A 72,089-nucleotide genomic window follows, 5' to 3' on the forward strand; every position below is an offset into this window, starting at 1 on the left:
CCTTACATCTAGTGAGGCATATGTACATGAAACGAGTCAGACACATAATGAATTACCGATTTGGTACTTGCGACAAATGAGGAAGAGTCTACAGAGAGAGACAAGACAGGAGCCTGAACTAGTCTGAGGGGAATACTTCCTTGATAAAGTGAAATTTAGGATGGTACCTGGAAGATGAAGAGAAATTCACTAGAAAAAGGGGCTGGGGGTCTTCTAGGAAGGGCGATCAGCACATGCCAAGGCCCTGAGGCCCAAAAGGGCCTGGTGCATTCAAGAACACAAAAGAAGTCAAAGAAGATTATATGACCAGAGGAAAGGGAAACAGAGTCAGGGCGTGAGCAAAGGACTGTTGTGGAGACAGCCAGGGAAGGGGGAAGTCGTGGGGGGAGGCTTCAGTGGGATCCTGGTGCCCACTTTGTCCCAACTGTCTCTCAGCATCAGCATGGTTCAGGTGCATCTTGGTTGTTACCATGGCTGCCAGGCCATTATGGATACTGGGAGTGCATTGCTGCTTCACCCAACTAGAGTAATCACCATCATCCAGGACCACATCAGCGCCAGGCCTTTTGATCAACAGGTAAAGGGGCGTGCCATAGGGTCACTCTGGGGCTCTCCACACACCAGAGATCAGCTGGTCAACCTCTCTCCTCTTTTTCTGATAGTTCATGGTTCCATGTAGCAACATCAATAGCCTGCCTAGTTTCATCTTCACCATCAATGGCAATGAATACCCCGTGCCCACTCAAGCCTACATCTGGAAGGTTAGGGCCAACCCTAGGGGCTGATTCTCAAATCAGGGACTTAAAGGAACCCTGGGCTTATGCTGGGAGGAGGGGATCCTCTGCAGACCAAGCCACACCTCAGCAGATACTCCTGAGCCCATGAAGCTGGGCCAGTGCCTCCCACAAAACCAAGCACATGAGACTAAAGGGCCATCTGCAACATCCATCATCCTGGAATAAATGGAGACACCACCCCATTCCAAAATGTTTAGAGGCACAGAGGACAGGGGAACATTAAGGGTCTCAGCCCTCAAAGAGCTTCTGTTTAACCAAAGCCCTCAGAGAGATGAACAGAGAAAGTCAGCTCTAGCCATCCCTGAAATTGGGCAAGTGATACGTGGGGTTGGCTGGGGACAGCCTCAGTGTGTTGTCCCACTATAATGATTAACAGTCTCCCTTCCCAACTCGAGTGTCCTGGTTGGATATCAGTACAAGTATCCCCTAGTCCTCAGATGCAACCTCCCTTGTTAAGCCCCAGGTCCCCCTCTGTGAGTTGGGCTACCAGACCCCTCTGTGGGGAGGTTGGATGCTCATGTGAGTAAAGCGTGCACAGTGACTGCACAGCCCCAGCACATGTTGAGGCTTCATGTCAGTTCCCTCTGAGTGTTCACATGAGGCTGATGGACTCAAAGAAGACTTTGAAGAAGAGGGGGAATTTCAGTAACAAGAAACCCCAGTCTCATGGAGGCATGAGGAGGCCTGCTTGGGTTGAGGAAAATCTACACTAGACTTCATGGAAAGGGAACATGCTTGGGCTGTGTCAATGGAAGCTGGGGCCAGATTAGGGATGATGAGACCTAGAGACATGGAGATCACCAGGGTAAGTCTCCCAACCCAGCCTGGAGTGGCCAGGGAGGGTGAGTAGGAGCCCTGGAAGTCTTCCTAGAGGAGCTGAGCATAGTCTTAAAGAAGAGATTGTAGGGAATGTGGAGAAGAAAATGCATTATCTGCAGAGAAAACAGCGAGCATGGGTTAGAAGGAAAGAACAGGGTAACTATGTGCCGTTATTGTACTTTTTTATTCTTTTTCTTTTGATTTTATTGAAGTATAGTTGATTTACAATGTTGTGCTAATTTCTGCCGTACAACAAAGTGACTCAGCTATGCATATATTCCGTTATTTTTCCTAATCTTTTCTATTTCCGTTTATCACAGGATGTTGAGTTTAGTTCCCTGTGCTACACAGGAGGTTCTTGTTGTTTATGCATGCTCTATATAGTAGTTTGCATCTAATAATCCCAAACTCCATTCCTTGCCTCCCCCACTCCCCCTTCCTCAGAGCAACTACATATCTTGACTGGTGTTGTTCTTGAAAGACCACTGCACTTCCACAGCTGCTGAGACAGCCATTTTTTCTTACTGAAGTAGGAAAATAGAAGGACAAGCTGTCATATCTGGATAGTGAGGGGGGTTGCAGTTAAGGGCTCAGGCTGACTGGGGTGAATTTCCATCTCCCCCAGGGTCCTCATGGCAGCTGTGTCAGCATGTTTCAAGGGGGAGCAGAGAAATTGAACGAGTTGGAGACCTGGATCCTTGGTGACATGTTCCTGAACTGTATTTCTCGGCTTATGATTGAGGGAACAACATGATTGGCCTGGCTCCCACAGTGTAAATGCTGGGGCTGCTTCAGGAATCAATCAGGCCCACCCCAAGCATATACTCACTCACACGTAGGGCACTCCTGCCCAGGGAAGGTGGTGGACCTTGGTGCTCTACAAAGCCCTATTCTTGGTAGAATACAGGATTCTTTTCCCAATGGTGCTAATAGAATGTGTGATCCTGTTTGGATGGGGGAGGTGCATCCTAATAGGGCCGAATCTAGAACCTCCTCTGAACCACATGTGAGAGGAGCCCAACTCCAACTGACTTGAAGGAAATGGGAGACTTATTCGAAGAATCTTGTGTATCTGGGACACAGGAACCAGAGCAGATGCAAGCATATCAGTGACTGGACTCAAGAAATCAGAAACCATCAGCTCATTCTTTCTCTCCCTAGCTCTTTCCCTTCTCTCATCTTTGATTCTCTTAGCCTGACAGCTTTCTTCCCTCAGGCTTCTACATGTATATCTTCAAGGCATCTCAACCCTAAGAAAAGAAGCTCAGGAAAGTTCAGGCTACCTGGGAGGGCTCCAATTGGTCCACCTCAGATCATGTGTCCAGCCCTCCACCAACCATCCTGACAGGTACATGGGGTACTATGATTGGCTTTACTTGGTCACATGGCCTTACACACCATGACTGACAGTTTCCTCCAGCATCACAGGACTGGAGCTCAGAAGATGCAGCCCCAAAGGAAGTGCAGGGGGTGTCCTAGACTACGGAAGTGTTGTTGATGGCCCCATCAATGCCAACACCTCCTCATTCAGCGAGATGGTAAAGGTTAATAAAAAGAGATTCTATATCTACCATCTCAGAGGAACTTTGCCAGTGGCCTTTTTCCTAGGGGCTTTCTAGGTGAGACCTTTCAAGCTTCGAAGGTTCCTCCTTCCCCTGCTTCTCCAGTCACCAGCTCTTGGCCACCCACAGCTGCAGAGTTCTTTCCAGTCCAACCTCCTAAATGACAGGCCATGTGGAACTCTGTACCAGCCCCAACCCTCCAGGACACAGCATGCCCCTTCCACTCACCTCCAAGGCTGTTGGGAGGATGCCATTCTTGTAAAGGGGACCCAGGGTGTGCAAAGATTTCAGCCATCTTGAGCTTCCTCGAAGGGCACATCTGTAAACCATTTGGTTAGAGCTGCCATGGTTTGGCACATTTGTAGTGGAAGCATCACTTCATCTGACCCGGGGACCCTAGGCAGAGGCCCATGGTAGGGATAGCAAGGGTCAGAGGTGGAGCAAGAAATGAGAGAAGGAGCAGAAAAGAATAAATAAGGTGGAAAACACACCCCAATGCAATGCATAGATTGGGCCTTTACTCAGGCAAGACAAACATCAGCGAAAGGGACGTTCTAATTTCCTTTCTCATCTTTTCATTCAGTATGAATTTATTGAGCATCTACTGTGTGCCATGTGCTGTCATGGAACCCAAGGATAGATGTCTGGGTTAGGAACTCACCACCAGTTCATGGAGACAGATCAAGTGACAACCCCGGATGGGGAAGGCCAATGAAGAAAACAAGAGAGGTGCGGGTAGGTGGCCATAAGAGGAGGGGCTTCCACTTCAGGGATCCAGGGAAAAGCTGGGATATGCGAGGGAGTATACCTTCCCAAAAACACATCCCTAATCCCTGCAGTTACCATGTGTGTGCATAATTTACCGTTTGTCCACGGTTACATGTGCCTGATCCCTTTGGGGTGACACTGGATTATGATGGGCTCAAGGGGAATGAAAAAGGACCAGTTGCAGAGCTGATAAAGGGGGAAAGTTGAGAACAGAATTCATATTTTTTTTAACAGTAAATATCATGTTTTGGGATTAATGGAGACTCTCATGAACAGTTTGTATAACTCATTGCCAAGTGGTCTTTATGGTACCGTAAACAATAGCTCTCTGTTGGTAGGAAAGCACCAATAAGAGTAAGAATAATAGCTCTGGTGAATTACATATGTCATTTAACTGTCTCCCCATGAGCCTTTGCAGGGCTTGCCCCCCATTGCATAGGCAAAGGAAGTGTCCTCCAATCTTCTGGCCCCATTACTGGTGACAGGCACAGAGTAGGCCCTTATAAATACATGTTGCAGAAATGAATGGATGATTTGGTAGATGTTTCTGCTAGAACACACTGCTGTAGCCATATGGGGGGGCATACGGTGTCAGCAGGGCTTACTGCCATAATATCAACCAGAAAAAGTCAGGTTTTGCTTCCCTAGATGAGCCTAAGGCCGGAACCAGACCTGTGTCTGTTAATGAGCCCACTGTTCTTCAGGCTCTGTATTTGTAGCCTGTGGTACCAACATGATCATAAATCTGATCTTCCTCACCTTTTTTTTTTTTTTAACCCCACCACAAGGCATGTGGGATGTTAGTTCCCTGACCAGGGATTAAACCCCCTCCCTTGCATTGGAAGCACAGAGACTTAACCACTGGGCCACCAAGGACATCCCAAAACCTGTTCTTCAAAGCAACAGTACCCCCCGTTCTCTACTTTTATCCTTTACCCATTTCAGAACAGAGAGGTTTATAGCCAACAGTGAGAAAAAAGGTAGAAAAAAAGAAGATGAAAAACAAAATTCTTGAACTCGAAACAGCGTAAATTGGTATAATCTATTTGTAGATGGCTTGTTCTTAAAATATGTATTGTCTCTGTGCCCACCATTTTGCTTCTAAGGTTCATGCTAAAGTGATGATCAGAAGCACTTTGAAACATGCTTAAGCAAAGATGTAGTCCTCAGAGCCTCTTAAAAAAGGGAAAATCTATGACATTCCAAGGTCCATTAAACATAAAGTGTCCGTAGGATAGATAGGCCATCATGCAAGCAACCGTCTTAAAATTGTGTTTTAGGAGAACATTTAGTGTTATGAGAAATCATTCCAATATGACATTGAGAGAAAAGAACAGAATGCAAACAACATGATCCCACATTTGCTAAGACATCATAGACAGAGCAGTGTACTCACCAGGCATGTGCATCCTCGAGTTTTACTTCCTGGGTTGAAATCCCACCTGTGACATCTACCAGTCATGTGACCTTGATAAGTTCATTTCTGGACATTGGCTTCCTGTTTTGTAAATTTGAGAGGAGGATAGGTCCTCCCTCACTTATCAGGAAAATGCAAATCAAATCACAGTAAAATCCCATCTCACATCCATTAGGATGGTCATTATGAAAAAACAAAAGATCTTAGAGGAAAACATAGGCAGAACACTCTATGACATAAATCAAAGTAAGATCCTTTTGGACCCACATCCAAGAATACTGGAAATAAAAACAAAAATGAACAAATGGGACCTAGAGAAACTTTAAAGCTTTTGTACAACAAAAGAAACCATGAACAAGACAAGAAGACAGCCCTCAGAATGGGAGAAATATTTGTCAATGAAGCAACTGACAAAGAATTAATCTCCAAAATATACAAGCAGCTTGCACAGTTCAATATTAAAAAAGCAAACAACCAAATTCAAAGATGTGCAGAAGACCTAAATAGACATTTCTCCAAAGAAGACATGCAGATGGCTAACAAACACATAAAAAATGCTCATTATCACTAATCATTAGAGAAATGCAAGTCAAAGCCACAGTGAGGTATCACCTCACACTGGTCAGAGCAGCCATCATCAAAAAAATCTAGAAACAATAAATGCTGGCAAGGATGTGGAGAAAAGGGAACCCTCTTGCACTGTTGGTGGGAATGTAAATTGGTACAGCCATAATGAAAAACTGTATGGAGTTTCCTTAGAAAACTAAAAATAGAACTACCATATGATCCAGGCATCCCACTACTGGGCCTATACCCTGAGAAAACCATAATCCCAAAAGATACATGTACCACAATGTTCATTGGTGCACTATTGTAAACAGACAGGAAATGGAAGCAACATAAAAACCCATCAGTAGATGAATGGATAAAGAAGATGTGGTACATATACAATGGGATATTACTCAGCCATAAAAAGGAATGAAGCTGAGTTATTTGTAGTTAGGTGGATGGACCTAGAGTCTGTTATACAGAGTGAAGAAACCTGAAAGAGAAAAACAAATACCGTATGCTAACGCATATATATGGAATCTAAAAACATGGTACTGATGAACCCAGTGAAAGGGCAAGTATAAAGATGCAGGTGCAGAGAATGGACTTGAGGACATGGTGGGGGTGGGCGAAAGGGAAGCCTGGATGAATGGAGAGAGTATCTTTAACATATATACACTACCAAATGTAAAATAGATAGCTAGTGGGAAGCTGCTGCATAACACAGGGAGGTGAAGTCTATGATTGGAGATGACTTAGAGAGGTGAGATAGGGAGGGTGGGAAGGAGTTGTGGGAGGGAGAGGATATGGGGATATATGAATAAATACAACTGATTCACTTTGTTGTACAGCAGAAACTGACACAACACTGTAAAGCAATTATACTAGAATAAAGAGTTTAAAAAATACAAAATACAAAAGGGAACAAGTGTTGATGAGGATGTGGAACCCTGTACACGGATGGTGGGGATGTAAAATGGTGTAGCCACTGGAGAACATAATGGAGATTCCTCAAAAAAGTTAAAAAGAGAATTCCTGTATGAATCAGCAATCTCACTTATGGGTATTTATTCCAGAAAATTAACATCATGATCTCAAAGGGATGTTTGCCCTGCTGAGGGAGGAGATAGATGGGCCCCTGGGCTGGACAGCTGGTATTTGTCATGTGGTGTCAAAATGAAGATTTGTTCTCACCCAGACACTCCAAGAGCAAAGCTAGGAGCAGAAGCTGAGCTCTGCTGAAGTAAAGAGATAAGATGCCCACTCCTAAGGTCAGGGGAAACTTCCCTGTCTGCCCATGCATAGGAAGTCTCCTTGGGGGTCAAACAGGGTGGGGGCACCACCCCATGACGAGTGTGGACATGCACCCATAGGGCTCTGCAGTGGGAGCCATCTTAGCAAACATTGTGGGCACACATTGGGGATGGTCCTAGCACTAGTCAGGTGTGAAAAAAGAAATAAGATACTTGGCCAAAGGTAAACAAAGACTCAGGAGGGCTGTTGTATATAAGTAAGTTAAATCACCTGTTTCCTGCACACCTTGTTCAAGATACCCACACTTCTCCCTGGGTGTGTATCTCTGTCTAGTTTCTGACTTACTGCTCTCCTCCTCAATAGAGAGGACACCCATACCCTTTGTCTCTGGGTGTGTATTTCTGACTTGTTTTGGTCTTAAATAAACTGCTTCTGTGTGTGCTCTCCCATACATTGTGCTGTGCCTCTAAAAATAAATTTTGTACCTGTTTATACAGTTTTTACCTCCTTCAGATATTCTTGCTTTCAAATGGGGGAAAGAACCAAGGCCACTTTCTTCTGACCTCTAGCCCCTATTGGTCTACTGGTTAGAATTCCCAATTTTTCATCTAGGATACCAAGGTTCAATTCCTGGGAAATAAATTAAGATCTCCCTTCAGAACCACTCATTGCTGTCAGTCTGAGATCACTGTCATGTACATTGCAGCATCATTCAAAATCGACAATATGGAGAAATAAATTATACCCATCAACATTTGAACAGATAAAGAAAATGTGGTAGAGACATACAATGGAATATTATTTGACATTCAAAAAGTATTAATTTATTTATTTGGCTTCACAGGGTGTAATTTGCAGAATGTAATTTGCAGAATGATGAATTTTTTGTTGCGGCATGCCAGAATGTTAATTATAGCATGTGAACTATTAATTATGGCATGTCAGATCTAGTTCCCTGACCAAGCATCAGACTCAGGCCCACTACATTGGGAGCCTGGAGTCTTGTCCACTGCACCACCAGGCACTTCTCAGTCTTGGCTTTTAATATATTTAATTTGTTTTAATCAATTTGATGTGATGCTAAAATCGTCCCATATTTGGCCTCTTCATGTAGATTTCTAAACTTTTTGTCTGGCCACCAGTGGTCTTTGAATGCTCTCAAATTTCTGGTCCTTCAAGATTCCTAGGCTTATCTTGTGCATTTCTTGGTCCAGCCCTGATATCAGCCATCTCTTCAAGAATCTCTGGATCCTCTGGTGGGAAATGGTATTTAGAGGCCACAAGCTAGGCCTCAGGATAGTCACTGTTATCCAGTTGCCATTACTTCTAGGCTTTTCAGCGCCTAAAACTACAGATTTTCTTTTCAAAAAGTGAAAATAAATGGTACAAAGTTAGACTTCTGATTCAAGTTATAAAACCAAAGGGTTTTACTTAAGCTTTTGGTTGTGTTTTTAAACCTCCTTTCTCCCTTCCAAGGAAAGTCTTCCTTCATAACGTTAGCATTGATTAGTTACTTGCTTTAACCTGTCACATACTTACAATACTTTCAACATAACAGTAGCAATATCACTAACTCTAAGGTGCTGGATATAGTTTCAGACTTCTTTGGCTTTATGTTTTTGGTTTTCTTTTAGAGGGAGGGTGTATTTCTTTGTTTCTCTTTTTTTGTCCTTAGAAGATATCCCACTCTGAATGTAGGTCAAAATTTGCATTTTAAAGCCACTTAAGTAACGTTTTGTTCTGTGAATCTATGTCACCAACTTGATAGATTTTAGGTTCATGGGTCTTAGTTCCTAATTTGGACAGATGTGTTTATTTCCATATTTTTGGATTCTGTAACACATTTACATGATTGTAAGTCAAACTATAAAGCATGAAAAATCTCACTTCTGTTTCTGCCCCTCCCCCATAAATTATACTTTTTATTACTTTTTGGTTTATTCTCCCACTCTTTCTTAAAGAAAATAGGCTTATATGTGTATGGAAAAGCAGCAAAGTATAAGCACTTTTCTGGTCCCTCTTTTTAAAAAAATAAACAGTATACCCTGAAGATCTCAGCCGTTCCACACCACCGCACATCCCCATTATACCCAATTGTTCAGATGTCCTATGCCTTATTCAACACTCCTTCATGAGTGGTCACTTCACATAAGTTTCTAATCTTTTCCTTTTGCAAACAATGTTCCAGTGAATAGATTCTGTATAGTTTTTTGTTTTTTTTATTTTTTATTTTTGTATTTTTGACAGTGTATCTTTGGTAGGGATCCCTATAAGTAGAATTGCTGAGCTAAATGGTATTTGTGTGTGTCATTTTCTAGGTTATGTCAAACCCCTCCACAGGGATTGAACCACCAAAACTGAAATTTTACAGCATGCCAAAATGAGTAGGAAAATGCAGGACCCCATCTATCACTTATCTTGTGACCAGGCCAGCCTCTTGTTGTTCTGCCCAAGGACAGGCCTGGATAGATATTTCCCAGAAAAACCTGGGCCCTGGAAACCTGGAAGGAGCCATAAAACTCCATTGTATTTACTCTGGCTGGAATCACAGTTTAACAGGTAGTCCATTCATCTCAGGCTGAGCAGAAGATTTGAGTGGTCTTTTCTGTGAATGTTGATTGATAAGAAGCTTAAAAAGAATTTATTTGTATGCTTGGTTTGGTAGACAAAATGGTTCAAGACACAGCTCCTAATGGGGAATTATATCAGAAGCTTAGTGATGAATGGAATAGTCATACATGGAATATTTCCTGCCATATCAAAAAAAAGGGATGTCACAGTCATCAAGGATTGCGGCCCTCACTGAAAAGAATACCTGCCATCAGACTGCAAGTCACTGCCTGTGGTGAGCCCTGAGGAAACTCAGGATGTGAAAATGCAGGCCCCAGATAGCTAAGGGGCATAGCAGAGGAATGATTTCAGTGAGCCCAAAGCTTGCATCTTCCCTTAGATAGAAAAGAACTAAGTTCCTTAACATGGGATATCTTGTCTTCTTTAATGGACGTTCCTGACTACCCGTCCTTTGTTGCAAAACCCCTATATATCCTGGCTCCTCCCATCACCTCCTTGGAGCAGTTTCTCAGAGCTATCTGAGATCCTGCCTCCAGGGCTGCAGTCCTCATTGGGCTCCAAATAAAACTTAACTCGCAACTGTCACATTATGCATACATTTTTTTAAGTCAACATTAGCAATTTGACATTATTAAATTCATTGGTTGATATGACCGGGTGATCTTTCTTTACAAATGGAAGGAAAATTAACATGGTTAGGATGCATTCAGTCTCTTACTCATTCAACCAACAGGAGTTCAACCCTCTTTCTGTCCATTCTCTATTCCCATCTCTGGATGAGAAATAAAAACCTGCACAGCCTGCAGGCTGAATCCAGCACACAAGTGTTTCAGTTTTGACTCACACTTATTTTGTGAAGAAAAAAAAGAATTATTTGCTCACATTTAAAATTGGGGGATATTACATAAATATCCAGATTTCTGACTTCTCTTGAATATTTGGCCAACCAGGCTGCTTTCCAGCATGGCAGCTGCTTTTAGAGCTAAGGAGAGGCTGCCTCCACTAATAGTGCTGAGGCTTCCTGCACCGTGTCCATGATACCCCTCCAGCCCTTCTATTTATTTCTCTTGCTGCCTAGGCAATGAGTTTATGAGGACTGCTCTAGACTGCTAGCTCCCTAAAGATAAGGACCACCTGGGTCTTACTCGACTTTAACTCTCCAGCATCTAACCCAGATCCCTGCACACAGGGTGCTCTGTGTATGTTTGTTGGATGATATGAGTTATTTTAGGGATGCATGCATCACATTTCTTCCCATAGTGAAATTCTACAATCTAACACTACCGTACCCTGATTTTTGATGCAGATTGGCATCATAAGTGCCCCTAGTCTGTGCCATCTGTCCCACTACCTAAAGCCATTCACTTGTATGTCCGTGGGCTGCCCCTCATGTCTACACTTTGCCATTTGACCTCTATTCCTCCTTAGAATCTCCTCTTCAACTGAGGACTGCAACGCACATGTCATTAAGTTGTTTGGAAGACCACATGAGTTCACAAATCTCAAGCATGGCCCCTAGCATTTACTTTTATCATGTTAGTAACAGTGTTTTGTATTCAAGTTAGCAAGAGTCTCCTCCCTTTTAGTTAGTCTGTGGGGTTCCGCTTTGGTTTTGTAGTCAAGCCCCAAGGAAGACATTATAGTAGAAATCTGAATATATCAGAGAATTTTGAAAGTCCACTCCCCGCAGACATTGATAGAGGTAAAAATTTTAATGAGAGGTTCATAATTCTTATCTGATCCATTATTGGCTAAAGGGAACAATTACGGCTGGTCAGAGCATATATAACTAGGAGCTCTTGGTCACCTTGGAATGCTCTGAACTCACTCTTTCTTGAGTACTTGGTTCCAGGTTAGAAGCATGAAGTGGCTTGGGATCCTTGGGCTGGTGGCCCTCTCAGAGTGCCTAGTCATGTAAGTATGGGGACTGTAAGTGGCATCATCTTTGTTTCTGGGGTTTTTCTTTTCCCCTTATTTTCCCACCCATCAGGGTTAGAAGGAAATATGATCATTCCTGGACAGGTTGAAACTTCAGCTCACTGTTGATAATTTGTAACTTCCCTTGGAAGCAAGAGTTTTGGGGTCGGTATGCAGGGTTACATAGCTCTGGGGGTGCCAGTCACATCATGACCTATGTGAAAATGGCACTCCTTGGAATGGTTCAGTTCACAACCTCTGCAACTGTAAGTGAGGTCGCGTGGAACAGCCTTTCTCCTGTATTTGCTTCTGCATTTTTTTCTATGCTCTTCTTCATTTCAGTGTGAATATATGTCTCTTCATCTGTTTATCTCTCTCTTTTATGTCTTCCATCATATCGGATGTCTCTGCATGTAGAACTCTCTGAGTTTTTGTTTCTTTGTTTGTTCATTTGTTTTCCATTTTGACTCTTCCTTGCTTCTCTAGCCTCTTACTTTCTCTAATTTATTCCACATCTCCTGGCTTTCTCTCTTTTCACTCTCTTCTGCTTGAGCCCTGGAGAAACAACAGGAAGGCTACTTTTAGGCTGTTTTACCTCTAACAAGCAGTGTGACCACAGCTAAGTCATAAACTCCCTGCATTTCAAATTCCCCCCAGTGAAAACAAGATAATGATCCACCTTCTACATACTTCCCATAGCTTCTTTGAAAAAGGCACAGTGGGATGACCATAGCGATGGGAATTTCTGTCATTGTTGAGACTTCATACATATCAGGTACATTATAGTCATCATCTCACTTAACACCCACCACATTCTACATGGGGAATGGGGTTATTACATTCCACCTTTTTAATGATGAGGACACTGAGACTTCAAAGGGTCATACAATTTACTCAAGATTACACAATAGAAGCAGCATGCCAATGGAGGTCGTTGCCCACATCTTTGCATGGCATCCTGATAATAACGTGACACTCAAAAAAATTATGGAATGTTACACAGTGTCATTACAATGTAAGGTATGACAGTCATACAATAACACAGACAGCTGAATGCTGCCCCTTCTTTGTTTCCTTTTCCCAATGTTCGGTCAAAGAATCCCTCTAACAAAGATCAAGACCATGCGAGAAACCCTCAGAGAAGAAAACCTGCTGACACATTTCCCAGAGGAGGACACTGATGACACATCCCACAATGCCAGTGATGACTCGAATAATTCTCTTCAACCTCTGAAGAACTACTTGAATGTGAGTGTGTTGGGAGAATTGCCCTCCACAGCTCACCCTGGTGCTCTGGCCTAGCACAGGTTTCACCTGGAGGTGCCAGGTTGAATATTGCGGTGGGGCTCCTGCAGGAAACAGAAACACAGGAGAACAGAGACCCCATTCCCAGAGGCGAAGGCACTCTCATCTTCATCCCTTGGTCTGTGGTGACTGTGACCAGCAATGACGAGGGGGCAGGAACACACGTTACATGCCATAGATATGTTTTTAGGCTGAGGGAGCTTGTTCTTTCTGAACTAGGTGAGCCACAGTGATACAGATGAAGGCGAGCCATGTCTGATAAAAAGATAAAGCCAACTGCACATCAAGTTTGAAACCACAGGCAGAGGAAGATCAGCTTCCACAGGCCCAATGACACCAGAAAAAAGTTACTGAGCCCTATGGCCTGTGACTCTCTAATACTGTTACAGCCTTTAAAAAATGTCTCTTCTCTCCTTCAAGAGTGCATAGGACAGCCTGAGTGACAGGCAAAGAGTAAATACATGTCTAGTAAAAGGGCCAATGGCATATTGTTGATAGTAGCATGGTCTGATTTTAGAGGAAGTGGCCTTGGGTAACCTAGGAGGGCCACATGGAGAAGGAAACACTCAGGCTGGGCCTTGAATGGGAGACTGGAGAGCTTGTCAATTGAAGGCCCCAGGACTTCCCTGGAGGTCCTGTGGTTAAGACTCTGTGCTGATGCTGCACTGACCTGGGTTCAATCCCTGGTCAGTGAACCGAGATTGCAAATGAACCAAAAGTAAATGAATAAATGAAAGCATCACTCTCAGCAGAGGCTGTGAGGTGTGGCATTTAGAAAGTGATTTCAGGAGACATGGGACAACTCAAGAAGGCAACACTCTGGGAATCAATGGTGGCCAGGGCAAGCAGGCTTGCCCTAACCATTCATCCCTACTCCCTGTAGCTGTGCTATGTTGGCAACATCACCATTGGAACACCCCCTCAGGAGTTCAGGATCATCTTTGACACCAGCTCATCTTTCATGTGGGTGCCCTCCATCAAGTGCTCCAGTCCCTCCTGCCGTGAGTACCTGCCCCACCCCCCACCACCGCCCATCTTATACTCCCCTCCCACCCATTATTCCTTCCTTGACACCTGTGGGACACTCATCACTTGTGTCTGCAGGTACACACAATCTCTTCAACCCTCTGTTGTCCACCACCTTTCGGCTCTCAAGTCAGGCTTTCAACCTAAAATACGGCGCTTGGAGCATTGAAGGAATTCTTGCCTATGACACCGTTCGGGTAACAAGGGCTGGTGCAGCTTCTGGAAACCAGAAGCTGAGTCAGGGCTGGACCTGGGAGAAACTGCTGGTTACAAAACAGATGCAAGACCAACAGAGAATGCCCATCTTTCCCAACTTCCCCTAGTGGCAGGCTGCTCTGCTCACAGGGCATGTCCCTGAGGATACAGCACTCCTGCTGACACATAGACTCCCAAATGACTAAGCCAGAGCATGGTTTGTGGTGTGGATTTGCAGCTTCTTTGCTCATTAAGAGCTCAAGGTTCATTTTGCTGGGAGCAGGGAGAGAGGGGAATAAGCACCCACTTTTCTACTCTCAAACTGTGCCGAGCACCTTTATTTATTTATTTATTTTTTAAAATTTATTTATTTTTTTTTGGGGGGGTACACCAAGTTCAATCATCTGTTTTTATACACATATCCCCATATTCACTCCCTCCCTAGGCACCTTTATGGTAATAACATGTTTAATCCTGCAACAACTCCACACAGCAAGTACTATGATTAGCTCTTTTATAGAGAAGAGGGAACTGAGGTGTACAGAGCCAAGGCCTTGGAAATGTCCGTCATTTAGTAAGCGGTGGAGCTGGACTGGTCAGTCAGTATTTATGCAAGTGTGAGGTATTTGGTGGAGGGTAAAATTGATGTTGGTCTCCCGGGCTTAGCTGAAGGCTTCAGGCATGTGGGCAGGGAAAACAGGGGCCACAGATGTGGGAGGGGCTGTATATATGGGTTTTCACTGTAGGGGACCTTTGAGAGTTCAATAATATCTATGTCCTGCCTCCCATAAGTGCCTGAGTACTCTCTCCCTCGCTCTCTAAAATACACACACACACACAAACATTCTCCTAGATAGAATTTTCATAAGAACCCTGGCACCAGCACTGCATAAAGGACTTTTGTCTTCCTGGGCAGATGCAGGATCCACAAGACATTGTGTTGAATTTGGTCCATTTCTGTCATCTGATCATAGTGATGCCAAAGAGAAGACTACCCTGCTCTCTACTCATTTTATCCTCACGTGCAAACCATTTGGTCCTGTCCTGAGTCTATGTTTCCCTACTTGTATAGAAGACATGAGGCCATTTAGACTCCCTTCAGATGGTATCTGCAGGAGGAGTAGGTGTTGGTTAAAATCCATAGCCCTGCACAAATGGACCCCAAGTTCCTGCCCCAGCTTGGTCTATCCATCGGAAGCCCACCCAGAGCACAGCTAGCCCTCATGTTTTCTCTGCAATGCTAATGGCATCTGCACCCTAGCCCAATCCCAGCCCCACTTCGCATACTTTTATGTATAACACTCTCCTCTCCTACAGATCATGAACCTTGTCGACCTGGGCCAGAAATTTGGGCTGAGCGTGAACCAGAGTGGGTTGGATCATGCAATCTTTGATGGTGCCCTGGGCCTGGGCTTCCCCAGCCTCGCTTCCAAATGGATCACTCCTGTTTTCGACAACCTGAAGACACAAGGCATTATTTCTCAGCCTGTCTTTGCCTTCTACTTGAGCATGTACGTCTGAGCTGGACAGGCCCTCTCTCTAAATCAGCTGTAAAAAGCTTTTAGATGAATGAAAATTTATAGACCTCCTGATTCAGAATTTTCCTGAGAAACTGTTTAGCGCAGAATACAACAGCCCCAGGGCCACCTCGGCCCCCACCACTGGTTTCTCTAAACTATGTGTTTTTGGAACATAGCCATGCTCATGGGCTGAAGGACAGCTGCCTGGTCCAGTGAGGTTAAGAGAAGAGGGAGAGCAATGGAAGCTGTCAGGCTGCAGGCTGGAGGAAAAGGCAGTAGGATTTGCTGATGGACTTGACATGGAAGGAGGGAGAGGAATGGCGGGGATATTTTCTTCCTCACTAGCACTCTACCAGCAGCACAGGACCAGCTACACAATTGACAGGAGCCAGTGCAAAATGAAAATGTGGGACCTCCTGTTCCAAAAGTATTAGAAATTTCATGACAGGGATAGCACAGTTGCAGGACCCTGGTCAGTGCGGAGCCCAATGGATGGCAATGGTCACAAGCTCATGAAGCCAAGCCTGGGTGAGCCTGAATCCATGCACTGAGTGTCTTTAGGCCTTGGCTTTTCTGAAAAATGAGAAGCTACACAAAGGGGAATTCAGACCTCTCGTGTTAGATGTCCTTTGAGGGTATCTCTGAGCACTTTGTTTGCTGGAGGGGACCAGGCCCTCTTCACAAGGGTGGGTGGTCGGAGCAGGGCTAGGCTTCACAGCCTCAAACCTCTTCTGTGCCATGCATTAGTCGGTGACTGACCTTACTCAGGTACTCAATCACTCTGTGCTTCAGTTTCCACATCTGTAAAATGGGGACCATAATAGTGCCTATGATAAGTGGATAAACACAGCCCTCAGACTGTGAGTGGTGTTATTTTCTGACAAGGATCCCTCCCTCATCCTTCTCTCCTCAGCAGGAAGGAGAATGGCAGCGTGGTGATGTTTGGCGGGGTGGACCATAGCTACCACAAAGGGCAGCTCAAGTGGATACCAGTGTCCCGAAACCACTACTGGCAGATAAATATGAACCGGTAAGCCTGTCCCACTGAGGGCCACCCTGAGTAATTCTCACACACAAGCACATGCACACATGCAGACACACACAAATGCATGATCAGACACACAGTCACACACAGACACATACACTAAAACCACAAAGGCACACATGTAAACACACACAGTGACACATATAAACACACATTGCCACACATGGAAACATGTGCAAGAACACAGATACGTACACAAACACACACAGACACACGTAGAGACACACATCCAAACAAACACATAAACACACAGATAGGCACACCACCCACGGGCTCATAATCACCCCTGGCCTCCTGACTAGGGCCTTGACCAGGGTCCTGAACAGGGTTCTGAGAGGTGTGTGCAGCCTGGGGAGGGCTGCACCCAGTGGGCTGTGAGGCACATGGCAGGCTTTGAAGACCTTAAAGTACAGTGAAAAGAGGATCAGGGAGAATTTCGCCAACCTGAACAGGGTTGAGGTAAGATGATCACCTGTCCAGGGCTCCCCAGGACCAAGGGAGTTCTTAGTACACAAAACTGCTATTTAAAAACAGGGGAAGTCCTAGACAAACTGGGGGAAATAGTCTCCTTAGGGAGAAGCTTACCAGCAGTGGAGAGGGGTTGGCTGCATTCTTGATACTGAAAGCAACTCATACAAAGAGCCACTCCCCTACCCATTGCCATCCACCTCCACAACCTGGGAACACAGAGGGGCAGAGGCTGGACAGAGAGAATCAGGAAGCTGGGGTCCAAGAGTGGCCTGAGAACAAGGGGGAATAGCTGATGGGATTCTGTGTGATACCCTCAGATATAAACTTTTGGGTCCTTTGGAGGCCCACTGGGCTACCTTGGGCATCGTCTGGGAAGGGGCCTCAATGTCTGAACTGGGTAGAGTGCCACGTTGGGAGACAACCTCTCCAAGGGCAGCCTGTGTCTCCCTCCCCACCACTCTGAGCATCTGCTGCCCCAGAGAACCTCATCTTCACTGTGTCAGTTGACCCATTGCTGGTCAGACACAAGACACAGGGCTCTGGTTTTTCCTCATGCATTTTCACACTCACTGTCTTATTCATTCATTCATTCATGTATTCAGTCAGCAAAGATATATTGTGATCCACTGTGTGCTGGGCACTTGAGGGAGGCACTGAGGATACAACTTGTCCTTAGATCTACTGAGGGAGATGAACATGAAACTAGTCACACAGATAATGAATTACCACTTCAGTTTTTGTTACAAATAAAGAAGTGTCTTCAGAGAGAGTGACCAAGACAGGAGCCTGATCTAGTCTGGGCAGAAGATTTCCTGATAAAGAGACATTTAAGCTAGAAACTGGAAGATGAGGAGAAATTATGTACACAAAGGGAATCGGGGTCTTCCAGGAAGGGCAACCATCACATGCCAAAGAGCCTGGTGCATTCAAAAACTCAAAGGAAGTCAGAGACGTTTATGTGGCCAGAGCAAAGGTAAACAGAGTCAAACCATGAGCTGAAGGGCTGTTCTGGAGACAGTCAGGGAGCATGGCTGTTGTGGAAGAGACTTCAGTGTGATCATGGTGCCCATTTTGTCCCAATGCCTCTCAGCATCACCATGAACGGAGTGGTTGTTGGTTGTTACCGTGGATGCCAGGCTGTTCTGAATACCGGGAGTACCTTGCTGGCTGGCCCAACTAGACTGGTCACTGCCATCCAGAAGCTCATCAATGCCACACCTTTCGGTGAACAGGTGAAGGAACATGCCACAGGGTCACCCCGGGGCTCTCTACACACCAGGGATCATCTGGGCCAACCTCTCCCCTCTTCCTCTAACAGTACCTGGTTCCATGTAGCAACATCCAGAGCCTGCCCACTATCATCTTCACTATCAATGGCAATGACTACCCAGTGCCCGCTGAAGCCTACATCTTGAAGGTGAGGGGCCAACTTTGGAGGCTGGTTCTCAAATCTGGGACTTGCAGGAACCCTTGGGCTTCGATGGGAGGAGGGCACCCTTTGCAGTCCAAGCCACAGCACTGCAGATGGTGCTGAGTCCAGGTGGCTGTGCCAGCGCCTCCCCCCAAAACCAACCACTTGTTAGTAAAGGGCAGTCTGGGACATCCATCATCCTGGAATAAATGGAGACACCACCCCATGCCAGCATGGTGTGAGGCACAAGGAGAGGGGAACACTAAGGGCCTTTGCCTTCAAAGAGCTTCAGTTCCACCAGAGCCCTCAGATGGATGAACATGGAAAGTCAGCTCTAGCCATCCCTGAAATAGACCAGGTGACCAGTGGCGTTGTCTGAGGACAGTCTCCGTGTGTTGTTGCACCATCATCAGTAACATTCTCCCTTCCCATCTCGAAAGAGTCCTGCTGGGATGATAAATTACCTGGTGGTCCTAATCCTCAGTTACAACTTCCACTTGCTAAGCCTTAGTTTCCTCTCTGTGAGCTGGGCTACCAGGCCCCTCTGTGGGGAGGTTGGATGCTCACCTGAATACGAGGTGTACAGTGACTGAACAGCCCAGGAACAAGATTGAGGCTAAACTCAGTTCCCTATAGGAATTTAGAGGAGGCTGACGGGCTCAAAGAAGGCTTTGAGGAAGACAGGCAAGTTCAGTAATATGAAACCCCAGCCTCATGGAGGCATGAGCAGACTTGCTTGTTTTGAAGTAAATCTGCACTGGACACCATGAAAATAGCACTTCTGGGGGCTGTGCCATGTGGTTCCAGGACAAAATTAGGGGTTGATGAGGGCTACCGACAAGGGGAGCCCCATGGTAAGTCACTCAGGTCAGCCTAGAATGGTGAGAGAGGGTGCGTGTGGGACCAGGAAGTTTTCCTAGAAGGACTGAGCACAGCCTTGAGAATAGGTTTGGAGGAAGAGAGTGAAGAAAAGGCATTCTCTGTAGAGAAACAGTGAGCAAGGTTCAGAAGGAAATAACAGGGGAACTGAGCAAGGTTCAGAAGGAAATAACAGGGGAATTATGGGCCAATCTTGTCTTTTTTTCTTTTGATTGTAATGGAATTTACTTGATTTACAATGTTGTATTAATATCTGCTGTACAGTCAAGAGACTCATTTGTGTGTATGTGTGTATATATATATATATATATATGCACACACACACATAAACTTTTTCCTATTCTTTTCCATTAAGGTTTATCACAGGATATTGAACACTGTGCTTTACAGTAGGACCTTGTTTTTTATTCACACTCTCTCTGTAGTAGTATGCATATAATAATCCAAGACACCAAACCTTCCCCTTCCGACCCTCCTACCTCAGGGTAACCACATGTCCTGGCTCTTCTTGTTTTTGGAAGGACACTCCACTTCTGCAGCTGCTAAGAGAGTAATTTGTTACTTATTAAAGGAGGGAAATAAAACTGAGAAGCCACCAGCTCTGCAAGCTGTGGGGGGTGGTAGGTAAGGGATGAGGCTGACTGGGGTGTTTTTCTGTCTCCCCCAGGGTCCTCACAGCACCTGTGTCAGTTGTTTTCAAGGCGGCACAGAGAACTGGAAGCGTTCGGAGACCTGGGTCCTTGGTTCTGCCTTCTTGAGGCTATATTTCTCAGTTTATGATCGGGGAAACAACAGGGTTGGCCTGGCTCCTGCAGTGTAAATCCTGGGGCTGCTTCAGGAATTGATCAGGCCCACTCCAAGCACACTCACTAACACGTCGGGCACTCCCACCCACGGATGATGGTGGACTGTATTTGGTGCATTGCAAAGCCCTATTCTCAGTAAAGAATAAGGTTTTCATTCCCAATGGTGCTAATGTGAATGGGTATCTCTGTTTGTGTTGGGGAGGTATTTCCTAATCCACAGGATCTAGAACCTCATCTGAACCACAAATGATAGGAGCCCAACTCCAACTGGCTTCAAGGAAAGAGGAGACTTACTGGAAGGATAGTGGGGTCCCAGGACACAGGAACCAGAGCAGATGAACACATCTCAGGGAATGGACCCAAGAAATCAGAAGTCATCCACTCACTCTTTCTCTCCCTAACACTTTTCCTTCTATCATTGTTGATTCTATTAGCCTGACAGCTTCCTTCCCTCAGGCTTCTACACGTATAAACCGATAAGGAAAGAAGGTCATAAAACATCAGGATACCAGGGAGAGCTCTGATTGGTTCACCTCAGATAATGTGTCCACATCTGGATCATCCATCCTGGCAGACACATGAGGTACTATGAGTGGCTTTACTTGGTCACATTGCCTTATCCCACATGATTGACGGTTTCTTCAAAAACACGTGACTGAAGCAGGGAAGAGGCAACCCCAAATGAAGTGGCAGGGCAGTGCTCTAGACCATGGAAGAGTTGGCAACAGCTCCAGAAACTCTACCACCTCCTCATTCAGAGGGATGGGAAGGGGTAATAAAAGTAGATTCTATTCTTCCCATCTCAGAGGAACTCTGGCAGTGGTCTTCTGCTTCAGGGGGTTCTGGGTGAGGTCCTTCAAGCTGAGATTGTTCCCCTTGGTGCCCTTACCCTGGCCAACAGCTCTCTGCCACCCATACAGTAGGTGTACTTTCTAGCCCCAGTTGCCAAGTGACGGCCAGTGTGGAAACTTAGCCAGCCCAACCCCTCCACGGTGACGTGTGTTGGTTCCTTTGGATTGGCACTGGATAATGATTGCCTTGGTGGGAGTGAAAGAGGACTAGTTACGGAACTGAAAAATGGGAAAACATGAGAGCAGAACCAGTATTTTTTTTTTTTAATAGCAAACATCAAGTTCTGGGCTTAATGGAGATTTAATGGAACAGTGTATCAAACTCATTTTCCAAGTGGTCTTCGTGGAAACATAAACAATTTATGTTTGTTTTGAGAAACCACCAATAAGAATAATAATGATAGCTCAGGCTACTTGTATATGTCATTTCCCTGTGTCTCCATGACCCCATGCAGGTTATGACCCCCATTGTACAGATGAAGGAAGTCTTCTCAAAACTTCTGGTCCCTCTACTGGTGACAGGCCCATAGTAGGCCATCAATAAATACATGTTGAATAAATTAATGGGTGAATGTTTAGATGCTTTGACTAGAACACAGTGCTGCATCCATGTTGGGAGATATTTGGTATCAGCAGGGCTTACTGCTATAATATCAACCAGAAAAACTCAGCATTTGCTTCCCTAGATGAGCCTAAGGCCAGGGTTAGAGCTGTGTCTGTTAATGAGCCCAATGTTATTCAGGCTACATATTTGTAGCCTGTGCTATCAACATGAGGATGAATTCTGATATTATTATTATTGTTATTATTATTATTATTAGTGTTAGTATTAGTATTTTGCTCCACAGCATATCATGTGGGATTTTAGTTCCCTGATAGGCATCCAATGCATGTCCCATGCATTTAAAGCATAGAGTCTTAAACATTGGACCACCAGTGAAGTCCCAATCTCTGATCTTGAAAGCCATAATCTTGCCCCACTTTCCACTTTTATTCTTTACCCACTACAGACCACAGAGATATATAGCCACTGAAAGGAAGAAATGCAGAAAAATTAGGAAAAAAATATAGAACTTAAACACTTCTAGTAAGAGTATAAATTGGCACAATCTTTTTTTGGAGTTGATTTCTTCTTAAAGTATATATGGTCTTGTCCCAGCTATTTTTCTTCTAAAGTTTATGCTAAACTGATAATCAGAAACATCCAAAAACCTCCATTAGCAAGGGCGTAGTCCTCACAATCTCTTACAAAAGGGAAATCTGGGACATCCCAAGACCCATTGAACATAAAGTGACCATAGCACAGATAGGCTGTTATGCAATCAAGTACTATAAAATTGTGTTTTAAGAGAATATTTAGTATGATGAGAAATCGGTCCAATAAGACACTGTGGGAAAAGAACAGAATACTTTTTTATTGCATGATCCCAGGTTTGCTAAGCACATGGAAGACAGTGCAGCACACTCACCAGGCACGTACATCCTAGAGCTTTTCTGCCTGGGTTCACATCCCACCTCTGATGCCTACAAGTCATATGACCTTCACAATTTCATTTTTGGACAGTGATTTCCTATTCTGTAAATTTGGGAGAAGAATAGTTCTTTTTTCACTTATCATCAAGAAAATGCAAATCAAATGACTATAAGATACCATCTCATATCCATTAGCATGGTCATTATCAAAAAACAAAATATAACAAGTGTTGACGAGGATGTGGAGACCTGTACACTGTTGGTGGGGATGTAAAATGGTGTAGCCACTGGAGAACATGATGGACATTCCTCAGAAATGTCAAAAAGAGAATCCTTATTTGATCCAGCAATCCAGCTTCTGGGTATTTATTCTAAAAATTGAAATTGTGTTTTCAAATGCTATTTGTCCTGTCATGTATATTGCAGCATCATTCACAATGGCCAAGATGTGGAAACAATGTAGATCCATCAACAGCTAAATGGATAAAGAAAATGTGGTAGAGACATACAACGGAATATCATTAGGACATTTAAAGAAATTATTCATTTATCTGGTTATGCCATCACTTATTTGCAACATGTGTAATATTCTGATGCATCATGCAGGATCTTTAGTTGTGGCATGTGAACTATTAGTTGTGGTATGTGGGATCTAGTTGCCTGACCAGGCATCGAACAGAGACTCCTGCATTGGGAGGGCAGAGTCTTCTCCAGTGTGCCACCAGGGACGTCTCAGTCATGCCTGTTTGTATATTTAATTTGTTTCAGTTGATTTGATGTGATGCTAAAATTGAACGCTTGCACCTCAGAATGGGATTTGAACATTGGTGGCCAAGACCCAAACCCCATCAAAACCCTAACTGAGATATGAACTCACATGATTTGAACTCAACCCCAGCCAAAACTCAGAATGGGGCTCGAACTCATGCAGTCAGGACTCAAATCCAGCCAAAACACTGATAGGGACTTGAACCCATGCTGCCAAGCCTGAAACCCAGCCAAAACCCAAAGTCTTCCAACTGAGATCACACACCTCGTTTCAGTACTTAAAGAAACTCAGGTTCTTGATGTCTCATTGCAGAAAAAATTCAGTGAGAGACACACTAATAGGTAAAAAGTGAATTTACTTAGAGAGAAACACACTCCACAGACAGACTCTGGGCCATCTCAGAAGGTGAGAAATGTACAAGTTTATGTTTGTCAGTTTTGATAGGGGTGAGTAATTTCATAGGCTAATAATTGGGAAGTGTATTTCAGCTATTTCAGGAAGGGGAGGAGATTTCCTGGAAATGGGGCACTGCTCACTTTTTGATCCTTATGGTTTTATCATGAGGCTCAAGGGCTAGTGGAAGTTGAGTTGCCCACCATCTTGTACCCGTTTGGTTCTACTCAGTTTACATCATGTCCTTGCACTATGTCATTCTTTCAAAGATTGTGCCCTCTCCCTATCCCTCCTGTTTCATTCCCCTGTAAGAGATTTTACACACATATTCTTATGGGAAGCAGAAGGGCTATGGTCCATATTTTGTAACCATCTAAAGGCTAAGTAGGGGGCAACTCTGTTTGTCAGGGAGTAAAAAATCTCTGGATGCCTGATCTTGCAGCCCCTGAGGTAGGAAACTTACTTGTATTGAGTCAGTTTAGGCTGGAATCAGCCCATAGCCATTGTATTGGTTTGGAAGTGCTCTAATTGCTTCCATAGTTTTTCTAAGAAACTCCTTGATGAAGAAGCACTTTTTGTAACCGTTTAGAGTACAAAAAAATTATGAAAAAATAGTAGGCTTAAAAGACATGGTTAAACATCTCATTACAGTATAATCAGTAAACTTGGTTACAAGAACTGAATTATGAATAGTTGCATTTTTCTTAATATACCAAATAATCCTAGTTAATTATTTCTCTTTAAGAGACCTGACAGGCCTCATTTCTGGTTCAAGATAGTGGAGTAGAAAGACATGTTCTCACTGCCTGTTGCAAGAGCACTGGAATCACAAGTAATTGCTGAACAATCATCCACAGGAAGACACTGGAACTTACCAAGAAATACACCCCACAAACAGGGACAAAAGAGAAACCACAGTGTGACAGTGGGAGGGGCACTATTGCGATAAAATCAAATCCCATAACCACTGTTTTTTTGACTTACAAACTTGAGAACAGTTGTACCACAGGTGTCCAAAAACTGAAATGAAGGTTCTGAGCTCTGCATCAGGCTTCCCAACCTGGGAATCTGGCAAGAGGAGGAGGAATCCCCAGAGAATAAGACTTTGAAGGACAGCAGGATTTGATGCAGGACATCCACATGACTGGGGTAAATAGAGACTCCACTCTTGGTGGACACACAAAAAGTAGTGGGCACAGGAGCATCCAAGGGGAAGGAGCAGTGACTCTATAGGAAAATTAACCAGACCTACCTGCTTGTGTCGGAATGTCACCTGCAGAGGTGTGGGCAGTTGTGGCTCTCTGCAGGTATAAGGATGCTGGTGGTGGGGGTTCTGGGAAGATTTCATAGGTGTGGGCCCTCCTGGACTGCCAGTAGCCCCACCAAAGGGCCTGTGATTGCCAGTGCTGTCCTGCCTCAGGAAAACAACCTCCATGGTGGGAACTCAACCCCACCCATTAGAAGGCAAGTGGATTAAAGTTTTACTGAGCTCTGCCGAGCAAAGCAACACCCAGCCCAACCCATCACCAGTTGCCCCCATCAGGAAGTGTGCACAAGCCTGTCAGACAGCATCATGTGCAAGAAGGCAGAGAGCAGTATCAAGAAGAAGTATAATCCTGCAGCCCGCAGAATGAAAACCAAAGCTACAGAGAGACAGAGGAAATGAAATGGCAGAGAGCTTTGTAAGAAATGATGGAAGAAGATAACCCCCCAGAAAAGTCAACTAAATGAAGTGAAGATAGGGACTGTTCCAGAAAAAGAATTCACAATAATGATAATGAAGATGATCCAAGACTTCAAAAAAAGACTGTATGCAAAGATTGAAAAGATGCAAGAAAAGTTTAACATAGACCTAGAATAATTAAAGAACAAACAAACAGTGGTAAACAATAGAATAACTGAAATGAAAAATACACTAGAAGGAACTAATAGCAGAATAACTGAGGTAGAAGTAAGGATAAGTGACCTGGAAGACAGAATGGTGGAAATCACTGATGCAGAAAAGAATAAAGAAAAAAGAAATGATAGACCACCTAAGATACCTCTGAGACCAAATAAAATGTAACAACATTCACATTATAAGGGTCCCAGAAGAAGAGAGAGAGAGAAAAAGGACCCAAAATATATTTGTAGACAGTATATTTGAATAATTCCCTAACATGGGAAAGGAAATAGGCACCCAAGTTCAGAAAGCACAAAAAATCCCAGGCAGAAGTAACCCAAGGAAAAACACACGAAGACACATAGTGGTCAAATTGACAAAAATTAAAGACAAAGGAAAATTATTAAAAGCAACAAGGGAAAGACAACAAATAGAACACAGGGGAACTCCCATAAGATTAAGGTTAACAGCTGATTTCTTAGCAGACACTCTGCAAGCCAGAAGGGAGTGGCACAATATACTTAAATTAAGGAAAGGGGAATACTTTCAAACCATAATACTTTACACAGCAAGGATATCATTCAGATTCATTTGAGACATCAAAAGCTTTACAGATGAGCAAAAGTTAAGAGAATTCAGCACCACCAAACCAGCTCTACAACAAATGCTAAAGGAATTTCTCTAAATGAGTAACACAAGAGAACAAAAGACCTACAAAAACAAACCAAAAACAATTAAGAAAATTGCAGTGGGGATATATATGTTAATAATTACCTTGAATGCAAATGCACTAAATTCACAAACTAACAAACACAGACTCACTGAATGGATACAAAAACAGGACCCATATATATATACTATCTTCAAGAGACCCATTTCAGACCTAAGGACACATACACACTGAAAGTGAAAAGATGGAAAAGGATATTCCTTGCAAATGGAAATCAAAAGAAAGCTGGAGTAGCAATTCCCATTTTAGATAAAATAGACTTTCAAATAAAGAATGTTGCAAGAGACAAGAAAGGACACAACATAATGATGAAGGGATCAATCCAAGAAGAGGATAGAGCAATTATAAATATATATGCACCCAATATAGGAGCACCACAATACACAAGGCAAAGGCTAACAAGTATAAAAAGAGGAAATCAACAGTAACACAAAAACATTGGGGGACTTTGACACCCCACTTACAACATTGGACAGATAATCCTGCCAGATAATTAATAATGAAACAAAATATTTAAATGATGCAGTACACCCAATAGGTTTAATTGATGTTTATATGACATTCCAACTGAAAAGAGCCCATTATACTTCTTCTCAAGTGGACATGGAATATTCTCCAGGATAGATCATATGTTTGGTCAAAAATCATGCCTTGAAAAATTAAGAAAATTGAAATTGTGTCAAGCATCTTTTCTGAACACAAGGCCATGAGATTAGAAATTAAGTACAGGAAAAAAAAAAACTGTAAAAGCACAAACATATGGAGGTAAACAATATGCTACTAAATACCCAAGAGATCACTGAAGACACTGAAGAGGAAATCAAAAAATACCTAGAGACAAATGACAATGAAAACACAAAAGTCCAAAACCCATTGAAAGCATCAAAAGCAGTTCTAGAAAGGAAGTTTACAGCAGTACATTCGTACCTCAAAAAACAAGAAAAATTCCAAATAAGCAATATAACCTTACACCTAAAGAAACTAGAGAGAAAAAGCAACAACAACAAGAAAAAAAAACAAAACCTCAATTTAGTAGAAGGAAAGAAATCATAAAGATCAGAGAAGAAATAAATGAAATAGAAATAAAGAAAATAATAGCAAAGGTCAGTAAAACTAAAAGCTATTTCTTTTAGAAGACAATCAAAATGATAAATCTTTAGCCGGACCCATCAAGAAAAAGGAGAGGATTCAAATCAATAAAATCAGAAATGAAACAAGAGAAGTTACAATGGACATCACAGAAATAAAAAACATCATAAGAGACTACTACAAGAACTATATGCCCATAAAATGGACAACCTGGAAGACATGGACAAATTCCTAGAGAGGTATAACCTTCCATGAGTAAATTAGGGAAAAATAGAAAATACGAACAGACCAATCACAAGTAATGAAATTGAAACTGTGATTAAAAGTCTTCCAACAATCCAAAGTCCAGGACCAGACATCTTCACAAGTGAATTTATCAAACATTTAGAGAAGCACTAACACCCATCCTTCTCAAACACTTCAAAAAAGTTTCAAAGGAAGGAACACTCCAAAACTCATTCTAGGAGGCCAGCATCACCCTGATATGAAAACCAGAAAAATATACTACAAAAGAAGAAAATTAAAGACCAATATCACTTATGAATTCAGATGCAAAAATCCTTACCAAAATACTAGCAAATGAAATCCAGCAACACATTACAAAGATCATACAACATGATCAAGTGGGATTTATCCCAGGGATTCAAGGATTCTTCAATATACAAAAATCAATCAATGTGATACACCATATGAACAAATTGAAGAATAAAAATCATGTGATCATCTCAATAGATGAAGAGAAAAGCTTTTGACAAAATTAAACAACAAATAATGATAAAACACTCTCCAAAAAGTGGGCATAGAGGGAACCTACTTCAGCATAATAAAGGTCATATACAATAAACCTACAGCAAACATCATTCTCAAAGGTGAAAAATTGAAAGCATTCCCTCTAAGATCAGGAAGAAGATAAGGATGTCCTCTCTCACCACTAATATTCAAAGTAGTTGAGGAAGTCCTTGTCACAGCAATCAGAGAAGAAAAAAATAAAATAAAATGAATACAAATTGGAAAAGAAGTAAGGCTTACTGTTTGCAGATGACATGATACTAGATATATAAAATCCTCAAGATGCCACCAGAAAACTATTTGAGCTAATCAATGAATTTGGTAGAATTGTGGGATACAAAATTAACAGAGAAATCACTTGCATTCCTATACACTAACAACAAAAGATGAGGAAGAGAAATTAAGGAAACAATCCCATGCACCATTGCAACAAAAAGAATAAAATACCTAGGAATAAATGCAACTATGGAGCAAAGGACTTGTACTCAGAAAAGTATACCACAGAAGAAAGAGTTCAAAGTTGACACAAGCAGATGGAGAGATATATTATGTCCTTGGATTGGAACAATCAACACTGTGAAAATAACTATACTACCCAAAGCAATCTACACATGCAATGCAATCCCTATCAAATTACCAAAGGCATTTTTTCACAGAACTAGAACAAAAAATCCTAAAATTCGTATGGAGACACAAAACACCCTGGATAGTCACAGCAATCCTGAGAAAAAAAAAAAAACAGAGCTGGAGGAATCAGACTCCCTGACTTCAGATTATGCTACAAAGCTACACAAATCAAGTGAATAAGATATTGGCATGAAAACAGAAATATAGATCAATGGAACAGGAGATAAACCATGTTTAGAAAGCCCAGAGATAAACTATGTTCAACTAATCTATGACAAAGGAGGCAAGGATATACAATGGAGAAAAGACAGTCTCTTTAATAAGTTGTGCTGGGAAAATTGGGCAGCTGCATGTAAAACAGCTACATGTAAAAGAATGAAATTAGAACACTCCCTAACACCATACAGAAAAATAAAGTCAAAATGGATTTAGGATCTAAAAATGAAAGGCCAGAATTTGTAAAACTCCTAGAGGAAAACTTAAGAAGAACACCCTTTGATATTAATCACAACAAGATTTTTTTGAACCACCTCCTAGAGTAATGGAAATAAAACCAAAAATAAACACATGGGACCTAATGAAACTTAAAAGCCTTTGGTCAGCAAAGGCAACTATAAAGAAGACAAAGAGACAACCCTCAGAATGGGAGGAAATATCTGCAAATGAATCAACAGACAAAAGATTACTCTGCAAAATATATAAACAGTCCATGCAGCTCAATATCAAAAAAATAAACAATCCAATCAAAAAATGGCAGAAAGTCTAGGCATTTTTCCAAAGAAGACATACAGATGGCCAAGAGGCACATGAAAAGATGCTCAACATCACTAATTATTAGAAAAATGCAAACCAAAACTACAAGGAAATTTCACCTCACACTGGTTAGAATGGGCATCATCAGAAAATCTCCAAACAGTAAGTGCTGGAGAGGGTGTGGAGAAAAGGGAACCCTCTGGCACTGTTGGTGGGAATGTAAACTAATACAGCCACTGTGGAAAACGGTATGGAGGTTCCTTAAAATACTAAAAATAAAATTACCATATGACTCAGCAATCCCACTTCTGGGCATATACCCAGTGAAAACCACAATTCAGCAGACCCATGTGCTCCAATGTTCTTTACAGCAGTATTTACAATACCCAGGTCATGGAAGTAATCTAAATGTCCATCGACAGATGAATGGATAAGGGAGATGTGGTACTTATATACATTGGAATATTAGCCATAAAAAGGAACAAAATTGAAACATTTGTAGAGACATGGATGAATCTAAAGACTGTCGTGAGAAGTGAAGTAAGTAAGAAAGAAAAACAAGTATCGTATGTTAATTCATATATGTGGAGTGTAGAAAAATGGTACAGATCAACTAGTTTGCAAGGCAGAAATAGGGACACAGATGTATAGAGGAAAGATATGGACAGCAAGAGGGGATAGCAGGATGGGGGTTGAGGTGGGATGAATTGGGAGTTTGGGATTGCCATATATATGTTACTAATAAGAAAAAAATATCAAATTGTACAATAAATATATGCAGTTTTTTGTATGTCAATTATAACTAAATAAAATTTCTTAAAAAATGAAAATACTTCATAGGCAATTTAAAGTACTCTACAGTGAGCTGGAAATTAAAAGAAACTCAATTAAAATTTTCTGTTTCAAAAAATTGTGAAAAAGTTTTAAAACACTTGGTCAGATAAGATCATAGGTCACTGTGAAACAGTACTTATTCCTTAGCCAAAGTTACAAAAGGCCTCAAAAGCAAATCCAGATCACTTAAAGGTAAAGGAATTTATACCATCTGTTATTAAAAGCAGAATTTCAAGAAAACATTGGAGGGTTAAACCAAATTCACTTTTCACCCAGCCCACTCCCAACAAAAACTATTTACCAAAATAAATTTAATCCAATTTTAGAAAATCCTGATCATGTACAACTCTTTTTCAGTATCTTTTTTGCTCTTTCCAGCAAACTTCTTTCACTGAATGTACAGCTTACTTTCCTTAATTTTTTTTTTTTCACGAGTTACTTTTCTTGTTGACAAATTTATAACAAATTAAAGTTTTGTTTGACCTCTAGTAAACCTAGGTGCAACAGAAGGGTTATACTCAACATGGATAGACATGTAAAGACATGTGTATATAAATCACACCATCAAATTCATGCCACCTTCAATACCAGATAGGACTTTAATACTGTATATTTCCCAAATGACATGAACTTCAAATTCATTCTGTTCAGATAATTTTCCATTTCTGGGTATTTATATAAGCTGTTGATTTCCTTTAAGTCAATTTGAATTATTTCACTGATTATTTATGGCCATACCAAACATCTACAATACACACATAGGTGCATTTGAACACACAAACACAAACGAACACTGAGGCCTTAGAGTTCCCATTCCAAAATTTCCATCCTGGGTCAGATATGTCAACTACAATTGGCACACACCATTGGAACTTGACATCAACCTGTATAAGGATTAAATCATGTGCTGCTGAACCTGCTTGTTTTCAAAATCACCCTGAAAGGAGTTCAGTTTGGAGAGCTGAAATGAGGTACTGTTTGCTTTGTAAAAAGCTGGCAGAACATGTCTTCAGATAGTCAGATATTTACAGGGGCTGGTTTATGGGCCCAATTCTTGTATCTCCTCATATCTAGAAAATCACTAAAATCCTTCATGGGGACAAATTCTGCTCATGACTAGCAGAGACCTTCTGCTCAAAAATATGTGCTCAATGACATGTACTCCCCCTTCACCATAATCACATATATACTGACCTTCCACCTGCCTGTTTGAAACCGTTTCATAGAGCTATCTGAGATGCTCTTGTACCTGGCTGCAGTCCTCATTTTGCCTCAAATAAAATTTAAGTCACCACTCTCATGTTGGGCATTTTTTCTAGTCAACAGGTTCAACAGAAAACTTAACAGTTACAAGAGATTGGATACAAAATGGGCTTCTGGCAGATCGAAAAAAATCAAGTTCACTCTCTAGATGGCTGCACCCTTTTTCCTAGTGTTTATAAAAAAAGAAAGGTAGGATTTCTTTTTATCCTTGACAAGTCAGGTTCTATATTACCTTACCCTCTTTTTTTTTTAAATTTACATTTTTCAAGATGGCAGACATAGGTCTTCTTGAGAAGACCAAGTAGGTCATTTGCATCTCAAAGTTAAAGGCAAGTTCTTCTCAGTTTGATTTTATTTCTCCTTGTTTAATACCTACAAGCCTTTTAAGATAAATAGGAAAGATTTGGGGAGTGGTCAAAGGATTGGTGGGCTTTGGATTACTTTTGCAGGTGCCCTTCTGGTCCTGAAAAGTGTACATTTGGAAAACAAGAACTGTTTTGTTATCTTTCTCAAAGAATTGGGTGGTTACCTCAATGATAATGAAGGCCTGGCATCCCCTTCACCTATGTTGGAAAGTTTTAGTTTTCCTCATTTAGCTTAGGGGAGAAGGCTGCCACTGGAAATTCTTCTCAGGTCCTATGTAAGTCTATGGTAGCTTTAGTCAGACCAATGGCTTCCTATTTTGGTAATTCATATACATACATTTCTGAGGATCTTCCTAAGTTTTTAGAAAAATGTACCTTATATTTAGACACTATATAACCCTTTATACTTAATAAGAACTGGCTGGATATCTTTGGCCAAGCCCAGAATTTTGAAATTCCACATTCCAGAGCCTTTACTAAGGCTTCTAACTCAGGAACAGATTTGATCTGTTCCTTTATGTTTCTGTTAGAACCATTTGATGATGTGGGTGTTTCCTTTGCCCCTCAAAAAACAGAGTGGCCCCTAACTTACTTAATAAATCTCTTCCCACTAAAGGGGTGGGACTGACATGCACAAACTGAAAGAAATGTAAAAACAGCTGGCCACTTGTCTTGAACAAAAGAGTTTCCAGGAAAGTGTGCCCCTGTCTTCCCTGACAATCCCATTACATTTTCCTTAAGACTGCTAAGGGTTCCAATCCTTTGGATTAAGACTGAGAAGGTTGTACCAGTGTCTGTGAGAAATTGCATCAAGTGGACTACCACATCAATGACCACCTGAGGCTTTATATTACTCATGTAGATGGTATCTCTTTGCAGAGCCCCTTTTGGCCTGGCATCCCTACGGTCTTATGATTGCAAAACCAATAGTGGTTGAGGGTCCCCCAGCACCCTCTGTCATCTGGGGCATTCCATCTTCCAATGCCCTGGCTGTTTGCAAAGGGCACAGTGATCACCTGAATTCCAGTCCTATCTTGATCTAACCATCTGAGGTCACTCCAGGACACAGCCAGGCCTCAGGTCATATCTGAGGTGCTAATGGCCTCTCCATCCAAACCCAATCTCAGCCCCACTTCACCAACCTTAATGTGGGAACCCTTTCCTCCCCCACAGATCAGGAACCTTGCCAACATGGGCCAGGTATTTGCCCTGAGTGAGAAACAGATTGTGTTGGATGAAACAAAATTTGATGGCTTCCTGGGCCTGGGCTACACCAGACTTGCCCTCAAAGGGACCACCCCTGTCTTCAACAACCTGAAGACACTAGACATCATTTCTCAGCCTGTCCTTGCCTTCTACTTGAGCACATTAAGTCCCAAGTGGACAAGCCCTCTCTCTAAATGACCTATAAGTTGATTTTATTTTCATAAAATATTATAGACCACCTGATCCATAATTTTCCTGAGACACTGTTTAGTTTAGCATGACTATGGCCCTGGGGCCATATGTGACCCCCCACTGGTCACTCTAAATAAAGTTTTATTGGAACACAACAATGTTCCTGGGTCAAGGGCACTTACTTGGTCCAAGGAAGTGGAGGGAAGGGGAATAGTATGGAAGGTGTCAGGATACAGTTTGCAAGAAAAGGCAACAGGATTTGCTGATAGATTTGATATAAAATGAAGGAGAGGGACAACAAATGTTTACCTCCTCACTAATATTTTACTGGGAGCTCAGGAACAGCTATACAATTAGGAGGACCAAGTGCAATGTGGGCTCTCCTGCACAAAATGTGTTAGGAATTTCAACACAGGGGTAGCCGAGGCATGGGACCCTGCTGAGTGTGGGGCCCGATGAATGGCACAGGTTACAGACCTGTGATACCAACACTGAGTGAGCCTGATCTCACGCCCTTACTGCCTTCAGACCTAGGCTTTTCTGAGAAATGACAGGTTTCAGAAGGGTGAGGCCAGACCCCTCTGGCATGGTGTCCTCTGAGAGAATCTCTGAACACTCTGGTTGCTGGACCAGGCCCTCTTCAGAAGGGTGGCAGGTAGGAGCTCAGCCAGGCTTCACAACTTTGAACCTCTTCTCTGCCATTCATTATTCGGTGATCGACTTTGGTCAGGTAATGAATCCATCCATGCCTCAATTTCCACATGTGTAAAATGTAAACCACAATCGTACCTCTGATGGGTGTATAAGCACAGCCCTCAGACACAATGTCTTTATTCTCTGGAAAGGAGCCCTCTGTCTTCTTTCTCTCTGCAGCAGGAAGGAGAATGGCAGTATGATGATGTTTGGTGGGGTGGACCATAGCGACAACATGTTTGGACCAGACTACTGGCAGTTGAACATGAATGGGTAAGCCTCTCCCTCTGAGGGCCACCCCAAGTGATGCCCCCACACATGCACATGGACACATGGAGAAACACACAAATATACCATCAAACACACAGTCACACACAGACACACAGCCTCCAACTACAAAGACACATATAAACAAACAGAGACACATATAAACACACATATTGACACACATATAAACTTTCACAGGAAAACAGATACACACCAAAACACACAAAGACACAAATAGAGACATATTGGGATAGACACACACACACAGATACGCATACAGACACACATACAAAGAGACACAAACACACAGATACACACATAAACCATAGGCTCATAATCACCCCAGGCCTCCTACCCAGGGCTCTGACCAGGGTCCTGAGACCTGTGTGCAGCCTAGAGAGGGCTGCATCCACTGTGCTGTGAGGCAGTTGGCATGGTTTGAGGATCCTAATATGCAGTGAAAAGAGGATAAGGGTTAATTTCACCAGCCTGAACAGATAAAAAATTGCCCAGGGCTACCTGGGATTGAGGGAGACCTTAGTGCACAAAACTGCTAGTTTAAAAGCAGGGAAAGTCCTGGACAAATTGGGAAAACTGGGCTCCTTAGAGAGAAGCATACCAGCAGTGGAGAGAGGTGCATTACATTCTTGAGACCTGAAAGCAACACATACAAAGAGACACTCCCCCTACACATTGCCACACATACACCCCATCCTGGGGATTCAGTGGGGCAAGGGAGGACACAGAGAGAATCAGGAAGCTGGGATCCAGGAGTGGCCTGAGAACAAGGAGCAATAACTGATGGGATTCTGTATGACACCCTCACACAGAAGCTTACACATCCTTTGGAGACCCCTGGGCTACCTCGGTCATAGCCTGGCCAGGATTTCAGTGTCTGAGCTGGGTGACGGGGCAGTGTTAGGAAACAACCTCCCCCCAGGGCAGCCTGTTTCTCCCTCCTCAACACTCTGAGCATCTGCTGCTCTAGGGAACATCCATCTTAACAATATGCATTGACCCATCATTGCTCACACACCAGACACATGTCTCTGGTTATTCCTCATGCATTTTTTTCACTTTTGCACTCACTCACTCATTCACTCTCTCTGTCACTCACTCACTCACTCACTCATTTATTCATTGAAATAAGATACCTTGTGCATACACTGTGTGCTGGTCACTTCAGGATGGCATTAAGGATACAATTGGCCCTTACATCTGGTGAGGCAGATGTACAAGACGTGAGTCACACACTTAATGATTTACCAGCTTTGTACTTGCTGCAAATGAGTAAGAGTCTACAGAGAGAGACCAAGACAGCAGCCTGGTGTAGTTTGGGGGAAGACTTCCATGAAAAAGTGAAATTTAAACTTGAACCTGGAAGATGAAGAAAAATTAGCTAGATAAAGGGGCTGGGGGTCTTCTAGAAATGGTAACAAGCACAACAAAAGGCCCAGAGTCCCATAAGAGCCTGGTGTATTCAAGAACTCAAAGGAATTCAAAGAAGATTTTATGACCAGAGAAAAGGGAAACCGAATTAGTACATGAGCAAAGTGCTGTTGTGGAGACAGTCAGGGAGGGGGGGATGTCATGGAAGGAGATTTCAGTATGATCCAGGTTCCCACTTTGTGCAACTACCTTTCAGCATAACCATGGTTGGGGGGTGTTTCTTGGTTGTTCCTGCAGGTGCCAGGGCATTATGGATACTGGAACTGCATTGTTGCTTGGTCCAACTATAGTGATCACCATCATCCAGAAACTCATCAATGCCAGGCCTTTTGATCAACAGATGAAGGGACATGCCACAAGGTAACTCTGGGGCTTTCCACACAGCAGGGATCAGCTGGGTCAACCTCTCTCCTTTTTCTCTTACAGTATGTGGTTCCATGCTGCAGCATCAATAGTCTGCCTAGTATCATCTTCACCATAAATGGAATGAATACACAATGCCTGCTCATGCCTGTTACTAGAAGGTTAGGGGCCAACCCTGGGGGCTGATTCTCAAATCTGGGACTTGCAGGAACCCTTGGGATGATGCTGGGAGGAGGGGATTCTCTGCAAGCCAAACCCCACCACTACAGATGCTTCTGATCCAATGAGGCTGGGCCAGTGCCTCCCAAAAACCAAGCACATGAGAGCAAATGGCAGCCTGGGACATCCATCATCCTGGAATAAATGGAGATACAACACCATGCTGAAATGGTTAGAGGCACAGTGGAGAAGGAATCATTAAGAGTCTTTGCCCTAAAAGAGCTTCAGTTTAACCAATGCCCTCAGAGAGATGAACACAGAATGTGAGCTCTAGCCATCCCTGAAATAGGACAAGTGACATGTGGGGTTTGCTGGGGACAGTCTCAGTGTGTTGTCTCACCATAATGATTTACAGTCTCCCTTCCCATCTTGAAAGTGTCATGGTTGGATATCAATACATGTTTCCCCTAGTCCGCAACTGCAACTCTCCTTGCTAAGCTCCTGTTCCCCCTCTGTGAGTTGTGCTACCACACACCTATGTGGGGAGGTCGGATGCTCACATGAAAAAAGGGTGTACAGTGACTGCACAGCCCCTGCACAGGGGTGAGGCTTCACATCAGTTCCCTGTGGGAGTTCAGGAGGCTAATGGGCTGAAAAAATATATTTGAGGAATACAGGGAATTTCAGTAATAAGAAACCCCAGCCTCATGCTTGGGTTGAGGCAAATCTACACTGGACTCCAAGAAAAGGGAAGTTGCTTGGGCTGTGCCAAGGGGAGCTGGGGCCAGATTAGGGGTGATGAGGGTTACAGGCAAGGGGAGCACCAGGGTAAGTCTCCCAACACAATCTGAAGTGGCTAGGGAGGGTGAGTGTGGGTTCAGAAAGTCTTCCTAGAGGGGCTGAGCACAATCTTAAAGAAGAGGTTGTGGGGAAGTGGGAGAAGAAAAGGCATTCTCTGCAGGGAAAACAGAGAGCATGGGTCAGAAGGAAAGAACAGGGTAACTATGTGGCATTTGTCTCCTTGTTTTTCTTTTTCTTTTGGTTATGTTGATGTATAGTTGATTTGCAATGTTCTGTTTATTTCTGCTATACAGCAATGTGACTCACATATGCATATAATACATTTTTTCCTAATATTTTCCATTATGGTTTATCATGGGATATTGAATATATTTCTTGTGTTATACAGGAGGGCCTTTTTTTTTTTTAATGCATCCTCTGTATAGTAGTTTGCATTTGGTAATATCAAACTCCAATCCTTTCCTACCCCACCCTCCTCCTTCAGAGCAACCACATGCCTTGGCCATTCTTGTTCTTGAAAGACCACTGCACTTCCCCAGATGCTGAGACAACCACTGGGATCAAACTAAAGGATGAAAAGAGAAGCAAGAAGCCAACATATTTGGATACTAAGGGGGATGGCAGGTAACAAATCAGACTGATGTGTGTGTATTTCCACCTCCTCCAGGGTCCTCATGGCACCTGTGTCAGCATGTTTCAAAGGGGCACGGAGAACACGAGTGAGCTGGAGACCTGCATCCTGGGCAACATCTTCCTGAGGCTGTATTTCTTTCTTTCTTTTTTTTTCTTTTCTTTTAACTTTTTCTTTTTTTTATTTTTTACAATAAACTGCATATATTTAGAGTGTACAATTTGGTATCCCAACCTCCCAATTCATTCCCCCCCCAACCCTCCCCACTTATCCCATTTGGTGTCCATATGTTTGTTCTCTACATCTGTCTCTATTTCTGCCTTGCAAACCAGTTGATGTGTACCATTTTTCTATCGTCCACATATATGTGTTAATATACAATATTTGTTTTTCTCTTTCTGACTCACTTCACTCTGTATGACAGTCTCTAGGTCCATGACTCTAAAAATGTCCCAGTTTCATTGTTTTTACAGCTGAGTAATATTCTATTGTATGTATGTGTCATATCTTCTTTATGCATCATCTATTGGTGGACATTTAGGTTGCTTCCATGTCCTGGCTATTGTAAATAGTGCTGCGATGAACATTGGAGTGCATGTATCTTTTTGAATTATGGTGACCTCTGGGTATATGCCCAGTAGTGGGATTACTGGATCATATGGTAGTTCTATTTTTCATTTTGCAAGGAACCTCCATCCTGTTTTCCATAGTGGCTGTATCAATTTACATTTCCACCAGCAATGCAAGAGCATTTCTTTTTCTCCGCACCCTCACCAGCATTTACTGTTTGTAGATTTTCTGATGATGCCCATTCTGACTGCTGTGAGGTGATACCTCATTGCAGTTTTGATTTGCATTTCTCTAAGAATTAGTGATGTTGAGCAGGTTTTCATGTGCCTCTTGGCCAATTGGATGACTTCTTTGGAGAAATGCCTAGTTAGGTGTTCTGCCCATTTTTTGATTGGGTTGTTTATTTATTTTTTTGATATTGAGCTGCATGAACTGTTTATATATTTTGGAGATTAATCCTTTGTCTGTTGATTCATTTGCAAATATTTTTTCCCATTCTGAGGGTTTTCTTTTTGTCTTGCTTATAGTTTCCTTTGCTGTGCAGAAGGTCTGAAGTTTCATTAGGTCCCACTTATTTATTTTTGTTTTTATTTCCATTATTCTAGGGGGTGGATAAATAAAGATCTTGCTGTTATTTACATTAAAGAGTGTTCTTCCTATGTTTTCCACTAGGAGTTTTATAGCCTCTGGCATTACATTTAGGTCTTTAATCCATTTGGAGTTTATTTCTGTGTATGGTGTTAGGAAGTGTCCTAATTTCATTCTTTTACATGTAGCTGTGCAGTTTTCCCAGCACCACCTATTGAAGAGGCTGCCTTTTCTCCATTGTATATACTTGCCTCCTTTGTCATAGATTAGTTGACCATAGTTCATCTCTGGGCTTTCTATCCTGTTCCATTGGTCTATATGTCTGTTTCTGTGCCAGTACCATACTGTCTTGATCACTGTAGCCTTGTAGTATAGCCTGAAGTCAGGAAGCCTGATTCCACCAACTCCATCTTTTCTTCTCAAGATTGCTTTGCTATTCGGGGTCTTTTGCATTTGCATACAAATCGTAAAATTTCTTGTTCTAGTTCTGTGAAAAATGCCATTGGTATTTTGATCGGGATTGCATTGAATCTGTAAATTGCTTTCAGTAAAATAGTCATTTTCACAGCGTTGATTCTTCCAATCCAAGAACATAGTATGTCCCTCCATCTGTTTGTGTCTTTGATATCTTTCGTTAGTGTCTTTTAGTTTTCTGAGTACAGGTCTTTTACCTCCTCAGTTAGGTTTATTCCTAGGTATTTTATTCTTTGTGTTGCAATGGTGAATGGGATTGTTTCCTTAATTTCTCTTTCTGATCTTTCATTGTTGGTGTACAGAAATGCAAGAGATTTCTGGGTGTTAATTTTGTATCCTGCAACTTTACCAAATTCATTGATTAGCTCAAGCAGTTTTCTGGTGGCATCTTTAGGATTTTCTATGTATAGTATCATGTCAACTGTAAACAGTGACAGTTTTTCCTCTTTTCCAATTTGGATTCCTTTTATTTATTTATTTTTTCCTTCTCTGATTGCTGTGGCAAAGACTTCCAAAACTATGTTAAATAGTAGCGGCGAGAGTGGACATCCTTGTCTTGTTTCTGATCTTAGAGGGAATGCTTCCAGTTTTTCACCATTGAGAATGATGTTTGCTGTCGGTTTGTCATATATGGCCTTTATTATGTTGAGGTAGGTTCCCTCTATGCCCACCTTCTGGAGAGTTTTTATCATAAATGGGTGTTGAATTTTGTCAAAAGATTTTTCTGCATCTATTGAGATGATCATGTGGTTTTTATCCTTCAGTTTGTTAATATGTTGTATCACATTGATTGATTTGTGTATATTGAAGAATCCTTGCATTCCAGGGATAAATCCCACTTGATCATGGTATATGATCCTTTTAATGTGTTTTTGGAGTCTGTTGGCTAGTATGTTGTTGCGGATTTTTGCATCTAAATTCATCAGTTATATTGGTCTGTAGTTTTCTTTTTTGGAGTATCTTTGTCTGGTTTTGGTGTCATGATGATGGTGGCTACATACAATGAGGTTGGGCGTGTTCCTTCCTCTGCAATTGTTTGGAAGAGTTTGAGAAGGATGGGTGTTAGTTCTTCTCTAAATGTTTGATAAAATTCACCTGTGAATCCATCTTGTCCTGGACTTTTATTTGTTGGGAGATTTTTAATCACAGTTTCAATTTCATTCCTTGTGATTGGTCTGTTCATATTTTCTATATCTTCCTGATTCAGTCTTGGAAGATTATACCTTTCTAAGAATCTCTCCATTTCATCCAAGTTGTCCATTTTATTGGCATATAGTTGCTTGCAGTAATCTCTTATGGTGCTTTTTATTTATGTGGTGTCCATTGTAACTTCTCCAGTTTCATTTCTAATTTTATTGATTTGAATCCTCTCCCTCTTTTTCTTGATGAGTCTTGCTAGAGGTTTATCAATTTTATTTATCTTCTCAAAGAACCAGCTTTTAGTTTTATTGATTTTTGCTATTGTTTTCTTTGTCTCTATTTCATTTATTTCTGCTGTGATCTTTATGATTCCTCTCTGTCTGCTAACTTTGGGTTTTGTTTGCTCTTCTTTCTCTAGTTTCTTTAGCTGTAAGGTTAGATTGGTTTTTTAGGATGTTTCTTGTTTCTTGAGGTAAGATTGTATTGCTATGAACTTCCCTCTTAGAACTGCCTTTGCTGCATCCCATAGGTTTTGGATCATTGTGTTTTCATTGTCATTTGTCTCTAGGTATTTTTTGATTTCCTCTTTGATTTCTTCAGTGATCTCTTGGTTATTTAGTAGTGTATTGTTTAGCCTCCACATGGTTGTGTTTTCTACAGTTTTTTTTTTTTCCTGTAATTGATTTCTAATCTCATAGTGTTGTGGTCAGAAAAGATGCTTGATATGATTTCAGTTTTCTTGAATTTACCAAGGCTTGATTTATGACCCAAAATATGATCTATGCTGGAGAATGTTCCATGTGCACTTGAGAAGAAAGTATAATCTGCTGTTCTTGGATGTAATGTCCTATAAATATTAAATGAAGCTGATTTTTTGTGCCATATAAAGCTTGTGTTACCTTATTGATTTTCTGTGTGGATGATCTGTCCATTGGTGTAAGTGGGGTGTTAAAGTCCCCCACTATGATTGTGTTACCATTGTTTTCCTCTTTCATAGTTGTTAGCATTTGCCTTATGTATTGAGGTGTTCCTGTATTGGGTGCATATATATTTATAATTGTTATTTAATCTTCTTGGATTGATCCCTTAATCTTTATGCAGTGTCCTTTCTTGCCTGTTGTAACATTTTTTATTTTAAAGTCTATTTTATCTGATATGAATATGGCTACTCCAGCTTTCTTTTGATTTCCATTTGCATGGAAAATCTTTTTCCATCCGTTCACTTTCCATCTGTATGTGTCCCTAGGTCTGAAGTGGGTTTCTTGCAGACAGCATATATATGGGTGTTGTTATTGTATCATTCAGCTAGTCTGTGTCTTTTGGTTGGTGCATTTAGTCCATTTATATGCAAGGTAATTATGTACGTTCCTATTACCATTTTCTTAATTGTTTTGTTTTTGTTTCTGTAGTTTCTTTTCTTCTCTGATGTTTCTTGCTTAGAGAAGTTCCTTTAGCATTTGTTGTAGGGCTTGTTTGGTGGTGCTGAATTCTCTTAGCTGTTGCTTGTCTGTAAAGCTTTTGATTTCTCCATCAAATCTGAATGAGATCCTTGCTGGGTAGAGTATTCTTGGTGGTAGTTTCTTCCCTGTCATCAGTTTAAATATATGGTGCCACTTCCTTCTGGCTTGCAGAGTTTCTGCTGAGAAATTAGCTGTGAACCTGATGGGGGTTCCCTTGTATACTATTTGTTCTTTTTCCCTTGTTGCTTTTAATAGCATTTCTCTGTCTTTAATTTTTGTGAGTTTGACTACTATATGTCCTGGCATGTTTCTCCTTGGGTTTATCCTGCCTGGGACTCTGCACTTCCTGGACTTGGGTAGCCATTTCCTTTCCCATGTTAGGGAAGTTTTCAACTATAATCTCTTCCAGTATTTTCTCAGGTCCTTTCTCTCTCTCTGATCTTTCTGGGACCCCTATAATGCGAATGTTGGTGTGTTTTACATTGTCCCAGAGGTCTCTTAGGCTGTCTTCAGTTCTTTTCATTCTTTTTTCTTTATTCTTTTTTGCATCAGTTATTTTCACCCTTCTATCTTCCAGCTCACTTATTCGTCCTTCTGCCTCAGTTAATCTGCTGTTGGTTCCTTCTAGTGTATTTTTCATTTCAGTTATTGTGTTGCATATCTCTCTTTGTTTGTTGTTTAATTCTTCTAGGTCTTTGGTAAACTTTTCTTGCATCTTTTCGATCTTTGCATCAAGTCTTTTTTCAAAGTGCTGGATCATCTTCACCATCATTATTCTGAATTCTTTTTCTGGAAGGGTGCCTATCTCCTCTTCATTTAGTTATTTTTCTGCTGTTTTATCTTGTCCCTTCATCTGGTACAAAGTGTTTTGCCTTTTCATTTTCTCTGTCTTTCTGTGCCTGTGATTTTCCATTCCACGAGATGAAATACTGCTGATACTGCTTGATTCTGCTGTCTCCCCTCTTGTGGAGGAAGCTGTCTAGGAGCCCCCTGTGTGCTTCCTGATGGGAGGGACTGATGGTGGGTTGGGCTGGGTGGGTGGAGCTCAGTAAAACTTTAATCTGATTTGGCGGGTGGAGCTCAGTGACACTTTAATCTGCTTGTCTGCCAATGGGTGGGACTGTGTTCCCACCCTGATGGTCATTTGGCCTGAGGTGACCCAGCCCTGGAGCTTGCAGGCTCTTTGATGGACATAATGGTGGACTCTGGGAGGGCTCACGCCAGTGAGCACTTCTCAGAACCCCTGCTGCCAGTGCTTCTGTCTCCTCAGTGAGCCACAGCTGCCCCCCACCTCTGCAGGTAAACCTCCAACACCAGCAGGTAGGTCTGGTTCAGTCTCCTATGGGGTCACTGCTCCTTCCCCCTGGGTCTTGGTGAGCACACTTTTTTGTGTGCCCTCCAAGAGTAGAGTCTCCGTTTCCCCCAGTCCTGTGGAGGTCCTACAATCAAATTCTGCTGACTTTCAAAGTCTGATTCTCTGGGGATTCCTCCTTTCATTGCTGGACTGCCAGGTTAGTAAGCCTGATGTGGGGCTCTGAACCCTCAGGACTTCTGTGGTATAACTGTTCTTCAGCTTATGTGTCATCCACCCAGCATTTATGGGGGAACAGAGAACTGGAACAGGTCAGAGATTAGGATCCTGGGTGTTGTTTTCTTTAGGCTGTATAGCTCAGTTTATGCTTGGGGAAACAATAGGATTGTTCTGGCTCCAACAGTGTAATGTTGCGGCTGCTTCAGGCATCAATCAGGCCCTTTCCAAGCACACACTAACATGTAGGGCACTCCCACCCAGGGATGGTGGTGGACTTTGGTGCTCTGCAAAGTCCTATTCTCAGTAGAGTAAACAATTCCATTCCCAATGGTGCTAATAGAATTTGTGACTGTTTGCATGGGTGAGCTTCATCCAAATCGGGCAGGATCTAGAACTTCTTTTGAGCCACATATGTGAGGAGCCCATCTCCAATTGACTTCATGGACAGGGGAGATTTATTGGAAGAGTATTGTGGATCTGAGACACAGGAACCAAAGCAGATGCAAACATCTCAGTTAGTGGACCGAAGAAATCAGGAGCCATCAGCTGATTTTTTTTTAAGCTCTTTATTGGCATATAAATACTTTAAACTCTTGTACCAGTTTTTGAGGTACACCAAAGTTAATCAGCTGTATTTCTACATATATCCCCATATCCCCTCCCTCCTGTGACTCCCTCCCATACATCATGTCCTGGCCCTGTAAAGCATCACCCATCATAGAGTTGATTTCCCTTTGTTATGCAGCAACTTCCCTCTAGCTCTCTGTTTTACATTTGATGGTGTATCTATGTCTATGCTACTTTCTCGCTTCATCTCAACTTCCCCTTAGCACCTCTCCACCCAACCGCATGTCTGCAAGTACATTCTCTACATCTGCATCTTTATTCTTGCCCTGTCACTGTGTTTATCAGTACCAATTTTTTAGATTCTGTATATATGAGTTAGCATACAGTATTTGTTTTTCTCTTTCCGGCTTACTTCACTCTGTATGAAAGTCTCTAAATCTATCCAACTCATTACATATAGTTCAATTTTGTTCCTTTTTATGGCTAATATTCCACTGTATATATGTGAAACATCTTCTTTATCCATTTATTTGTTGTTGGGAATTTAGGTTGCTTCCATGTCCTGGCTATTGTAAATAGTGTTGCAATGAACATTATGGTACATACTTCTTTTTGGATTATGGTTTTCTCTGGGTATATGCCCAGTAGTGGGATTGCTGGGTCATATGGTAGTTCCATTTTTAGTTTTTTTAAGGAATCTCCAAACTGTCTCCCATAGTGGCTCTACCAGCTTACATTTCCACCAATAGTGCAGGAGAGTTCACTTTTCACCACACCCCCTCCAAAAATTTATTGTTTCTATATTTTTTTGATGATGGCTACTTTGACTGATGTGAGGTGATACCTCATTGTGGTTTTGGCTTGCATTTCTCTAGTGATTAGTGATGTTGAGCATCTTTGCATTTGTTTGTTAGCCATCTGCATGTCTTCTTTGGAGAAATGTCAATTTAGGTCTTCCGCCAATTTGTGAATTAGTTTATTTGCTTTTTTCATATTAAGCTGTATGAGCTGCTTGTATATTTTGGAGATTAATCCTATGTCCGTTGCTTCATTGGCAAGTATTTTCTCCCATTCTTCAGATTGTATTCTTGTCTTATTTATGGTTTCTTTTGCTGTGCAAAAGCTTTTCAGTTTCATTGGGTTCCCTTTGTTTATTCTTGATTTTATTTCCATGATTCTAGGAGGTGGGTCAAAAGGATCTTGCTTTGATGGATGTCATAGAGTGTTCTGCCTGTTTTCCTCTAGGAGTTTTACAGTGTCTGGCCTTATGTTTAGGTCTTTAATCCATTTTGAGTTTATTTTTGTGTATGCTGTTAGAAAGTGTTCTAGTTTCATTCTTTTACATGTAGCTGTTCAATTTTCCAAGCACCACTTATAAAGATGCTGTCTTTTTTCTGTTGTATATTTCTGCCTCCTTTGTCAAAGATAAGGTGCCCGTATGTGTATGGGTTTACCTCTGGGTTCTTTATACTGTTCCATTGATCTACCTTTCTGTTTTTGTGCCAGTACCATACTGTCTTGATCACTGCAGCCTTGTAGTATAGTTTGAAGTCAGGAAACCTAATTCCACCTACTCCATCTTTCCTTCTCAAGATTGCTTTGGCTATTTGGGGTCTTTTACATTTCCATACAAATGCTAAGATTTCTTGTTCTTGTTCTGTGAAAATTGCCATTGGTAATTTGATAGGGATTGCATTTAATCTGTACATTGCTTTGGGTAGTACAGTCATTTTCACTATGTTGTTTCCTCCAATCCAAGAACATGGTATGTCTCTCCATCTGTTTGTATCATCTTTGATTTCTTTCATCAGTGTCTTATACTTTTCTGAATACAGGTCTTTTGCCTCCTTAGGCAGGTTTATTCTTTTGTTGCCATAGTAAATGGGAGAGTTTCCTTAATTTCTCTTTGCGCTCTTTCATTATTAGTGTAAAGGAATCCAAAAGATTTCTGTGCATTAAATTTGTACCCTGCTACTTTACTATATTCATTGATTATTGCTAGCACTTTTCTGGTAAAATCATTAGGGTTTTCTATGTATAATCACATCATCTGCAAAGGGTGACAATTTTACTTCTTCTTTTCCAATTTTCGTTCCTTTTATTTCATTTTCTTCTGTGATTGTTGTGGCTAAAACGTCCAAAGCTATGTTGAATAATAAAAGTGAGAATGGACACCCTTATCTTGTTCTTGTGCTTAGAGGGAATGCTTTCAGTTTTGCACCATTTAAAATGCTGTTCGCTGTTTGTTTGTCATATATGGCTTTTATTTTGTTGAGGTAATTTCCTTCTGTGCCATTTTCTGGAGGGTTTTTACCTTAAATGGATGTTGAATTTTGTCAAAAGCTTTTCCTGCATCTATTGACATGATCATATGGTTTTTATGCTTCTGTTTGTTAATATGATGTATCACATTGATGGATTTGTGTATATTGAAGAATCCTTGCATTCCAGGGATAAACCCCATCTGATCATGGTGTATGATATTTTTAATGTGCTGTTGGATACTGTTAGCTAGTATTTTGTTGAGGATTTTTGCATCTATATTCATCAGTGATGTTGGCCTGTAATTTTCTTTTTTTGTGACATCTTTGCCTGGTGTTGATATTAGGGTGTTGGTGGCTTCATAGAATGAATTCGGGAGTATTCCTCCTTCTGCAATATTTTGGAAGAGTTTGAGAAGCATAGGTGTTATCTCTTCTCTAAATGTCTGATAGAATTCACCTGTGAATCCATCTGGCCCTAGGCTTTGTTTGTTAGGATATTTTTAATCTCAGTCTCAATTTCCGTACTTGTGATTGGTCTGTTCATATGTTCTATTTCTTACTTGTTCAGGCTTGGAGGATTGTACTTTTCTAAGAATTTATCAATTTCTTCCAGTTTATCCATTTTATTGCCATATAGTTGCTTGTAGTAGTCTCTCATGATCTTTTGTATTTCTGTGGTGTCTGTTGTTACTTCTCCTTTTTCATTTCTAATTATGTTGATTTTTGTCTTCTCCCTTTTTTTTCCTGATGTGTCTGGCTAATGATTTATCAATTTTGTTTATCTTCTCAAAGAACCAGCTTTTAGCTTTATTGATCTTTGTTATTGTTTTCTTCATTTCTTTTTCATTTATTTCTGATCTGATCTTTATGATTTCTTTCCTTCTGCTCACTTTGGAGTTTCTTTGTTCTTCTTTCACTAATTGTTTTAGGTGTAAGGTTAGGTTGTTTATTCGACTATTTATTATTTTTCTTGTTTCTTGAGGTAGGACTGTATTGCTATAAACTTCCCTCTTAAAACTGCTTTTGCTGCATCCAATAGGTTTTTGGTTGTTGTGTTTTCATTGTCATTTTTTTCTAGATATTTTTTGATTTCCCCTTTGATTTCTTCAGTGATTTCTTGGTTATTTAATAGCATATTGTTTAGCCTCCATGTGTTTGTAGTTTTTACAATTGTTTTCAGGTAATTGATATCTAGTCTCATGGCATTGTTGTCAGAGAAAATGCTTGATACAATTTCAATTTTTTGATTTTACCATGGCTTGATTTGTGACCCAGGATGTGATCTATCCTGGAGAATGTTCCATGTGCACTTGAGAGGAAAGTGTATTCTGCTGCTTTTGGATGGAATTTCCTATAAATATCAACTAAGTCGAGATGGTCTAATGTGTCATTTAAAGCTTTTGTGTCCCTTTTTATTTTCTGTTTGGATGATGTGTCCATTGATGTAAGTGAGGTGTTAAAGTCTACTACTATTTTTGTATTACTGTTGATTTCCCCTTTTATGGCTGTTAACATTTGCCTTATGTATTGAGGTGCACCTTGCTTGGGTGCATAGATATTTACAATTGTTCTATCTCCTTCTTGGATTGATCTTTGATCATTATGTAGTGTCCTTTCCTGTCTCTTGTAATTGTCTTTACTTTAAAGTCTATTTGTCTGAAATGAGTATTGCTACACCAGCTTTCTTTTGACTTCCATTTGCATGGAATAACTTTTTCCATCCCCTTACTTTCAGTATGTATGTTTCCCTTGATCTGAAGTGGGTTTCTTGTAGACAGAATTTGTAAGGGTCTTGCTTTTGTATCCATTCAACCAGTCTGTGTCTTTTGGTTGGACCATTTAATCCATTTATTTTCAGAACTAAAAATGGAATTTGTTTATTGAGGGCAAGGAGATACAAACAATATAAAAATCAGAAGCTTATCTTGCTTTAATTAACTTTCTCTGCTCCTTAAGGTGGAGCTGGATTTTATTTGTACATTTTCTAAGGTTCCCAATCTGCTCAGGAAGTCCTTATACTGGTTGTGGGGGGAGAAGCTGTGGGGCAGATTCCTTAAGTGATCCTTTATGAGAATTCTTATCAGGGTGGGAGTAATTGCTCAATTCTGCCTACTTCTTTCCCTTCTACTTCATGTGTACTACAAAATAGTCATTGCACGTGATGTTGAACCCAGCAATTAGTGAAAAGAAACTCTGAAAGTCCACTTTGCTGCCTTGGCACTGGTCCAGGTCCTTCATTATTTTCTCCACAGCAAGAGGGTCTTTTTGATTTTCCAAAAATCCAGAAAACTCCTTTTCCATGAGTACCTTCAGTTCCTCCTTTATTATGTAGCCTTTATCTCCCTCAAATCTGTGAAATGTGGACATCATGGTTTCCATGGTGTTTTCCATTTGAGAAGGCATTTTGGTTAGGTCTATTGAAACCTTGGCAGGAGGCTCGGCCTTTGGCTTTGTTTTTGTTGGTCTTTTCCATCTCTTGTGTTTCCTGCTTAGAAAAGTTCCTTAAGCAATTGTTGTAAGGCTAGTTTGGTGGTGCTTAATTCTCTTAACTTTTGTTTGTTTGTAAAGCTTTTCATTTCTCTGTCAAATCTGAATGAGATTTTTCCTGGGTAGAGTATTCTTGGCTATAGGTTCTTCTCTTTCAGGACTTTCAGTATATCCTGCCATTCCCTTCTGGTCTGCAGAGATTCTGCAGAAAGATCAGCTGTTATCCTTATGGGTTTCCCCTTATATGTTATTTGTTGCTTTTCTCTTGCTGTTTTTAATACTTTTTTCTTTGTGTTTAATTTTTGTTACCTTGATTCATATGTGCCTTGGTGTATTTTTCCTTGGGTTTATTCTGTATGGGACTTTCTGTTCTTCTTGAACTTGATTAATTATTTCCTTTCCCATTGTGGGGAATTTTCCACTATAATCTCTTCAAATATTTTCTCAGACCCTTTCTTTTTCTTCTTCTTCTGGGATGCCTATGATTTGAATATTGGTGTGCTTAATGCTGTCACCAGCTTCTCTGATATTGTCTTCCATTCTTTTTACTCTTTTTTTTTTCTTTTTCCTGATCTGTGGCAGTTCTTTCCCCCATTTTATCTTCCAACTCACTTACTCATTTTCCTGCCTCAGTTATCCTGCTATTCATACCATCTAGAGTATTTTTAACTTTGGTTATTTTGTTGTCTATTATTGTTTGTTTGCTCTTTAGTTCTTCTGAGTCCTTATTAACTGTTTCTTGTATTTTCTCTAGTTTGTTATTGAGATTTTGGATCATCTTTACTATCATCACTCTGAAAACTTTTTCAGGCAATTTTCCTATTTCCTCTTCTTTTATTTGGTCTTGTGTATTTTTATATTTTTCCTTCAACTGTGACATATTTTTTTGTCATCTCATTCCCCCCAGCCCCCCACCTCCCATTTTGGATGGGCAGGATTGTGTTTCTGTCCCACTTGGGTGTTTGGCCTAGAGTTTCAAGCACTGGAGTTTGTAGGCTATTGAATATAGCTGGTCTTGGTGTTGAAGTGAGAACCTCTGGGAGATCTCACTCTGAATAATATTTCCTGGGAACTGGGTTTCCCTGTTAGTGCAATGTTTTGGACTCAAAGCTTCCACCTCAGGAGCTAAGAGCTGACCTTGGACTTGTAAATCAAGATCCCACAGACTGTGTGGAGCAGGAAAACAAGCAAACAAAAATTTAAAGTAGGAGGACAGAAGAACAATAGCAAGATAAAAAATACGGTAAGAATAGGAAACTAACATGTGTTAGAATTTTTTTTTTAAAAAACATAGATGGAGCGACAACTGGAAGATAAAACAACTGCAATAGCTGAAGTGAGGATGTGGGAAGCAAAAAAAAAAAGCCAGGAAAGGCCTTGGACATCAGCTGATTATTGCTCTCCCTCACTTTTTCCTTTCTCTCTTCTTTCATTCTCTTAGTCTGCCAGCTTTCTTCCCTCAGCTTCTACACATATATCCTCAAGGCATCTTAACCCTAAGGAAAAAAGCTCAGGAAAGATCAGGCTATCCGAGAGAGTTCCAGTTGTCTACCTCAGATCATGTGTCCAGCCCTTGACCAACCATCCATGCAGGTGCATGGGTTACTATGATTGGCTTTACTTGGTCATATGGCCCTGCCCAACATGACTGGCAGTTACTTCCAGTATCACAGGAATGGGGCTGGGGAGAGGCAGCCCCAAAGCAAGTGGAAGGGGCTGTCCTATACCAAAAGAACTGTTGGAGATGGCCCCATCAATGCCAACATGCCCTCATTCAGAGTGGTGGTAAGGGTTAATAAAAAGAGATTCTACAATTCCCATCTGCCCAGTGGGTTTCTAGGTTAGGCCTTTGAAGCTCGGTAGGTTCCCCTTTGCCCTGCCACCCCAGTCACCAGCTCTCTGCCACACACAGCTGCAGAGTCCTTTCCAGTCCAATCTCCTAAGTGACAGGCTGTGTGGAACCCTGTACCAGCCCCACCGCTCCAGGCCACAGCATGCCCCTTCCACTCACCTCCAAGGCTGTGCAGAAGATGCTAATCATGTAAAGGGGAACCCAGTGTGCCCAAAGCTTTCAATCTTTGTGAGCTTCCTCGAAGTGCATATCTACAAACCCCTTGGTTAGAGCTGCCATGGTTTGGCACATTTGTCATGGAAGCCTCACTTCTTCCGACCCTGAGACCCTAGGCAGAGGCCCAGGCTGGGACAGCATGGGTCAGAGATGGAGGGAGACCCAGATGAGAGAAGGAGCAGGAAAGAATAAATAAGGTGTAAAACAGACACCAAAACACTGCATAGTACAGGCTTTTACTCAGGCAAGACAAACATCAGCGATAGGGAAGTTCTAACTTCCTTCCTCATCTTTTCATTCAGTACAAAGTTACTGAGCACCTACTGTGTGCCATGTGCTGTGGTAGAACCCAGGGATAGATGGCTGGATTAGGAACCCGCTACCATTTCATGGAGAGAGATGAAGAGACAACCCCCAATTGGGAGGGCCAGATGAAGAAAACAACAGACATGCGGGTAGGAGGGCAGAAGAGGAGGAGTTTCTACTTCAGGGAGTCAGGGAAAGCCTTGGATAGGGCGAGGGTGTGCACCCTCTCAGGTACACACCCCTAATCCCTGCAGTTGCCATGTGTGTGTAGATCTGCCATATGTGCATGGTCACATGTGTCTGGTCCTTTGGGGATGAAATTGGATTATGAGGGCTCAAGGGGAGTGAAAGGAGACCAGTTGCAGAGCTGATAAAGGTTTGAAAGTTGACTACAGATTGGCATTGTTTTTAACAGTAAAAAATCATGTTTTGTCTTAATGGTGACTCACATGAATAGTCTGTCAAACTCATTGTCAAATGCTCTGCATGGAACCGTAAGCAATGTCTCTCTGTTGGTGGCATACCGCCAATAAGAGTAAGAATAATATCTCTGGTGAATTACATTTTCCATTTAACTGTCTCCCCAGAAGCCTTTGCTGGGCATGACCCTAATTGTACAGACAAAGGAAGTGTCCTTCAATCTTCTGGCCCCTGTACTCATGAGAGTCACATAGTAGGCCCCCAATAAATACATGTTGAAGAAAAGAATGGAATAATTCATAGATGCTTCCACTAGAACACACTGCTGAATCCATGTTGGGAGACATATGGTGTCAGGAAGACTTACTAACATAATATCAACCAGGAGAAATCTAGCTTTGCTTCCCTAAATATGTCTCAGGCTGGGGCTGGAGCTCTTTCTGCTAATGAGCCCACTTTCTTAAAGCTTTGTATTTGTAGCCTGTGCTACCAACATGAGGATAAATCTGATCTTTATCCACTTTTTTTTTTTGCCCCACCACAAGGCATGTGGGACCTTAATTCCCTGACAAGGGATTAAATCCCATCCCTTGCTTTGGAAGAGACTTAACCACTGGACATTCAGGGAAGAACTAAAGTTTGTTCTTCAAAGCAATAGTTCTCCCCTACCCTACCCACCCTCAACTTGTATCTTTTACCTATTGTTCTTAAAGTATGTATTGTCCTTGTCCCCGCATTTTGCTTCTAATATTTATGCTAAAGCAATGATTAGAAACACCTTGAAACATGCATCAGAAAGAATGTAGTCTTCAGAGTCTATTAAAAACGGGAAACCTATGGTATCCTAAGGTCCATTAAACATAAAGTGTGCACAGGATAAATAGGCCATCATGCATTCAGCTGCCTTAAAATTGTGTTTCAGGACAATATTTAGTGTTATGAGAATTCATTTCAATATGATGTTGAGAGAAAATTACAGACTACAAATCAACATGATCACACATTTGCTAAGACATGGTATACAGTGTAGCATACTCCACAGGCATGTACATTCTGGGGCTTTCCTTCCTTGGTTTAAATCCCACCTGTGACATCTACCAGCCATGTGACCTTGATAAGTTCAGTTCTGGACATTGGTTTCCTAATGTGTGAATTTGGGAGAAGGATATGTCCTCCCTCACTTATCAGGAAAAAGCAAATCAAATCACAGTAAGATACACTCTCACATCCATTTGGACGGTCGTTATCAAAAAACAAATGATCTTAGAGGAAAACATAGGGAGAACACTCTATGACATAAACCAAAGTAAGATCCTTTTTGAACCCACCTCCTAGAAAACTGGAAATAAGAAGAAAAGTAAACAAAGGGAACTAGTGAAACTTAAAACATTTTACACAGCAAAAGAAACCATGAACAAGACAAGAAGACAGCCCTCAGAATGGGAGAAAATATTTGCCAATGATGCAATGTACAAAGGATTAATCTCCATAATATACAAGCAGCTCATACTGTTAAATATCAAGAAAGCAAACAACCCAATTCAAAAGTGGGAGGAAGACCTAAATAGACATCTCCAAAAAAGACATGCAGATGGCTAACAAGCACATGAAAAAGTGCTCACCATCACTAATCATTAGAGAAATGCAAGTCAAAGCCACAATGAGATACCACCTCACACTTGTCAGAACAGCCATCATCAAAAACTCTATAAACCATAAATGCTGGCAAGGGAGGAGATAAAAGGGAACACTCCTGTACTGTTGGTGGGAATGTAAATTGGTTCAGCTTCTATGGAAAACAGTGTGGAGTTTCTTTGAAAAACTAAAAATAGAACTATCCTATGACCCAAGAATCTCACTACTGGGCATATACACTGATGAAGCCATAATCTGAAAAGATATATGTACCACAATATTCATGCAACACTATTTGCAATTGCCAGGACATGGATGCAACTTAAAAGCCCATCAATAGATGATTTAATACAGAAATTGTGGTACATATACAATGGAATGTTATACATTATTAGGAATGAAATTGAGTTATTTGTAGTGAGGTGGATGGACCTAGAATCTGTCATATAGAGTGAAGTAAACCCAAAAGAGAAGAACAAATACCATATGCTAACACATATATATGGAATCTTAAAAAAGATGGTGCTGAGGAACCCAAAGACCAGTCAAGAATAAAGATGCAGATTCAGAGAACAGACTGAGGACATGGTGGGGCAGGAGGCAAAGGGGAAGCTGGAACAAATTGAGAGTGTAGCATTGACATATATACACGACCACATGTAAAATAGGTAGCGGGAAGCTGCTTCATACATAGGGAGATCAACTCTATAATAGGTGATGAATTAGAGGGAGAGATACAGAGAGTGGGAAGGAGTTATGGCAGGGAAGGGATATGGGGATATATGTATAAATACAATTGATTCACTTTGTTGTACTGCAGAAACTGACACAAGAGTGTAAAGCAATTATACTCCAATAAAGAGTTTAAAAATATATAAAATACAAAAGGGAACAAGTGTTGACAAAGATATGGAACCCTGTACATGGTTGGTGGGGTTGTAAAATGATGTAGCCACTGGAGAACATAATGGAGATTCCTCAAAAAGTTAAAAGGAGAATTCCAATATGATTCAGCAATCTCACTTGTGGGTATTCTTTCCAGAAAATTAAAATCATGATCTCAAAGGGATATTTGCCCTGCTGAGGTAGAAGATAGATGGGCCCCTGGGCTGGACAGATGGTGTTTATCAAGTGGAGCCAAATTTAAGCTTTGTTCTCATCCTAATACTTAAAGGGAAAATCTCATGGCAGAAGCTAAGCTCTATTGAAGTAAAGAGATAAGGTGCCCACTCCTAAGGTCAAGGAAATCTTCCCTGTCTACCCATGTCTAGGAAGGCTCCTTGGGGGTCAAATAAGTATGGGACACCACCCCTTGATAAGTGTAGACATTCATCCATAGGCCTATGCTGTGGGATTCATCTTAGCAAAAAGTTGCGTGCACATATTGGGGAGGGTCCAAGGACCAGTCAGCTGTGAAAGAAGAAATAGGATAATTGGCCAAAGGTAAAAAGACCATGGAGGGTTGTTCTATATAAGTAATTTTAATCACTTCTTTCCTGCACTCCTAGTTTAAGATGCCCTCAGTCCTCCCTGGGTGTGTATCTCTGCTTAGTTTCTGACTTACTGATCTCTTCCTCATTAGAGAGGACACCCATATCTTTTCTCTCTGAGTGTGTATTTCCATCTTGCTTTTGTCTTAAAGAAGGAGCTTCTCTGTGTGTTATCCCATACATTGTGTTGTGTCTCTAAAAATAAACGTTATACCTGTGTTTGCAATTTTTGCCTTTTTGAAATATACTTGCTTTCAAATGGGGGGAAAGAGCTAGGGCCACTTTGCTTCTAACCTCTAGCCCCTAATGGTCTAGTGGTTACAATTTCTGATTTTCCTCCATGCTGTCAAGGTTCAATTCCTGGGAAAGAAATTAAGATCTCTCTTCAGGGCCATGCACTGCTGTTTCTCTCAGATCACTGGCATGTACATTGCAGCTTCATTCACAATAGAAACAGTGTAGAAATAATTTAGATCCATCAACAGTTGAATGGATAAAGAAAATGTGGTAGAGACATACAATGGAATATTATTCAGCATTTAAAAATTATTTATTTATTTGGCTTCACAGGGTCCAATTTGCAGTATGGATATTTTCTGCTGTGGCATGTCAGAATTTTAAACATGCCATGTGAACAATTAGTTATGGAATTTGGGATCTAGTTCCCTAACCAAGGATCAGACCCAAGCCCCCTCCATTGGGAGCCTGGAGACATGTTCACTGCACCATCAGGGAATTCTCAGTTATGGCTTTCATATATTAAATTTATTTTAATTAATTTGAGGTGGTGCCAAAATTGTCCCACCTTTGGCCTCTTCATATAGATTCCTAAAGTTTTGTCTGGCCCCCAGAGGTCTTTAAATGCTCTCAAATTTCTGGTCCTTCAATACTCCCAGCCTTATTTTGTGCATTTCTTGGTCAAGCCCTGATATCAGCCATCTCTTCAAGAATCTCTGGAACCTCTGGTGGGAAAAGGTATCTAGAGGCCACGCGATAGGTCACAGGATGGTCACTGTTATCAAGTTGCCATTGCTTCAAGGCTTTTCAGTAGTCAGAATCAAGAAGTACAGAGTTTGTGTAAAAAACAAAAATAATTAAATGGTACAAACTTATACTTCTGGTTCAAGTTTTAAGAATACAGGGTTTTACATAAGCTTTTTGGTTGTATTTTTAAACCTCCTTTCTCCCTTCCAAGGAAAGTCTTGCTTCATAATAACATTAGCATTGATTACTTATGCTTTAACCTGTAACACATTTACAATATTTTTAAAATAGAGTAGCAATATCACAAACAATAAGATGTTGGATATAGTTTCAGATTTCTTTGGCTTTTCTTTTGGTTTTATTTTGGAGGGAGGGTGTATTTCTTTGTTTATTTGTCTTTGTCCTTAGAAGATATTCCACTCTGAATGTAGGTCAAAATTTGCATTTAAAATTGCTTAAGTAATGTTTTGTTCTGTGAATCTATGTCACCAACTTGATAGAATTAGGCTCATGGGTCTTAGTTCTTAATTTGGACAGATGTGTTTATTGTCATATTTTTTGATTCTGTAAGACATTTACATGGTTACAATGTCAAAGTATAACACAAGAAAAATCTCACTTCTTTTTCTGAACCTCCCCCATAAATTATGATTTTTATTAGTTTTTGGTTTATCCTTCCTCTCTTTCTTAAAGAAAATAGACATATATGTGTATGGAAAAGCAGCAAAGTATAAGCAATTTTCTTGTCCCTCTTTTAAAAAAAACTAAACAATATACCCTGAAGATACTAGCCATTCCAAGCCTTCCCCCTTCCCCATTATACCCAATTGTTCAGATGCCCTATGCCTTATTCAACACTCCCCCATGGATGGTCACTTCAGCTATGTTTCTAATCTTTACTTTAACCAACAATGTTGCAGTGAATATATTGTGCATTTGTTTTTTTGTATTATTGCCAGTGTATCTTTGGGATAAATCCCTAGAAGTAGAATTGCTGAGCTAAATGGAATTTGTCTGTGTCATTTTCTATGTCATGTGAAATTCCCTCCAGAGGGATCAAACGCTCAAAACCGAATTTTTGCGGTGTGCCAAAATGAATAGGTAAATGCAGCACCCCATCTATCATGCACCTGGTGACCAGGCCAGCCTCCCGTTGCTCTACCCAAGAACAGGCCTGAAAAGATCTCACTGAGGAACATCCAGACCCTGGGGATCCTGGAAGCAGCCATGAAACTCCATTGTCTTTTCTTTGGTTGGAATTACAATTTAACAGGTAGCCTGTTCATCTCAGGCTGAGCAGGATCTCTGAGCGGCATTTTCTGCCTTCTTTGATTGATAAGAAGTTAAAAATGATCCTTTGTATGTTTGGTTTGGTAAGCAACATGGTTCAAAACACGGATCCTAATGGGGAATTATATCAGAAGCTGAGAGATGAATGGAGTATTTATACATGGAATATTTCCTGCCATAGCAATAAACAAGGGATGTCACAGATATCAAGGATTGTGGCCCTCACTGAAAAGAATACCTGCCATCAGACTGCAAGTCACTGCCTGTGGTGAGCCCTGAGGAAACTCAGGATGTGAAAATGCAAGCCCCAGATAGCTAAGGTGCATAGTAAAGGAATGATTTCAGTGAGCCCAAAGCTTGCATCTCCCCATACATAGAAAAGTGCTAAGTTCCTTAATATGGCATATCAAGTTTCCTTTAATGGACATACCTGACTACTTGTCCTTTGTTGCAAAACCCCTATATATACTGGCTGTTCCCTTCATCTCCTTGAAGCAGTTTCTCGGAGCTATCTGAGATGCTTCCTCCTGGGCTGCAGTTGTCATTTTGCTCCAAATAAATCTTAACACACAATTCTCACATTGTGCATATACTCTATGTCAACATTAGCATTGGACATTGTTAAATTCATTGGTTGATCAGACCCTGGTGATCTTTCTTTACAAATGGAAGAAAAATTAACTTAGTTAAGATACATTCAGTCTCTTATTCATTCGATCAACATGAGTTCAACCCTCTTTCTCTCCACTCTCTACTGCCACGTCTGGAAGAGAAATAAAAACCTGCAAAGCCTGCAGGCAGAATCCAGCACACAGGTGTTTTAGTTTCGACTCACACTTAATTTGTGAAGAAGAAAACAATTATTTGCTAACATTTAAAATCAGGGGATTTTACATAAATATTGAAATTTCTGACCTCTATAGAAAATTTGGCAAACCAGGATGATTTCCAGCATGGCAGCCACTGTTTAGAGCTAAGCAGAGGCTGCCTACACTAGTAGCACAGAGGTTGCCTGCCCCATGTCCATGATGCCTGCCCAGGCCCTTCATTTATTTCTCTCATTGCTTACACCATGAGTCTGTGAGGACTGCCCTACACTGCTAGCTCCCTGAAGGTAAGGACCCACTGGGTCTTACTCGTCTTTGACTCTCCAGCATCTAATCTAGATCCCTGCACACAGGGTCCTCCATATATGTTTGTTGGATGATATGATGCATATTGGGGATGCATGCATCACGTTTCTTCCCATAGTGAAACTCTGCAATTGTAATACTACTCTAGCCTAGATTTTTGATGCAATTTGGCATCATAAGTGCTGCTGGTCTATGCCATCTGTCCCACTACCTAAAGCCATTCACTTGTAGGTCAGTGGCCTGCCCCTTATGACTAAACTTTGCCATTTTTTCTCTATTCCTCCTTAGAATCTCCTCTTCAACTGAGGACTGCAATGAACATGTCATCAAGTTGTCTGGAAGTCCACATGAGTTCATGAATGTTAAGCATGGCCCCATCATTTAATTTTATCATGTTTGTAGTAGTGTCTTGTATCCAAGTAGGCAAGAGTCTCCCCCCTCTTAGTCCATTGGGTTCAGTTTTGGGTGTGTAGCCAAACTTCAAGTGAGATATTACATTAGCTATCTCTGTAATCAGAGAATCTTCAAAGTCTACTCCCTACAGAGATTGATGGAGGTAAAAATTTTATCAACAGATTCATAATTCTTATCAGATCCATTAGTGGCCTAAAGGGGACTATTAGGCATGTCAGAGCATATGTAACTAGCAGCACTTAGCCTCCATGGCATGCTGAACTCGCTTTTTCTTGAGTACTTGGTCCCAGGTTAGAAGCTTGAAGTGGCTTGGGATCCTTAGGCTGGTGGTCCTCTCAGATTGTTTAGTTATGTAAGGATGGGGAGTGTAATGGCATCATCTCTGTTTCTGGGTTTTTCTTGTCCTCTTATTTTTGCACCCATCAGGGTTGGAAGGAAATATAATCATTCCCTAACAGGGTGAAAACTCAGCTCACACTTATTGATGAGTACCTTCCCAAGGAAGCAAATGTTCTGGGGTCGGTCTGCAGGGTTACACAACTCTGGGGTACTAGTTACATTATGACCTATGTGAAAAGGCACTTCTTGGGATGGTTCAGTGCACAACATCTGCAACTGTAAGTGAGGTCTTATAGAACAGCATTTCTCCTGTATTTGTTTCTGTGTCTTCTCTCTGCTCTCTCTCCATGTCACTATGAATTTGTCTCTCTTCATCTCTTTATCTCTCTCCATCTCTTTATCTCTCTCCATCTCTTTATCTCTCTCCTTTATGTCTTCCATCATATTGGATGTCTCTGTGCCTACAGAAGTCTCTTAGTTTTTGTTTCTTTGTTTGTTTGTTTTCTATTTTGACTCTTCCTTGCTTCTCTAGCCTCTTAATTTCTCTAATTTATTCCGCAACTCCTGGCTTCCTCTCTTACCCCTCTCTTCTGCTTGAGCCCGGCAGAAATATCAGGAAGGTTACTTCTAGGCTGTTTTACCTCTAACGAGCAGTGGGACAACAGCTAAGTCACAAACTCCCTGCATTTCAAATTCCTCCCAGTAAAAAGAAGATAATGATCCACCTTCTACCTACTTGCCAGAGCTTCTTTAAAAAAGATACAGTGGGATGGTCATAGCAATGGTAATGGCTTTCATTGAGACTTCCAACATAACAGGTATATTATATCCATCATCTCACTTAATACATACAATATTCTACATGCCAGATGGAGTTTATTATAGCCCACCTTTTTAGTGATGAGGATATTGAGACTCCCAAGGGTCATATAATTTACCCAAGATTACACAACAGAACCAGTATTCAAGCCGAGGTCTTTGCCTGGGTCTTTGCATGGTGTCCTGATAACGACATGGCACTCATAAACATTCTGGGAAAATACAGAGTGTCATTACAATGCAAGGTATGACAATCATACAATAACATGGACAGCTGATAGCTCCCCTTTCTTTGTTTCCTTTTCCCAATGTTCGGTGAAAGAATCCCTGTAACGAAGATCAAGATCATGTGAGAAACCCCCAGGGAAGAAAACCTCTTGACAAATTTCCTTTTGGAGAACACTGATAACACATACCAGAATGCCACTGATGACCCGCATATTTCTCTTCAACCCCTGAGGAAGAGCCTGGATGTAAGTGTGTTGTGAGAATTGTCCTTCACAGCCAGCCCTGGTGGTCTGGCCAGCACTGGGGTTCACCTAGGGGTGTCAGGATAGATGTTGTGGCTGGTGCTCCTGCAGGAAGCAAAAACACTGAGGAACAGTGACCCCATTCCCAAAGGTGAAGGCTCCCTCATCTTCAGAATGTGGTCTGTGGTGACTGGGCCCAGCAATGCCGGGGAGAGGTAAACATTCATTTCTGTGCCAAAGATATGTCATTAGTGTGAGATCCATTTTTCTTACTGAACTAAGTGGGCCATGGAGTTACAGATGAAAGGTTAGCAAGGTCTGTTCAAATGATAAAGCCAACTGTACATCAAGTTTGAAACCACAGGCAGAGGAAGTTCAGCCTTTGCAGGCCTGTGGACACCATAAAAAAGTTACAGTGCCCTATGGCCTGTGATACCATAAAAATTGAACACTCTGTTTATTGTTATTGATTTTAAGAAAGGTCTCTGTGGAGATAGGATCAAGCTGGCAGAGTAGGAGGACATGCACTCACCCCCTCTTGCAAGAGCACCGGAATTACCACTAACTGCTGAACAATCATCCATAGAAAGACACTGGAACTCACCAAAAAAGACACCCAACATCCAGAGACAAAGGAGAAGCCACAATGAGGTGGTAGGAGGGGGGCAATAGTGTTAAATCAAATCCCATAAATGCTGGGTGGGTGACTCACAAACTGGAGAACAGTTATATTGCAGAAGTCCACATGCTAAAGTGAGGGTTTTGAACCCCACGTCAGGTTTCCCAACCTGGGAGTCTAGCAACGGGAGAAGGAATCCCCAGAGAATCAGACTTTGAAAGCCAGTGGGATGTGATTGCAGGACCTCTGCAGGACTGGGGGAAACAGATACTCCACTCTTGGAGGTATACAAAAAAGTGTGCTCATCAGGACCCAGGGGGAAGGAGCAGTGACCCCATAGGAGACTGAACCAGACCTACCTGCTGGTGTTGGGGGATTGCCTGCAGAGGTGGTGGGTGGTTGTTGCTCACCAAGGAGATGGGGGCACTGGAGGCAGGGGTTCTGGGAAGTACTCATTGGTGTGGGCCCTCCCAGAGTTAGCCATTGGCCTCCCCAAAGAATCTGTGAGCTCCAGTGCTAGGTGGCCTCAGGCCAAATGACCAACAGGGTGGGAACACAGCCTCAACCATTGGCAGACAAGCAGATTAAAGTCTTACTGAGCTCACCCACCCAGTCCTACCCAACATCAGCCGCTCCCGTCAGGAAGCATTCCACAAGCCTGCTAGATAGCTTCCTCCACAAGAGGGCAGACAGCAGTATCAACCAGTATCAGCAGTATTTCATCTTGTAGAACTGAAAACCACAGCCACAGAAAGATAGAGAAAATGAAAAAGCAGAGGACTTTGTACCAGATGAAGGGACAGGATAAAACCCCAGAAAAACAACTAAATGAAGAGGAGATAGGCACCCTTCCAGAAAAAGAATTCAGAATAATGATGGTGAAGATGATCCAGGACTTTGAAAAAAGACTGGATGCAATAATCAAAAAATTTACCAAAGACCTAGAAGAATTAAGGAACAAACAAACAGAGATATGCAATGCAATAATGGAAATGGAAAATACACTAGAAGGAACCAACAGCAGATTAACTGAGGCAGAAGGGTGAATAAATGTCCTGGGAGACAGAATGGTGAAAATCACTGCTGTGGAAAAGAATAAAGAAAAAAAGAATGAAAAGAACTGAAGACAGCCTAAGAGACCACTGGGGCAATGTTAAATGCACCAACATTCACATTATAGGGGTCCCAGAAGGAGCAGAGAGAGAGAAAGGACCCAAGAAAATATTGGAAGAGATTATAGTTGAAAATTTCCCTAACATGAGAAAGGAAATAGCTACCCAAGTCCAGGAAGTGCAGAGAGTACCAGGGAGGATAAACCCAAGGAGAAATATGCCAAGACATATGGTAGTCAAATTTACAAAAATGAAAGACAGAGAAAAGTTATTAAAAGCAAAAAGGGAAAAATGACAAATAACATACAAGGGAACTCCCATAAGGTTCACAGCTAATTTCTCAGCAGAAACTCTGCAAGCCAGAAGGGAGTTGCATGATATATTTAAAGTAGTGAAAGGGAAGAACCTACAACCAAAAATACTCTACCCAGCAAGGATCTCATCCCGATTTGAGGGAGAAATCAAAATCTTTACAGACAAGCAACAGTTAAGAAAATTCAGCACCACCAAACCAGCCCTACAACAAATGCTAAAGGAACTTCTCTAAGTGGGAAACATAAGAGAAGAAAAGGACCTACAAAAACAAAAACAAAACAATTAAGAAAATGGTAAAAGGAACATACATATTGATAATTGCTTTGAATGTAAAGGGGCTAATGCACCAACCAAAAGACACAGACTGGCTGAATGGATACAAAACAAGACCCATATATATGCTGTCTGCAAGAAACCCACTTCAGACCTAGGGACACATACAGATGGAAAGTGAGGGGATGGAAAAAGATATTCCATGCAAATGGAAATCAAAAGAAAGCTGGAACAGCAATATTCATATGGGATAAAATAGACTTTAAAATAAAAATGTTAAAAGAGACAAGAAAAGACATTACATAAAGATCAAGGGATCCATCCAAGAAGAGGAGATAACAATTATAAATATATATGCATCAAAAATAGGAGCACCTCAGTACATAAGGCAAATGCTAACAACTATGAAAGAGGAAATCAACAGTAACACAATCACAGTGGGGGACTTTACAACCCCACTTACGCCAATGGACAGATCATCCACACAGAAAATCAATAAGGTAACACAAGCTTTATATGGCACGAAAAAATCAGCTTCATTTAATAGATATCTAGAGGACATTACATCCAAAAACAGCAGATTACACTTTCTTCTCAAGTGCACATGGAACATTCTCCAGGATATATCACATTTTGGGTCATAAATCAAGCCTTGGTAAATTCAAGAAAATTGAAATGTATCAAGCATCTTTTCTGACCACAACACTATGAGATTAGAAATCAATTACAGGAAAAAAATAAACTGTAGAAAACACAGACACATGGAAGCTAAACAATACACTACTAAATAACCAAGAGATCACTGAAGAAATCAAAGAGGAAATCAAAAAATTCCTAGAGACAAATGACAATGAAAACAGAACGATCCAAAACCTATGGGATGCAGCAAAGGCAGTTCTAAGAGGGAAGTTTATAGCAATACAATCCTATCTCAAGAAATAAGAAAAATCCCAAATAAACAGTTTAACCTTACAGCTAAAGAAACTAGAGAAAGAAGAGCAAACAAAACCCAGAATTAGTAGACAACCTGGGGCATTTGTAGAGACATGGATGGACCTAGAGACTGTCATACAGAGTGAAATGAGCCAGAAAGAGAAAAAACAAATATCGTATATTAACACATATATGTGGACTATAGAAAATGGTACAAATCAACTGGTTTGCAAGGCAGAAATAGAGACACAGATGTAGAGAACAGACATATGGACACCAAATGGGGCAAGTGGGGAGAGCTTGGGAGGGAAATGAATTGGTATATTGGGATACCAAATTGTACACTCTAAATATATGCTCTTTATTTTCTGTTAACTGTATCTCAATAAAAATTCTTAAAAAAATAGGGCAAACTAAAACAAAAATAAATAAATACATAAATAAATAATTAAATAAATTAGGTCTCTGTGAAACCCTATATCAAAGTCAGATTTTGGAGATAATTTATAGCCTAGGAACTCAATTCTGGGATTAGCTTGACCCCCTAGCAAACATTGTTTTCAAATTTAGGATATGTTTCCAAACTTAGGCTATATTTCCTGACATAGGCTAACTGATGACAGAACAAAATGTTAGGGAAGGTATTCAACATATAGGATACTGGCATATCGCCTAATGACACCCTTTGCCTTATGGTACACTGAACAATTGATTAATGACATTCTCCTAACAGGGATTTTATTTGTTTTGGGATTATAAATGTTGGCTATGAGCCATTGTCAGTGTTGACTCTCCCTGATCTGCCAGGAAGTCATCCCGATGTCTTTGAAGAATCCCTTCTCTCTAATAAACTCTATGTTCCTTACATTCTGCCTTTTGTCTGGAAATTCTTTTCCAACCTGTGCTCAAGCCACAACATTTTTGGTGGCCCGTACAGGGACAATATCTCCTGGAGAAATCTCCTTCCCCATCTCTTCTCATTTTCTAGGACCCTCTGGGAAGTGGCAAGTGACTATAAAAGCAAAAAAGGAACTCTGGCCAGGGCCACACCCTGGTGTGTTCTGAAGCCTTCACAGCTCACTTTGCCCTAGTAATTGCTGTCCAGAATGGGTGAGCTTCCCTCTGTCTTCCTTCTAAGTGAGGACCAAGCCAATTGACATTGTGCAGGTACAGGTCAGGCACTTAAAAGACATTAGGGTGCCTGCCCCTTGAAGACCCCCATGGCAGGATAAAGGGGATCTCAGAACAGACCAGGCTCTTAGAGCATCTGCCCTCGGCAAGACAATTTCCATGCATCAAGAGGCACACATTGGTATAAGCAAAACACTAAGCCCCCTTCCTGGCCACCATCTTCCCCTTACAGGATTGCAAAGCGGGTTCCTCAGCCTTCTCCTTTCTGCTGCTTTCACTTTTTCTTTTTGATCTGGATCAATGTAAAGTACACCAAGTGCTGCCATTGAGCCATCTTGAGATTACTTTTCCATGCTTTAGAGAATTGATTATTGGTGAGTCTCTAGGTTGTTTCCCGAGACTCTCTTCTCTTTCTTGTCTTTTCCCTCTCCAAGACACATGGTGCCTTTCACTTATGGTTTACGCCTTTGACCTTTTTTTTTTTTTGGTGCCTCAGCCGCACTCTTAGGTGTCACCTCTCACTTTGGATGCAATTGTTGGGATGGTCAGCCATTTTTGTGCCTTAGTCACACAGTGGGACAAAAAGGACACCTTTTTGTGGCTGGTGACTCTCAGTACTACCATTCTACAGCATAAGGCTAAGGATACATTTTGGTACACATCGGCAGCCTCCTTCAGACTCACTATTGGCCGTATTCTCATGAACTGGAAAAAATTTGACCCTGACAATCTCAAAAAGAATAGGCTCATTTTCTTTTCTAACATGGCTTAGCCCCAACATAAACTGGGGGACCAAGAATGATGGCCTCTTAATGACACACTAAATTCTGGAACTTGATCTCTTTTGTCAAAAGCAAGGAAAGGATTCAGAGGCCCCTATGTTCAGACTTTTATGGCCCTGAGTCAGAATCCGGATCTGAGGGACTAATACTGTATGTGTCTTTCTGTTGCTGCTTTGTCCTCCTCCCCCACATCCCCTCTGTCTCCCTCTTCATCATATCTCCTTATTGACTCTCTATTTGACCTTTCCTGTTCACCATCCCATCAACCCCCAGCCTCCTAGCACAACATCTTATCAACGAGTCCACCTCTGTAATTAGAGCCAATTTGAACACTCTTTGATCTATATTTTAACCATGAAACTATGACTACAAAAAAGGAAAGATGATTTTTGACACCAATTACCATAATATTCTTCAGACTCCAGAGAAAATTGGCTAAAATAAAACTTTTTTGAAATTGCAAGATAGGTTCTTTTTGCATGCGCCATTAGAGAAAGTTAGCTTGTTACAATACTTTTTCCCAAAAATCTGACCCTGAGAGAACAAAAATATGCCTAGGAGAAAGCTTGAAGTTAACTGTTATCATGTCCTTGGGATACATCACAGCTCACTTTGCCAGAGATTTGGCCTTGGGTTGCTTAGTGAAACTTCAGGTCAAGAAAAAAAAAAAAAAAAAAAAAAAAAAAAGAGGCAAAAAGGCATTTTATTTTTTATTTATTTATTTTTTAAATTTTTTTGGGGGGTACACCAGGTTCAATCATCTGTTTTTATACACATATCCTCGTATTCCCTCCCTTCCTTGACTCCTCCCCCCTCGAGTTCCCCCCACCCTCCCCGTTCCAGTCCTCTAAGGCATCTTCCATCCTCGAGTTGGACTCCCTTTGTTATACAACAACTTCCCACTGACTATCTATTTTACAGGTGGTAGTATATATATGTCTGTGCTACTCTCTTGCTTTGTCTCAGTTTCCCCTTCACCCCCCGCCCCCTCCCATACCTCGAGTTCTCCAATCCATTCTCTGCATCTGCGTCCTTGTTCTTGTCACTGAGTTCATCAGTACCATTTTTAGATTCCGTATATGTGAGTTAGCATACAATATTTGTCCTTCTCTTTCTGACTTACTTCACTCTGTATGACAGATTGTAGTTCTATCCACCTCATTACATATAGCTCCATCTCATCCCTTTTTATAGCTGAGTAATATTCCATTGTATATATATGCCACATCTTCTTTATCCATTCATTTGTTGATGGGCATTTAGGTTGCTTCCATGTCCTGGCTATTGTAAATAGTGCTGCAATAAACATGATGGTACAAGTTTCTTTTGGGATTATGGTTTTCTTTGGGTATATGCCCAGTAGTGGGATTACTGGATCATATGGTCGTTCTATTTGTAGTTTTTTAAGGAACCTCCAAATTGTTTTCCATAGTGGCTGTACCAACTTACATTCCCACCAACAGTGCAGGAGAGTTCCCTTTTCTCCACACCCTCTCCAACATTTGTGGTTTCCAGATTCGGGGATGATGGCCATTCTGATCGGTGTGAGGTGATACCTCATTGTGGCTTTGACTTGCATTTCTCTGATGATGAGTGATGTTGAGCATCTTTTCATGTATTTGTTGTCCATCTGTATGTCTTCTTTGGAGAAATGTCTATTTAGGTCTTCTGCCCATTTGTGGATTGGGTTATTTGCTTTTTTGGTATTAAGCTTCATGAGCTGCTTGTATATTTTGGAGGTTAATCCTTTGTCCATTGTTTCATAGGTAATTATTTTTTCCCATTCTGAGGGTTGCCTTTTAGTCTTTTTTATGGTTTCTTTCACTGTGCAAAAGCTTTTAAGTTTCATGAGGTCCCATTTGTTTATTCTTGATTTGATTTCCATGATTCTAGGAGGTGGGTCAAAAAGGATCTTGCTTTGATGGATGTCATAGAGTGTTCTGCCTATGTTTTCCTCTAGGAGTTTTATACTGTCTGGCCTTCCATGTAGGTCTTTAATCCATTTGGAGTTTATTTTTGTGTATGGTGTTAGGAAGTGTTCTAATTTCATTCTTTTACATGTTGCTGTCCAGTTTTCCCAGCACCACTTATTGAAGAGGCTGTCTTTTTTCCATTGTATACTCATGCCTCCTTTGTCAAAGATAAGGTGCCCATATGTGTTTGGGCTTACTTCTGAGTTCTCTATTCTATTCCATTGATCTTCCTTTCCTCAAGCAGGAAACTATGAGAACACTGTGCCTGGATGTATGTATGTCTCTATGTATGTTTCTTTGTGTATGGATAATATTGCTGGGGTTATTTTGTAAATGAGCTCCATTTGATTGGCTTAAAGAAAAGTAAGCAGTTACAAATTAAACAATTCTAAATGCAAGAAAAATTAAGCTAATTAAATTTCAGGTTCACGTGAACTGGGAAATATTCAATACTGAATTAATATCTGGTGTTAATGTTTTTTTGTTTATCTAATTAATATCGACCTGTCTTTAAAGCCATCAACATTTATTATGACTTTTATTGTGCCTAGGTTTAATATGTTATCTGTTATAATGTGTCAGCAATGAAAATAACTCAGTGTTAAGAAACTTTTAAGGAAAGGAAATGCAAATGAGATAAGAGCTTTCAATGTACTAATATCTAAAAAGTTGTATGTCACAGCAGTAACCAAGTTACTTTATCAATTGCATTGTAACCAGATTTTAAATGTGCCTTCTTAAATGTTTTGTCATTATAGACAGTTATGATTTCCCACTAATACATTTGCAAAAATACTGCCTCTTCAAGGTTTATAGAAAAAAAGGACTTTCTGAGATTAAATGAAAATTAATTAGGTAAACCAATTTTGTTGTTAACAGTAAGCTGGTACCAGATGGGATTTGGGTTCCCTCTCTCTCTGTTAAGAGAACAAGGTTTTCTTGAAATGCTGCATTTGATAACAGACTGTGTGAATTATCTTACCTTTAAGTGATTTATATTTGCTTTTAAGATCTTTTGTACTTAGGTTAAGTGAATAAGTAGTTTTCCACAATGATCTATGGAGATTATGACACATATGGATTAAGTTCATTCTGCTTCCTCAAGATTAACCCCTCATTGTCAGACTTTTGCCAATGGGATGTACTTGTAACATGACAACAGTCTACTCCTTATTCAGGAAATTTAAACTGAGTAAACAATAGCTGTGAACTAAACAGTCAGGGCTATGCAAAGTCCAAGACGGCTGCTTAGATTTTCCTGGCTCCCTGGTAAATCTCTCTTTTTTTTTTTTTTATTTGAATGGTTAAAGCCTTCCCTGTCTGTAGGGCTGATGCCCTCACAATGAAAACTCACTTCCCAGATAGTTCCTTGCTATTATCTTACTGTTACAAGATTTAATTAAGTTATTAAAGGGACACTGTAAGTTTGTGTCTGAAGCCTAACTTCATAATCAATCTTTGTATAAAGATCAGATGCTCCATGATCTACAACCAGGAAATTAACAATCAGGCTATAGTCGTTCAAGTTCAAAGAAACAATTAGACTATGCCAAGGATAACCGGCCTAGTAACACTAAGAAATTTGCTAAATGCCTTATGAACAATGCCAATGTACACAATTTCCCTTAAAGATAAGGATTTGTACAGAACAAACTAAGCCAGACAACCTGGGGATACAATGGACTGCACCTAAGGAAAGTTCTTAAATTCTTACTTATGATCTTACTAATACTGCTAGCTATAGTATTTCTTTCTTTGCCTGTTTTAAAAAAAATTGTTGTTTCTTACATTAGCAAATGTGTGACAGCCTCTGATAAAATGATGATATCTAGTCCCATATGAGATCAATGAGCATATTGATGTAACTCTAGATATGGGAAGAAGCAACAAGAGGGAATATTTTTCTGGACATTAAGAGACTAGACAGGTGTCCAGAGACTTTTGCTGCAAGAAAGGCCTAGTCCAGTAACAGCACATTGAGTGGCCTGTCAACAAACTCTTCACCAGACCTAGGAATGAGCATTCCTAGCACCGTGGGACAAATGGTTATTAAATGCTCTCCAAACACAGTCAAATTTATGGCCATGAAATGGTCCTGCTAACTGGAAAATGGCACTTGCCATCTGCCTCTGCAAAGATTTAATTCAGGAGCTGCTGCAACTGCTGATCTTCAACAACTCCTGAAAAGAATTCAGGTGGAAGTCAGAAATAAGGCACTCTGTACTCTGGGAAAAGCTAGCAAAATGGACCTCCAGATAGTTAGATACATTCAGAAAAAGGTTTTATGAGCCTCAATTATTTCCTCTTCTCATACCTAGAGAATAGCTACAATCATTAACAGTGACAACTATTTGGGGCTTCCTAGGTAGCACAGTGGTTAAGAACCCACCTGGGAATGCAGGGGACATGGGTTCAATCCCTGCACAAGGAAGTTTCCATGTGCTGTGGAACAACTAAGCCTGTGCACCACAACTATTGAGCCTGTGCTCTAGAGTCCATGAGCCACAACTATTGAGCTCATGTGCTGCAACTACTGAAGCCCACGGGCCTAGTGCCCATGCGCTGCAGCAAGAGAAGCCACAGCAAAGAGGAGCCCATGCATCACAACAAAGAGTAGCCTCTACTCACCACAAGTAAAGAAAGCCTGTGTACAGCTAAAAAGACACAACACACCCAGTTAAATAACTAAAAATAAATAATGACAACTGCTTTGGTTTACATCTTCATACTGCATCAAATGTTAAAACTTACTTGGACAAAACTAGACAACTGGCTATCTGGCTACAGGTCTCCTCAAAGTGGCATGTCTAGACTGGGACTCAGGCCTACTGTCTTGAGAAAAAAGTATGATCTCTTTTGTCTATTAAAGTTCAGGTTGTCACTCCTCCAAGTACTTTTAACTGGGTACACCTACATCAAAAACATTAGGCTAACATATGACTATGCCAAATGGTTCCACTCCTTTGGACAGGATAACCCAAGTGCTGACTCTATCTGGACCAGGATCAAAAATTGTTACCAAACATAACTTAGTTCTTACTCCTGCTTTGGCCCCTGGTTCCTTAGTTTTGTTGTTCAGCCCCTACATTATTAACCTATGATCTGAGTTCATCCCTTGACAGCTTCCAAAGATGCAATTCCAGATGGTGCTACAAGGGTACCAGCCGGCTGCTATGTGAATGACATTGGAGAAAACTGCCTTATCATTCCATTGGCTCTGATGTCCCTCCATAAATACACCCTCAAAGTGAGTGGGCATTAGGGCCCAGGAGCCTATGACACCCTGTTCAGCCTGAAGAAGCCAGAGTGGTCTTTGTCCCTTTCCCTAATGACCTGGGTCGCTATGGCTTGAGACAAGGATAGGTAGATAGGTAGTTATGAGGAGGGTGAAAAGGGGCCAAAGATTTGGCCCATGAATAAAAAGAGGGGGGGATGTGGAGCTCTATAACAAATTCACAATTCAGAAATAATTTATAGCCTAGGAACTCAATTCTAGAGTTAGCTCAAGCCTCTAGCAACCATTGTTTTCAAACTTCGGCTATGTTTCACAACTTAGACTATATTTCCTGACATAGGCTAGCTGATGACAAGACCCCATATAATGGAAGATATTCAACATATAGGATCCTGGCCTATCACCTAATGACACATTTTGCCTTATGGCACACTGACACATTGATTAATGCCATTCTCCTAGAAGGAATTTTTGTTATCTTGGGGTTATAAAAATTGGCTGTGAGCCCACGACAGGATAGGCGTTCCCTGGTCTTCCAGGAGGTTGTCCCGCTGTTGTTGCAGCTTCTCTTCTCTCTAAAAAACTCTATCTTCTTTACATTCTGCCTTGTGTCTGGAAATTATTTTCTAACCCATGCTACAGCTCCCACAGTCTTGTCTCTCCTTCAAGAATGCATAGGCCAACCTTAGTGATAGGCAAAGAGTAAATACATGTCTAATAAAAAGGCCAACTGTGTGGTGTTGACAGGACATGGTCTGAGTTTAGAGGAAGTGGCCCAGGCTGACATAGGAGGGCCAAGTGGAGAAAGAAACCCTCAGGCTGAGTCTTGAAAGGTAGACTGGAGAGCTTCTCAAACGCAGGCACTGGGACTCTTTGGACATCCTGTGGATAAGGCTCTGCACTAATCCTGCACTGATCAGGGTTCAATCCATGGTCAGTTAACCAAAACTGCAGATGAAAATAACGACAAAATAATTAAATGAAGGCACCACTCTCAGCAGAGGCTGTGAGGTGTGACAGTTTGAAAGGAGACATGGGAAAACACAAGGAAGGCAGCACTCTGGGAATCAAGGGTGGCCAGGGCAGCCAGGCCTGCCCTAACCATTCATCCCCACCCACTGCACCTGTGCTATGTTGGCAACATCACCACTGGAACACCCCCTCAGGAGTATAGGATCATTTTTGACACCGGCTCATCTTATATGTGGGTGTCCTCCATTCACAGCTGCAGACCTTCCAGCCATGAGTACCTGCCCCACCCCTCACCAACTGCCCATCTTATACTCCCTTCTCATACATTACTCCTTCCTTGACACCTGAGGGACACTCATCAGTTGTGTCTGCAGGCACACACAATCTCTTCAACCCTCAGTTGT

At 41.3% G+C, this 72,089-nt stretch overlaps 2 protein-coding genes across 2 annotated transcripts; one reads left to right on the plus strand and one right to left on the minus strand.

Moving 5' to 3' along the window:
• The first annotated feature begins 11,580 nt into the window (after positions 1-11,580).
• On the plus strand, positions 11,581-20,326 carry LOC130849009 (pregnancy-associated glycoprotein 2-like). The gene is made up of 9 exons (XM_057727534.1): positions 11,581-11,651; positions 12,752-12,902; positions 13,843-13,960; positions 14,064-14,182; positions 15,498-15,691; positions 16,614-16,730; positions 18,307-18,448; positions 18,535-18,633; positions 20,174-20,326. Exons 1-9 carry the CDS (start codon positions 11,599-11,601, stop codon positions 20,324-20,326), a joined length of 1,146 nt encoding a protein of 381 aa, XP_057583517.1. The 5' UTR covers positions 11,581-11,598.
• A 28,283-nt stretch (positions 20,327-48,609) lies between these two features.
• On the minus strand, positions 48,610-48,888 carry LOC130847866 (protein S100-A10-like). Its single transcript, XM_057725520.1, has one exon. The coding sequence runs from the start codon at positions 48,886-48,888 to the stop codon at positions 48,610-48,612; it is 279 nt and encodes a 92-aa protein (XP_057581503.1).
• Between the last annotated feature and the right edge of the window lie 23,201 nt (positions 48,889-72,089).

The sequence above is a fragment of the Hippopotamus amphibius genome, chromosome 3 (assembly GCF_030028045.1).
Source record: "Hippopotamus amphibius kiboko isolate mHipAmp2 chromosome 3, mHipAmp2.hap2, whole genome shotgun sequence".
Classification (NCBI taxonomy): Eukaryota; Metazoa; Chordata; class Mammalia; order Artiodactyla; family Hippopotamidae; genus Hippopotamus; species Hippopotamus amphibius.

Bases quoted from the DNA above. Each gene is read 5' to 3' on its own strand.
- LOC130849009 (XM_057727534.1), top strand. From the start codon at position 11,599: ATGAAGTGGCTTGGGATCCTTGGGCTGGTGGCCCTCTCAGAGTGCCTA. The intron at 16,731-18,306 runs GTAAGCCTGTCC...AATGCCTCTCAG, and splicing joins TGGCAGATAAATATGAACCG to CATCACCATGAACGGAGTGG. The intron at 18,449-18,534 runs GTGAAGGAACAT...TTCCTCTAACAG, and splicing joins CCACACCTTTCGGTGAACAG to TACCTGGTTCCATGTAGCAA.
- LOC130847866 (XM_057725520.1), bottom strand. From the start codon at position 48,888: ATGCCTTCTCAAATGGAAAACACCATGGAAACCATGATGTCCACATTT.